Source organism: Gastrolobium bilobum, unplaced genomic scaffold (assembly GCF_033153095.1).
Source record: "Gastrolobium bilobum isolate Gb01-03AN ecotype WA unplaced genomic scaffold, APGP_CSIRO_Gbil_v1 utg31796, whole genome shotgun sequence".
Classification (NCBI taxonomy): domain Eukaryota; kingdom Viridiplantae; phylum Streptophyta; class Magnoliopsida; order Fabales; family Fabaceae; genus Gastrolobium; species Gastrolobium bilobum.
The window spans coordinates 100,513-167,293 of NW_026898399.1; the positions used below are offsets into that span (position 1 = coordinate 100,513).

Sequence of the window (66,781 nt, forward strand, 5' to 3'; positions counted from 1 at the left end):
TGAAACCCCAGTTTCAAAATTCGCTTTTTCTGTTTACTAGGAAATATAAGCCTAGTATTGTAGTGATTCTAGAACCTCGGTGTAGTGGTCAAAAAGCTTCTGACATTATCCGAAAATCTGGGTTTAAGCATGCTTTTGTTCAAGAGGCAGAAGGTTACTCAGGGGGTATTTGGATCCTCTGGAATGATGAGACTGGTCTCGTTGAAATTGTTAATCACACAAAACAGTTTGTTCATTTTAAAGTTCAGAATTTTCATGTTCCTTCCTTTTCTTGCACGGCAGTTTATGTGAGTCCTAGGGAAGAAAATAGAAAGGAGCTATGGGATGATCTGCTAAACATTAGTCTCCATTGTAATGGGCCGTGGTTGGTGGCTGGGGATTTTAATGAAATAGCAAATCGGGATGAGAAGAAAGGTGGCTGTAGAGTTAACTTAAACAGATGTTCCAATTTTGCAAATGTTCTTCATAATTGCAAGCTGCTGGATCTTGGAGGATCAGGTCCTTGGTTTACATGGAAGGGTCCGAAGTTTCTTCATCTTGATCGTGTTTTTAAGAGGCTGGACCGAGCCTGTGCTAATGCAAGTTGGAAGACTACCTTTACTGATGCTGGCGTTAAGGTACTTCCACAGATTTATTCTGATCATAGTCCCATTTTGGTCTACTTGTCTAACTTGGACACAGGTTGGAAAAATCGTCCCTTTCGCTTTGAGATTGCTTGGATGGAGCATTATAACTTTACTCAGTTTCTGGCTAGGAGCTGGAATGTTGTGAAAGACACTAGAACGAATCTGCATGATCTGACTCCAAATTTAAAAAGATGGAACAAGATAGTCTTTGGCAACATTTTCAATAGGAAGACTAACCTATTGCAAAGTATTGCAGAAATTCAGAATCATGTTGATTATCATACCAACTTATCTCTCCAATCTAGAGAAAAGGAGGTTAGGAAGGACCTTGATGCGGTTCTCATACAAGAAGAGATCTTATGGTTTCAAAAAGCCAGGGTGAAATGGATAAATGATGGGGATAGAAACACCAAATTCTATCACATTAAAACAGCTACTCAAAGAAGTTCGAATAGGATTCTTGAGTTAAAAAATTCTGATGGGATTTGGGTGAAGGAAGCTAGACAACTTCATCAATTGGTAACAGATTTCTATAGCAACTTGTTTAGTGAGGAAGTCCTTAATCGTGATTGGGTGAAATCAAAGACTACTTGGCCCCTTCTGCACGATGATCTGCTATCTAATCTGACTCGTAATCTTTCGGATGACGAAATTTCAAAAGCTGTTTTTAGTATCAATGGGTCAAAAGCTCCAGGGGAAGATGGTTTTCCAGCTGCCTTTTTTCATAAGAATTGGAGTCTTATTAAGACTAATGTTATTAAGGATGTTAACATGATGTTTCAGAATCCCAATCTGATTCACCTTGTGAACTTGACTCTTCTGGTCCTCATTCCAAAAGTAAAGAGACCTAAAAGTGCTAAGCAGCTCAGACCAATCTCTTTGTGCAATGTCATTTATAAAATCCTCAGTAAAATTCTGGTTAACAGAATGAAGCCCCTAATGGAAGAGATGGTGTCTCCCTTCCAAGCTAGTTTTGTTCCTAAACGACATATCCAGGACAACATCATCATCACCCAAGAGCTGATCCATTCAATGCGTAGAATGAGAGGAAGAAAATGTTTCATGGCAATTAAAATCGACTTGGAAAAGGCTTATGATATGTTAAATTGGGAGTTTGTTCGTAAAATTTTGGATGAAATTCAAATCCCACACTGGTTCACAAATATTATCATGAATTGTATCAACTCTGATAAGGTCTCAGTGCTTTGGAATGGAGCCATTGCAGGTGACTTCCTTCCTTCAAGAGGAGTTCGTCAGGGTGATCCTTTATCTCCCTACATTTTGTTCTAGCCATGGAAAAATTGTCTCATCTCATTCAAGATGCGGTTGACAATAAGAGATGGAAGCCAATCTCCGTGGAATCAAAAGGTCCTAAGATAGCCCATCTGATGTTTGCTGATGATTTGATGTTGTTTGCATAAGCTTCTCTAGATCAAATCAAAGTTATAGTGGATTGCTTGGAGACTTTTAGTTCAATGTCTGGCCTAAAGGTTAGTATTCCGAAATCTAGTATTTTTTTCTCGAAAAATACATATGCTCACATTGCAGATGATATCACAAATGTGTGTGGCTTCAAGCAAACTCACAATATAGGGAGATATCTTGGGTCCATGATGAAACATGGTCGAGTAACCAAAGACCATTATGTTGATGTTGTTGCAAGAATTAGGCACAAGTTATCTGGTTGGAGTAACCAGGTCTTATCTTTTGCCGGTCGAATTACACTTTCCAACTCCGTTATTTCAGCAACTCCTATATTTCAAATGCAACACAGTCTGCTTCCTGTAGCCATTTGTGATGAAATAGAGAAGTTGCAACGTGCCTTTATTTGGGGTGATAAAAATGGTCAAAGGAGATCTCATCTGGTTGCATGGGATAATATTTGCAAGCCTAAGAGCATGGGTGGCTTAGGGGTGATTAACCTTCGTGTCCAAAATATGGCTTTCTTTCACAAGCTTGCATGGACGATACTTACTTCGCCCGATTCGTTGTGGGTTCGAGTTGTAACAAGTAAATATAAGAGAGGTTTGGATCTTCGGAGGGAAGTAAATCATAAAGCATATGACTCATACTTCTGGAAAAATCTGTGTAGTGTTTGGCCATCTTTTCTTCAAGCAATGCAATGGGAGATTGGAGACGGTAATGATGCATTATTTTGGACAGACAATTGGTTGGGTTTAACTGAGTGTCTTGCCTCTCTGGCTACTCGTACTCCAACTGGTTTGGAGTTGAATCTCCCTGTTAGTGCCTTCGTGAACAGCAATACTGGTCAATGGAACTTTCCCTATATTCGTCAATATCTCAATGATCAAGCTGTTGCAAGGATCAAAACTGCTCTCATTCCTAGCGCATCGGATGGAAATGACCACATTATTTGGAGAAATCAAAAGGTTGGCTGCTCTTTAGTTAAAATCGCGTATTATAACATGCTTGGTTTCCCTCTCATGCCGTTGAAAAATTCTTGGACTACCATATGGAAATGGCATGGGCCTCAACGTGTTAAATCTTGTATGTGGATCATAATGCATGGCCGCCTTCTTACTAAAGACCGCACATCTAGATGGAGTGGGGAATCTGGTCATTGTAAAATGTGTCCTGGTGAGTTGGAAACAAATCTCCATGCTCTAAGAGATTGTAAGCATGCTAGAAGTGTTTGGAATTCTATGGTTTCAGCTAATCGGCAAAGCTTATTCTACAGCTTGGATCTTAGAGATTGGGTTGAAAATAATATCTCAAAAGCTTGGAATCAAAGTAATTCAGATGATTGGCATGATGTCTTTTTTATCTCTTGTTGGTTCATTTGGGGATGGAGGAACAAAAGTATCCATGATACTAACTTCAAGCATCCAACCCATGGAACGCACATAATTGCTATGTATATAGAGGAAGTTCGTAACTGCATGGGTAGGAAGGCTATGGCTACTACTAGCATTCATCCAACTCGTATGAGTTTATGGAAACCTCCAAGGTTAAATTGGGTGAAGATTAATATTGATGGGGAAGTTGAAAGGAATACTGAGGTGGCTGCTTGTGGTGGGATTATCAGATCTGATGATGGCTCTTGGTTGGGAGGCTTTGAGTATCATATTGGTGCTTGCACTCCTTTAATGGCGGAGCTTTGGGGAACTCTAAAAGGTCTGGAATTGGTTTGGCAACTGGGATTTAAGAAGGTGGAACTAGAAGGAGATGCTTCTGAAGTATTCTCTTTGCTTGCTGATTGCAATGCAGCTTGTCAGCCTCGTATAGTGGCTAAGATACAAGCACTCATCGGTCAGGATTGGGAGGTAACGCATTATATTCTGGATGAATCACATGTGGTGATACCAGATGATATTGAAATTCGGGAGAATTTAAAGACTCCCGTAGGTCCTATTGATGTTCTCGACCGCAGTGAAAAGAAGCTTAGAAGCAAAGTTATTCCAATGTTAAAGATTCAGTGGGAAGGACATACACCTGAGGAGGCTACTTGGGAACTGGAGGATGAGATTCTCCGGCTGTATTCTGAGTTAGCGAACATGTATGAGTTAATTTGCGGACAAAATTCTAAAAGGAGGGGTGAATATAGCACCTCTCAATTCTAAATTAAGTATTAAAATATTAAATGAGTAATTAAGTGAAGGATTAGTGAAAATCCTGAAGATTAGGCCAAAATACAAAGAAAGGGCAAAATGGTAATTAGCCAACACGCAACCCTAGAAAGATAAAAATTGAGTACGAGGTCTCAGATGGTAAAAATAATCTTGGAAATGGATTCAGAACGAAAAATTGAGTGGTTAGGCAAGTCTCAGAAAATTCAGTGAATAGTGTTTTTACCGGGTCGAAATACCACGGTACGATTGCACCGTAAAAAGTGTCGAGTGAGTTTTGAGCTCTAGGTTTGAAAATAAGTTATAAAAGATTCATAGAGCTAGGAAATATAATTTCTGATGAAATTTCATGGAAATAAGTTAGTTTGGGGAAGCGTGCCAACGGCGCGCGCAACAACTTAAAACAACATTTTTCCCGAACGACCAGAAAACTCCGGATTCATCTGATCAAGTATAATTAAAAGACAATGGTTAATGTTAAAAATTAGAGTTTCTAAATAGGTTTTGAATTTGTGGACGTTTAGTGGGATCGGTGGGAAATTCGGATTAGTTTTAAATCGCGTGAGGTGGTAGTGGGACCCACCTCACTTAAAATCACTTAAGCCACCTAAGCTCCATTATTAATCATCTCTCCATCCCCTTCCTTTTGCTGAAACCGTAACAGCCCTCCCCCTCCCCTTCCATTTTCATTTTTTTTATTTGACCATAACTTCACCAATACTTAACCAAATCAAGCGATTTTTGTGTTAATTTTGTTGGAAATCACCTTCCAAACACATTGGTGGTACCCATTAGCCTTGAAATCCTCTCAATTGTGAGACAAAGTGAGATTCCAGCCACGAATTTTGGGAGAAAGTTGGAGTTTTTGTGGTTGTTTCTCAAGCTTTCTTTAGGGATCAATTGGTGGAGCCTTGGTGACTTATTTGTGGGTAAGTTTCAAGACTTTTGATGGTTTAATTGTTGGATTGATTTCATGAACCCTAAAGGGGGATTTGGTGATTTGTGTTGTTAGAGAGCTCTAATGCAAAATGTGTATTAGATGATAATGTCTTAGAATGATGTGTTAGAGCTAGAAATGCAATGAAAATTATTGGTGAAAAATATGGTTTCATAACTTAGAAAATTTTGAGGTTGTCATGACATTGAGTTTTGAAAATGTGTAGAATTCGATTGGTGAGTTGTTGTATGATTATATGTTGATATAATGGGATTGTATGAGGTGTGGGGTGGTTAAAATTGAGTGAAAATCCTTGGGAATTGCATATGTTACAATTCGGCCATTTAGGGAATTTTAGGAATTTGATTTTGTTGTTATTGCTTGGATGAGGTATCATGTGGTAAATGGTAATTAGATGGGTTGTGTGGTGGTTTGAAGGTTGGAGAATCAATGAAAAATGATTGATGGTGTTGAAAGTCATAAAGGATCCTAGAGCGAAATATTAGACAAAACGACGTTTAAAAGACGTAAAATAAAAAACGGCACTTGGTATAGCCTTTTGGCAACCTAAGGATGTATAATAAAATGAGAAAGAAAATTTAGAAAAAAAATGTGAAATAAGGCTAAGAAGGCCGAACCTACAAGGTGTAGGGGTGATTTTTGTATTTTGATCGAACTGCCATGTACTGATGATTCGTACATGGTGTGGTAGGTTGTCGTACATCGATTTGAACACCGAACCGTGAGTCGGTGGATTGCCCTTGATCCTGGACCAAGTGGGATTGAGGTAAGTGATTGGAATCATGCTATATAATTGATAATGGCATGTATTCATATGAGTTTTAAGTAATTGGGAATGTCGTCTGTGTAGGCATTCTGTTGAGTAGCGAGCTCGGAGAGTATATTCTGTGGAGCTAAGTGAAGAGGCTCATTGAGGTAACCTCTTGGTACTGGAGCTTGTTCCCCTTGTGTGTTCCACCATACCCGTTGAGGGTGATGGTAGGAAACGTATATGAGTAGTGTAGAATAACATGATCATGCATGTAGATGTATGTTGGTACATTGGTACTGAGTCTCTGGCCAGTAGACAGTTTTTGCCTTCGGGCGTTTCAGACTTCCACTAGATAGGTCTCCGAGAGGGAGTTCCAGTTGACCCAAGGTCGTAGTGTGTGATATGGATAGGAGCACACTAGGAAGTCTCGGGTGTATGCGGATGGGAGGTGTACCTTGGTTAGTTGTTCTTGGAACACGCCTTGGATGAGACTCATAGGCTTATATGCCGAGGACGTTGCGTGGTATTAGTAGCTTCCATTCCCGCTTCGTCGTATTTTGTATTCCTATATTCCCCAGTTTCTATAAATCCCTTGCTTTATCCTGTTTTGAAAAGTGATTATTTTATATTATTTATATGCATCGAAGTGAGCCATTGGGCGGAGTTTTCTCCAGAACGTCTGAGTTACTGATATATATTCGTATATCTCACCCCGTCTTGGGGGCTTTATTTCAGGAGGTAGCAGTGGCACGGGAGCGGCCAGCAAGAAGCCCGTAGGATGAGTCATTGGAGGACTTGCACTTTTGCATTTTGATGGCCATTTGGTCTAGGCTAGACTTAGGGCATGAACATCCCATATGTATGTAGGATGAGTTTCATAGTCATATTTGTTCATGTCATTTTGCTTAAGTCTAGTTGTATATGTCTTTTAAGCTTTATGTTTCAAGTTGTAATTAAAGTTATGAAGTTATAAGTTTTAATATGTAAGTGAAATGTTGTAATTGTGCAATGGATACATGATGTAATATGATGGAAGGGCTTTAGGCCTATTTTAGGATTATAATTTTTTGTATGTTGAGAAATTGCATGTAAATGGACATTGGTGATTGAAACAAGTTAAGGATTTATAAAGTGAGCCATATGGTATAAATTGTGTAATAACTATAAACTGAGTTGGGTTGTAAGTGCCACAAGGAATTTTTGGTCCTTGTGTGTGCCACCCATTCGTTATTAGGTACATTTGAGGTATTAGAAAGCAATTACAAATTTGGGGATTTTAGGGAAAACAAAGGAAACTCTGGCGAATTTTCTGTAGAATTGGCAGAATTTAGACGAACTTCGGGAGAGCATATCTCCCTCCACAAAGGTCCGATAGGGACATGCCATACTCCATTTTAAAGCTTGAGATGTCCCCTACATTGTTTTAAAATCTGAGTAATTTCTGGGTTGCACGCATCGCTGTAAAAACCTGTGAACACAGACTGTCCAGAACGCACCTATGCAGGGGCTGTTTCTGGCAGTTTTGGGAAATTAATTCCCGCTTCATTTCTTGATCAAACTAAGTGTATGATATATCTAATTGAAGCTTGAGGTGTCTAGTTTGTTTTATAAAAATTTGAGAGCAATTGGTAGAGTGGATGTTCTGCAGTAATTCGTGGAGTGAAGGATGTTTGGAGCTATTTTGGGGTTGGTTGGCAGTTTTGCATGTCCAACTTCAAACGGCGATATCCAGAGCAAACGAGATCGAAATGACTAGTGTGATGGCTCATTGGAAAGGTATTTAAGTAAGAAAAAAAATAGCTAAAGATGAAGGGCTGGTTTTGGGCAGTGAGCCCGCAGAAAAATAATAATCGAACCATGTTCGGATGGGTGGAGAACGTAAAATCGAGAAATTAGCTAAGTGGATTTATGGGAACCCTTTAGTGTCTTGTATTGAGTAAAACAAGATATAAAAATAGTTTAAACAAGTATTCCGCAAGAGTTTACAGTTATGGTCACAGCTTTAATTATTACGCTTTTTATTATTTTAAATACTCGCGTAATAAATGAAAAAGTTTGTTCGCATTTTTATAAATGAATTGTTGTGATTGTAACTGCGCTTAATATCATAATTAATGTTAACAATACTGGTTTACAATGGGCAGTTACACCGTGGACATCTAAATTGAAATAAGCTGAAGCAAAACAGATAAAAAGAGAGAAGAAGAACAAAAGAGTGGAGAGATGTGAGGAATAAAAAACTATTCTTCTAGCACACATGTTGTCGTATGGTATTTTTTTTTCTTCACCTACTCTTTTGGTTGGTGGAGAAATGGGAGAAGATGGATTTTGGCCAGTGGAGAAATTTTAGGAACAGATATCAGTGTGATCTCTTGGCTGGAATGAGGACTCACACGTGAAGGAATAGAAGAGAGAAGATCTTGGAAGACATAGAAACAATAATATTTTGAGGAGATTTGTGAAAGAGTGATAATGCGTGAAAATAAGACTGCGAAAAAGGAGCATAAGAGAGAGTAGAGGGAAGAAACATAAATTCACTATGATACTATTGACTCAAGATCCATGAAATTTGGCTGAAGACTCGCTCTCGAAGCAAAACCCAACATCAAAAGCTTAACTGAGTAGGTTAAAATATATTGTCGTTTATGTTTGGCTTTTAATTTACTATTATAAGCAAATGCATACTGACATCCCACGCTTCATGTAATATATTATAAACAATATAGGTTACTTTTTCTGAAAAGGTAATAGCTGATCATCTGTAACGCCCCGTCTGCAGCCGGTTAATTAACATTCATATGATAGTAAGCGCAGCATGCTCAACTTAATTAATGTGGAAGCTAACTGAATAATTTTTCTCTTTTTCCTTATATATTGTAAATTTTTTCACTTCCATGGCTAAAATAAAATGGACATCATTTTCCCTATATTTTAGACCACTGGGGATAATTTCCACTATGATAATTTCAACCTGATTGACAGTTTAATATAACTCAGGCATACCATAGCATAGATAAAACATATTGCCCAGCCATCTATGGCCTAAGCTATCTAAATATCATACTATCTCAAAATAATGTCCATGATGTTACTTAAATAATTACATCAAATAAACAAAAAAGATGCAATTAAATAAGTAACATAGACCTGAGCATGCATCACTAACAGCATATACAGATTATCAACTTGGCATAGACATCTCCTATGCACTCAAAAAATACATGGCATATACAACCCAAAATAAAGTATGTCAGGTACAAATCTAAATATCTGTAAGGCCCTGACAATCATGTCAAGCAGTATCTCTCATCTGACCTATGTAGCACCGATATCGACACGAGACACGTGACACGATATGACACGACACTCTGACACGTTAATTCAAAAAAATGTTAGATTTCGACACGTTTTGATATTAAATAATATTTTTAATTTATGTAATGTGTATTATATTTAATATTCAATAATTTAACAAAAAATGAAACTAAACTTATAATATTCTTTAATTTTGCAAAGAAACATAAGATATTCCAAATATTTATATTAAACTCAATAAAATGATAATCGTAATCTAATAGTTGGAACTAAAAACTCAATGCAACGCAACCTTTGAACCTTTTTTGAATTTCTATAATGCGTATTGGAGTATCGGGGAGTGTCGGACACGACACGTCAAAGTTTTTGAAGTGTCAGTGCTGCATAGCATCTGACCTCTTGCCATGCGATGCTTCAGCACCATCAGCTCTTGTACCTGAAATGATGATCCCCATAATGCGGGGTGAGATAATATAATTACCTCAGTAAGCTAGGGACCCTTGGAGGGCTCCTCCACCCCCTAAGCTCACTTCTGGTATAAACACAGTATAAAAAAATCCATGCATGCATCAGAATATGTCTGACAATGCAGTGTACAATAATATAATTCTACTGGCCAGAGAATATAACAAGTATGCATTACATAAGGAAACACCGTCTTGCAACATACTGTATGAGGAAACATTATCTCATACTACGCATAAGGAAACACCGTCTTATGCCTCACACAAGGAAACACCGTCTTGTGTGGCACACAAACATACATATATATACATGCAACATATACCAATTTATATTCACATACCATATCAAACTATCACCCACCACGGAGATTGGTGGAACAAACGGGGGGATTAACCCCAAGGACCGAAAGCTTACCTGGCAAGCAGTGTCCTCCACTAATTCTCGTGTCCACAGCGTCAAGATCTCTCACAAAGTCACAACCTAATTCCAAGACGTGAAGATAATCAGTATTCTTATATACCAGTCTACCACATTTAATTTTCAAGACTACACATACAAGCACTTGATTTTTAGTCCAATTTATCAAAGTGTCCTAAATGGCGATTTCATAATTTTTCCTTTTACGTGAACCAATCCTAGCTCAAGTTATCAAAGATTGAAGAAAAAAAAGAAAAAAAGAAAGTCGTCCTGTCGTCTGGCTCGTCGCGTGAAGGAAGAAGAAGAATACGAAGGTTTTTATATATTTCACGGTTAAGGAAATTCAACTGGGTAAGGGCTTATCCATCCTGCTCACTAAAGTCTCATTCAAACGTTGCACACTAGTCCAGAATATTTTTATGGTAATATTTATAATTTTACTTTTCACTTTAGGGTAACTTTATTTACCCGCATTTTTACCTCTTAACTGTCATTTTAACTCTCTTTTTTACCAAAGGTGACTTTATTTTTTTTCTTCTACTTTCCTTATAATTATTCCTCAATAACATGATTAAAATTATTAAATCTATACTACATGTGAGGGTTATTATATCATCTGTCTTCATGTATATATTTTGTATAACTAAAGTCTTTGTAAATTAATAATATAATATAAGTTACGTATTATATTTCATGTTACAGTTTGTTTTGTTTATTATATATGTTATTGTTTGTTTTATTTATATATATACGTTACTATTTGTAGGTTTGTATATATATATATATATATATATATATATATATATATATATGTGTTATTTACGTTATATGTATGTATATATATTGAAACAGTAAATGATTTTTTTTATAATCTAGAGTATAATTATTTTATTTTCATAAAATATATACATACAAAATACAAAAGATTTCTTTGAATTATTTTATTATTTTAAAATTTAGATTCATTGTTAAAAAATACTTATGTTGTGTATATTTTGCCTTTGGGTCATTATCATGATAAAATAAAATATAAAATAAAGCAATCTTCTTCCAAGAAAGGGTAAAATAAATTTTCACAACCAATCTAAGGTAATCATTTTTTTAAAATAGACAGCGTGGGATGCTAACACCTTCCCTACATGTAACCGATTCTCGAACCTTGCTCAATTTTAAAGACCAATTCACAAAGATAAAAGGTTTTTCCAGTTTTCCTAATAAAAAATTTGGTGGTGGCTCTATTTTCAAAGTCGGTCCTTACAAACATGACAATTATATTCAATCTTGATGATCCACCAATCAACCATAACCAAATTCATACTTAATCAGTTAGCAAAAGCTTCTATATTTTTATTTGTATATAACCAAAAAAGAAAGATAGATAACAATCTTTAGATACTTGGGCACCAGATATCATCCATACAATTCAATTTCCAAAAGATAGTCATATGGCTTGAACAACGAATAAATCAAACAAGATACTTACACAAATAGCTCTAGCTTCTTCATTTATGTAAGTTCCATCACTCTTTTTATGAGCATTGGTATATAAACTACCCCTACTCACTCATTGTCCAGTTTTATTCATCTATTGCATTGAAAATGTTTTCAAATGTCAACAACACAAAATAGTATAAAACAAGTGGAACGACAATTGTTATAACATGATTTTAAATACTCACTATCCCCACACTCCTTTCTCGAGGCTATTTGTATAATAACCCTAATTACATAACTTTTAAATTAGAGTGTTATGATGAGGACCTTATGGTCATAAATGGAATGACGATGAAATTCTAAGAATTTTGATATCCATATTAAGGGTATTTTACACAGGTGAATTTTCATCAGTTAATTTTGGCTGTTGACGCAGTAACAGTCAATAGAATAGTTCCAAGTTAGCAAATTATGGTTAGAGAGCTATTTCAATTATATGATTATCATAGATGAGGTTAGCATATGATTTGATGAAGTTTGATACCCATATTATGGTATTTTGGAAAAGTCACTTCTGCCGGATATTTTGTACTGCTGTAGAAGCAGCCGGTAGAATCTTGGAATGGGAAAAAGATGAGAAAATGGAAAGAAAGACCAATATATGCCTAACAAGTCATAATTAGACCAATAATGTTAAAGTTAAGAAGATTATGAAATCCGGGTACAGTTAAGAACACTGATAAAGACTACAGTGCAATTAAATAGCTGTTAGTGGATCTGTGATCGACTAATCAAATTTTTAAGTTATGAACATGATAATTAGACAAAATTAATATTAATTACTTAAAGTTAGAGTCTTGGGTGTTTCCAGGTAAAAATTTGATAACGATTAAGATAAAAATTACACCGGGTTTCACTAGAGGATAAAGTGCCACTAAAGTGACATGGCGACCCTAATTTGGGCACCTCCCCCCCCCCCCTTGGGCTTCAGATTTCAGCCGCCCCATCCCCCTCTCTCTAAAATTCAAAGTTCCAACTTTGCTCTCACTTCTCTCTAGAATCTCTCCTCCTAAACCTCACTAAATCACCAAACTTCTTTCACAAAACTTGTTCCCCTCACTCTCCTCTTCACAACCATACAATTTTTATGGTCTGAAGCAAATTTTCGTGTTCTTCCTCCCCAAGTCCAGCCACGGTTTTGAAGCTTCATGAAGCCATGATGTTGTGTTCTTGAGTCCTCTTGAAGAACACCACTTGTGTGCTTGGTTCTCTTGAGTTTTGGTGTAAGTTTCCTAAATTTTTATTGAAAAATCTCATCTTTCTTTCTTGTGTTCTTGAGCTCTAACTCTTGAGCATATTTTTGAAGGTGTATTCTTGTTTAAAGGAGCATTCTTGTTGGAGAAAGTGAAGCTTGGATGTAAAAGTGTGAGCTTGGAGAAGTAAGCATCATTTTGGGAAAAGATGACCCAAAAATCCTTCCTCTCCTCACTTTCATTCTCGGTTTTGCTTTATGGGTGGGGAAAATATTGTTGAAAATTTTAAAGAAAGGGTTCTTGATGGTTGTTCTTGAGGATTTTTGAGTTATGAACCAAGAAAATGTTGGTTTGATGTGTAAATGTGCAACCTTGGGATCCTTGTGAGAATTTCATGTAAAAAGATGAACTTGAAACCTAAAAGGACACATGAAGATTAGGCCTTTCCTTGGAAGACTAGGGTTTGATGACTGAAAAATGTTAAGAAGTTGTTAAGTGTGGAGAAATCCCAAGAGGAGCTAAGAAAGACTAACTAAGTGGGTTATCTCTAAGTGAAACCTACTAATCTTGATTAAGGATGACTAAAAATCCTAATAATCCTAACTAATCAAATCTGCCCTCTTGAGTATAGGATGGATTAGTTGTGTTAAAAATAAGAAAATCATGGATTAATGGATTAATTAAGTGTAGGGACTAATTAACTAAAAAAATTATAAAGAAACAAGCTTAAAAACTCCAAACTACACCCGTAAACATTTCGGCCATGTGTAATTAAATTAGGGTCACTATGTTAAAATTAACACTAAGACCTAATTACGACACTAATCTAGTGGTTAAGTGAGGTGGACTATGCATAATACACTTATTAAATATTAAACCCTAAAATTTGACCTAATTAGGGTTTAGGAGCACTAATCATGCAATTAGTGAACTTGAGGTACCAAGACATAGTATGACTAAGTGGGACTTCGTAATGAACCTAATTAAGGACAAACCCTAAAATTAAAGTAACCTAGGGTTTCTAACAAAACATAATTAAGGTTTGTTAATTAAACCTAATTAAGGAACTAAATGGTAACTTAAGCTTAGGATGGACTTATGGACACATGACCATGTGAATTAATGAAAGCAAATCCTAGGATATATATATATATATATATATATATATATATATATATATATATATATATATATATATATATATATATATATATATATATATATATATATATATATATATATATATATATATATATATATATATATATATATATATATATATATATATATATATATATATATATATATATATATATATATATATATATATATATATATATATATATATATATATATATATATATATATATATATATATATATATATATATATATATATATATATATATATATATATATATATATATATATATATATATATATATATATATATATATATATATATATATATATATATATATATATATATATATATATATATATATATATATATATATATATATATATATATATATATATATATATATATATATATATATATATATATATATATATATATATATATATATATATATATATATATATATATATATATATATATATATATATATATATATATATATATATATATATATATATATATATATATATATATATATATATATATATATATATATATATATATATATATATATATATATATATATATATATATATATATATATATATATATATATATATATATATATATATATATATATATATATATATATATATATATATATATATATATATATATATATATATATATATATATATATATATATATATATATATATATATATATATATATATATATATATATATATATATATATATATATATATATATATATATATATATATATATATATATATATATATATATATATATATATATATATATATATATATATATATATATATATATATATATATATATATATATATATATATATATATATATATATATATATATATATATATATATATATATATATATATATATATATATATATATATATATATATATATATATATATATATATATATATATATATATATATATATATATATATATATATATATATATATATATATATATATATATATATATATATATATATATATATATATATATATATATATATATATATATATATATATATATATATATATATATATATATATATATATATATATATATATATATATATATATATATATATATATATATATATATATATATATATATATATATATATATATATATATATATATATATATATATATATATATATATATATATATATATATATATATATATATATATATATATATATATATATATATATATATATATATATATATATATATATATATATATATATATATATATATATATATATATATATATATATATATATATATATATATATATATATATATATATATATATATATATATATATTATATATATATATATATATATATATATATATATATATATATATATATATATATATATGGTTCGGCCATATAGGGTATAATTAGGGTTTAGGGTTGAAAAATTTAAAGAATAATGGATTAAGGTTTGATTATGTGTCTAAGGCTTTAACCAACTTGTAACTTGGAGTAACAAGAAATAATTCTTAGGATTTAGATTAAGGGACCCCACGATTTTGGGACTTGAACTAAGGGATTTAAATGTTGAAGTTTGTATTAATTGCTTGTAATGCAAGTTAACTCTTCATAATGCACTAAAATACGTAATTATGTAATAATTGGTCTAGACTTATAATGGACATATTATTGGCATGTAAGAATGAAATGTGGAATCATCAAGTGATTGAGTATTAATGATATAAATGATTCCTGCTCTAGGTTTGCCTAGAGGACTTGGCACTTGAGGATTTATTGGAGCATACGTGTTTTACTGTTGGAGTTAGGCTTGTAATAAGCTCAATGAGGTAAGCTCCTGGTTGTAGTGGCTCCTCTCTCTTGTGGCCTCACCATGATGGTGGGCATTATGGTTGTATTGTATGAAAGTATGTGGTATAATGTGTATGTGCATTCATTCACATTCATATAGATGTTATATGATTCTTGATGTTATGATGATGCACTGATGATATATGTTATGAGAATCCTGGCCAATGATCATGGTATGTATGCTACCTATGACTTGACTTTGGGAGCTATTTCATACTGAGGTTGGGTTGACTGTCTATGGCTTGACCCTGGAGTCACACATGTGTAATCGTCTATGGCTTTGACCCTGGAGTTACACAAGGATGATATGATGATACTATGTTTATGTTGTATGCCTGTATTATATGCTTTAATATCTGACTTGTCATGCAGGAAGTGGGCTCAGGGTATGAACCTTGAGCTTACTAAGATGTGTTATCCCATCCCATTTGGGGACATCATTTCAATTACCCAGAGTAGTGGAGATGCTTCTAGGGGAAATGCCCTCGCCTTGGAGTAGTAGATGGCGATGCTGATTAATTATATTCTAATTAGATTTTGTGATGGCATGTATAATTATTAACATGCCTAATTATCTTATGTTGAGATTATATTATGTATTTATTTAGGCTCATTATTGTAGTATTGGAGCCCTGGATTATTTACTGATGCTTATACGTTTTAAAATTAATATAGATTTGATGTATGTATTCAGTTATTTGAGCATAGAGCCTTATTGTTTGAATTGACCCAGAGAAGGGATCTTAGTCCGTGTGGAACTTGCGAGCTGTCTGTTTAATTATTGTATCTATCAGGTTATTGTATGTGTGGGACCCATGTTCCCAATTATCCAAAATACAGCCGTTATGATGTCCACGAGACTCCGTCAGGAATGACACTTGAGGTCATATCCGGATGGTCAACGACCTATAGTGATGGCCAATGGCTTTAATTAGTAGACCTAGATGTTAATGTTACGCAAACGTAATATATCAGATGAACGCTTTAGAAATATTTTAGAAAATATCTTGGAAAAAGTTTACTCATATTTTTATAAGACGCTTTCTTATTTTTTTAAATAAAGTCTTCCGTTGTGTATGCTAAATATCATGTATGTTAACAACCGGAGTACTACGGGGTGTTGCATTTTGAATCGCTAGGGTGGTGTATTGTAAGCTTGGTTCTATTTTGAGTGTCCTTTTATATATCTCTTGCAAAATAAAACATGAAAACTTATTTAAGATTTAAAAAGTATCTAAATATAAAATGTTATTATACCTGAGTCCTGTTGTCTAATCTATAAGCAATATATCAAGCCAATTCAGTTTCCTTGATTGCCAATAGAGGATTCTTGATACTTTCTTCACGACTTTTGCTGTAACGCCCGGCCGCTTCAAGAATCAACGACTATCCCCACATACTAACACGAAACTTTTCAGTATACTTTTTCCTCATTCGCACACTTCCCGGAAAAACTTCCCAGGAGGTCACCCATCCCAGAATTGCTCCAAGTCAAGCACGCTTAACTATTGGAGTTCTTCTGTTTCGGGCTACCGAAAAACAGATGCATCTTGCTAGTATAGGTAGTACCAATTAATTCTTATAAGCTATTCCCAACTGTATCGTCCCATACCAGCACAGTCTCTGGAATCCCTCTCTTTCGGGTGTTGATTCGATTCATTCATGTACCCCCGTCCCTAGAAGCCTGCCAGGAGCCGCTCCTTGTTTGTGCCCTTTCGCACCGGCGATCACTCCCCGCCCTTATCAGCGCCCGGGATGTTACATGCCCACCAGCTTCCGCCTGGTTCGTCCTCGAACCACACCGTACTGGAAGAGAGGCCCTGGTCTGATACCACTTGTAACGCCCGGCCGCTTCAAGAATCAACGACTATCCCCACATACTAGCACGATATTTTTCAGTGTACTTTTTCATCACTCGCACACTTCCCGGAAAAACTTCCTAGGAGGTTACCCATCGCAGAATTGCTCCAAGTCAAGCACGCTTAACTATGGAGTTCTTCTGTTCCGGGCTACCGAAAACCAGATGCATCTTGTTAGTATAGGTAGTACCAATTAATTCTTATAAGCTATTCCCAACTGTACCGTCCCATACCAGCACAGTCTCTGGAATCCCTCTCTTTCGGGTGTTGATTTGATTAATTCATGTACCCCCGTCCCTACAAGCCTGTCAGGAGCCGCTCCTTGTTTGTGCCCTTTCGCACCATGCCCTTTCGCACCGCCATCACTCCACGCCCTTATCAGTGCCCGGGGTGTTACATGATCTAAAAAGGTATTTTGGAATACCTCATTACTCCTTCTGATTCTTCTCCACACATTTTGTGCTGGGTTCGAACCGAGTTCTTGGATGTTACATTTAGCAGATGCATCTTGTTAGTATAGGTAATACCAATTAATTCTTATAAGCTATTCCCAAACTGTGCAGTCTCATACCTGCACAGTCTTTGGAATCTCTCTCTTTCGGGTGTCGATTCGATTCATTCATGCATGTAACCCCCCGCTGGAAGCCTATCAGGAGCCGCTCCTTGTCCATGCCTCTTTGCACCAGCGATCACTCCTCGCCCTCGTCAGCGCTCGGGATGTTACATGCCCACCAGCTTCTGCCTGGTTCGTCCTCGAACCACAACATACTGGAAGAGAGGCATGCTCTGATACCACTTGTAACGCCCGACCGCTTCAAGAATCAATGACTATCCCCACATACTAACACCAGACTTTTCAGTGTGCTTTTTCCTCACTCGCACACTTCCCGAGAAAACTTCCCATGAGGTCACTCATCCCAGAATTGCTCCAAGTCAAGCACGCCTAACTGTGGAGTTCTTTCGATCCGGGCTACCGAAAAGCAGATGCATCTTGTTAGCATAGGTAGTACCAATTAATTGTTATAAGCTATTCCCAAACTGTGCAGTCTCATACCTGCACAGTCTTTGGAATCCCTCTCTTTCGGGTGTCGATTCGATTCATTCATGCATGTAACCCCTCACTGGAAGCCTGTCAGGAGCCGCTCCTTGTCCATGCCTTTTTGCACCGGCGATCACTCCTCGCCCTCATCAGCGCTCGGGATGTTGCATTTGCTCCAATTATGGTTTTGTCTAAATAATCTTAGTCTACTTTTTTTTTCACTTCTTCCCGATGACCTTCATTATGTATGAATGTTCAGCATCTTCATGAATCGAGCCCCACCATAATTTTTTCTTTACATACAATGGTGCATTAGCGAAAACATTACGTCATGTTAAAAATTATGTAAGATATATACTTAAAAATGAAATTGTCATTTTATACCTTTATTCAGTTACCGCTACAATAAACGCATCAGAAACTACATCTATGATTCGTGATAATGAAGGCAGGTTCAAATTTGTCATCACAAAAGCTAATGTGCCTAGGTAAAGCCTTTTTTTCTGAATGTATTATTGAAAAGAACATTCCTGTAATATGTAAGCTTTAGTTCAGATCTTTTAATGAACTTATAATTTTATCCAAGATTTTTAGTCATATTTAATATATTTTATATATATATATATATATATATATATATATATATATATATATACTTGTTTCTATTATGTGCAATCATCCACTCCAGAAGATTTAATCATGGTAATCAGAGAGTTTTAGCAGCAGGATCACTTTATTTCCTTGAGGAACCAATTTGTTCTGACGGTCTCAAATATTTAAGGCAAGTGTATCCCTCAACAGACAAAGAAACTCCAAATGCAAAGGTGTGCGGTACAAAGAGATCAAGGCATAGCAAGAACAAACAGGTGTATCTAAGACTTATCTATTCATAAAACTCTAAATAAATCACAAGGCCTGTGCTGCATTCTAAACATGATGACGATGGATCTTAAAATAGATAAAAATGAAAATAAGCCTGAGGGATTTTCATAGTAGTACTTGCATTTAAGTGTTTAACAATTATTAATTAACCACACAATGTTAGGTTCTTGAAGCAAAAAAAATAAATAAAAGACAAAATAAAAGTTAAAGACCACAAAATGCTACGCTCATCGATGAGAACACAAAAGGTTAAAAGAAAAGAGAAGAAAACAATTACAAATTGAGGTTCATATAGCTCAGCCCATATGAACCTTCACAACAATAATAGCTACAGTTAGATTGCTGTTGAAAGACCTTTCAATATTTGGACTACCGAGCTTTTGAAGTTTACAAAAGCCTTAAGTGTGTTAGGAGAGAATAGTACTGTTACTTTTTTCTCTCTTCCCTTTTCTTTTCTTTTGTTGAACACTATATCAGTTATATATGGGATTAAGCTTTGGTTTTCATAAGGTAGTTACTAATTCAATATCAGTGTACTTTGGTTTCTATTTTTGCATTCATATGCTTGTCCAAAAGCTATATTAAGGTGGATGAATAAACCTCTCTTAACACCTCACCAGGTGCTAATGCTCTCTTATTTCCATGATTAAGTCCTCCAAAGTGGATGACTGCACATTATAGAAACAAGTGTGTGTGTGTGTGTTCCATGATTAAGTTGTGTATGTGTGTGTTCCATGATTAAGTCCTCCAAAGTGGATGACTGCACATTATAGAAACAAGTGTGTGTGTGTGTGTGTGTGTGTATATGTGAGACTAAAAATCTTGGAGAAAATTATAACTTCACTGAACTAAAGCTTACAGATTATAGTGGACACCTAGGGATTTAATTAGAGGTATTATAAGATTAATTTGAGTAAGTAATGTGAGAGATATGAGTTTTAGAAGTTGGACCTTTGGAATTGTGCCCGCACGACGCGAGTTTGGGCAGTCTGGACTCAAATTCACTTTCTGGACAAACCACAACACATAATCCTCTCAAATTTTATGATAATATATATGACATCTTCAGATTTAAAATGAGGTATCATGAGCCTCATTTGACCAAGGGATGAGGGAGATATCACCCTCCAAAGTTAGGGTGTAAATTAAAGTTTTTAAGCTTGTTTCTTTGTCCTTTCTTTAGTTAATTAGTCCCAACACTTAATTAATTCACTAATCCATGATTACCTTATTTTTAACAAACTAATCCACCTTATACTCAAGAGGTCAGAATCATCATGTGTCTCTTTTAGGGTCCAAGTTCATCCTTTTCCATGAAATCCATACAAGGATCAAAAGGTTGTACTTTTACACATCAAATCAACCATTTCTTGGTTCAAAACTCACTCACTCTCAAGAACAATTATCAAAAATCTTTCTTTAAAAATTTTAAACAACATTTTCCCCAAACACAAGATAAATTCGAGGATTAAAAAGGAGGAGGAAAGGATTTTTTGGGTCATCTTTTCCCAAAGGAAAGCTTACATCTTCAAGCTCATACCTTTAGCTCCAAGCTCCACTTTTTACCAACAAGGATGCTCGTTTAAACAAGAATACACCTTCAAAAATATGCTCAAGAGTTAGAGCTCATGAACACAAGAGAGAAAGATGAGACTTTTCAAGAAAAGTTTGGAAAACTTACACAAAAATTCAAGAGAATCAAACACACAAGTGATGTTCTTCAAGAGAACTCAAAAACACAACTCCATAGCTCTTTGAACCTTGAAAACCGTGGCTGTTAATGAGGATATTGACCCCAAAATTTTTCTTCACACTATGAAAATGGCATGGTTGTGAAGAGGAGAGTGAGAGGAACAAGTTTGGTGAAGAAGATTTGGTGATTTGGAAAGGTTTTGGAGGTGAAATCTTAGAGAGAAGTGAGAGCAAAGTTTGAAGTTTGAATTTCAGAGAGAGAAGTGATAAGGGGGCTGCTGATTCAGAATGAGGGGGAAGGGGAAGGGTGCCCTAATTAGTGGTGCTATGTCACTTTAGTGGCACTTTGTCCTTTAGTGAGACCCGGTGTAATTTTTATCTGAACCATCGTCAAATTTTTACCCAGAAACCCCCAAGACTCTAAATTTAAGTACTTAACATTAATTTTGTCTAATTATCATGTTCATAACTTAAAAATTTGATTAGTAGATCACAGATCCACTAACAGTTATTTAATTGCACTATAATCTTTACCGGTGTTCTTAACTGTACCCGGATTTCGTAATCTTTTTAACTTTAATATTTTTGGTCTAATTATGACTTGTTAGACATATATTGGTCTTTATTTCCATTTTCTCATTTTTTTTTGTTCCGGGATTATATCGGCTGCTGGTACAGCAGTACAAAATACCCGGCAGAAATGACTTTTCAAAAATACCCCAATATGGGTATCAATCTTCATCAAATCATATCTCAATCTCATTCATGATGTTTATATCATTAGATTAGCTCTCTAACTATAATTTTCTCACTTGAAGCTATTCTACTGACTGTTACTGCGTCAGCAGTCAAAATTAACAGATGAAAATCATCTGTGTAAAATACCCTCAATATAGGTATCAAAATTCTTAGAATTTCAATCTCATTTCATTTATTACCATATGGTCCTCATCATAACCATCTAATTTACAAGACATATAATTAGAGTTATTATATTCCCCACACCTTTTAAAAAGATTTTGTCCTCAAAATTGGATCATACCTGATATCAAAATGGGGATAACGCCGGAGAATATCACCCTCCCGCTCCCATGTGGCATCCTCAGGTGTCAATCCTTCCCATTGAATCTTGATCATGGGAATGACTCTATTTCAAATTCGTTTCTCATCTCGAGCAAGAACCTTAGAAGGTCCAACAACGAACTTCAAATCCTTCTTAACCTCTATGTCATCGCGCTGAACAATATGTGAATCCTCAGATATATATTTGCGTAGCTGACTCACATGGAAGACGTCATGTAAATTCGCCAAGTTGGGAGGTAGAGCAAGTTGATACGCCACCGGTCCGACCCTCTTTATTATCTGGTAGGGCCCAATGAACCGTGGACTCAACTTCCTAACTCCCAAGGCACGACCAACACATGTAGTAGGTGATAGTCTGATGAATACATGATCTCCTTCAGAGAACTCAAGGGATCTGTGTTTGGCATCATAATAACTCTTCTGACGGCTTTGGGCTTTCTTCAGCCTATCTCTGATCATCTTAATCTGCTCGGTAGTCTCTTGGACCAAATCTGGCCTCATTAACTATCTTTCTCCAATCTCCGACCAACAAGTAGGTGCTCTGCACCTACGGCTATACAAGGCCACATAAGGAGCCATGCCCAAACTGACATGATAACTGCTGTTGTATGAGAACTCAACCACTGGCAGGTACTTGTCCCAAGCATTACCTTGCTCAAGCACATATGCTCTCAGCATGTCCTCCAGTTTTGAATGGTCCTCTCTGTCTGACCATCTGTCTGCGGGTGATATGCAGTACTCAATCTCAATTGAGTACCAAAGGCCTCATGTAACGCTTCCCAGAAGCGTGAAGTAAACTCAGGATCCCGATCACTGACTATGTTTTCGAGAATGCCATGAAGCTTCACATTCTCTCTGACATATAGTCTGGCTAGCTGCTATGTGAAGAAATTCGTCTTGACTGGAATGAAATGGGCGGATTTAGTCAACCTATCAACCACCACCCATGTGGAATAAAATCCAGCCTGGCTTCTCGGTAATCCAACAACAAAGTCCATGGATATACTCGTCCACTTCCACTCCGGAATATCTAATGGCTGTAACAAACCAGAAGGCTTCTGATGCTCAATTTTCACCTTCTGACAAATAAGGCGCTTATTCAAAAACTGGGCTATGTCGTTCTTCATCCCAGACCACCAAAAATTCCATTTCAAATCTTGGTACATCTTAGTTGCACCTGGGTGGATGGTGTACTTACCGATATGGCCCTCTGTTAACACTTCTTCCACCATTGGTCCCTTCGGAACAATTAACCGATCTTTGTAGTATTTCACATTAGAAGCATCGGTAAACACAAAATCTTGCCCTTTCATCATTTGAATCCCTTCATCAAGCACTTGGGCCGCTTTAACTCTCTCTATTAACGAATTTCAGACTTCGACCGTAGTCATGAAATATGAAGTCTCTAGTGGTGTCACAGAAATTCTCAAATCTCTGAACTCCTCAATCAAATCATACTCTGCAATCATCATGCTAGCTACACCCGTGGTCTTTCTGCTCAAGGCATCAGCCACTACATTCACCTTTCCAGGGCGATACTGAAGGTCAAACTCCTAATCCTTCAGAAATTCCATCCATCTTTTTTGCCTCATATTAAGCTCTTTTTGATCGAACAGGTACTTCAAGCTTTTATGGTCACTATAAACTGTCAAAGCAGCACCATACAAGAAGTGCCTCCATATTTTCAATGCGAAAACCACAGCCGCTGACTCAAGATCATGAGTAGGGTAATTCTCTTCATGTGGTCTCAACTGTCTAGAAGCATAGGCCACTACTTTTCGCTACTGCATCAACACGCACCCTAATCCATACTTGGATGCATCACAATAGATCTCAAATCTCTTTTTCGAATCAGGAAGAATCAAAACTGGTGTGGTAATCAATTTATCTTTCAATTCTTGAAAACTCACATCACACCCAAGGGTCCATGCAAACGGCACACCCTTTCGGGTCAACCTAGTCAATGGCAAGGCGATTCTGGAGAATCCCTTCATAAACCGCCTGTAGTATCCAGCTAAACCCAGAAATCTCCAGATTTCAGTCATACTCTTGGGTCTCTCCCAATTCAACACAACTTCGATTTTACTCGGATCCTCAACCACTACAGCAGATGAAATGACGTGACCAAGAAACTGGATCTCATATAACCAAAACTCACACTTGAATGGCTTGGCATATAATTGATGCTCCCTCATAATCTATAAGATTATCTTCAAATGCTCTGCGTGCTCTTCTTTGCTCTTGGAGTAGATCAAAATATCATCAATAAATACCTCAACAAACTGATCTAAATGTGGTTTGAAGATACGATTCATATAACTCATGAACATTGTCGGGGTATTAGTAAGCCCAAATGGGATCACTAGATACTCATAGTGCCCATATCTGGATCGAAAAGTCGTCTTTGGAATATCCTTTGCCTTTACTCGGATCTGGTGATATCCGGAACAAAGATCAATCTTCGAGAACACAGAAGCACCTCTGAGCTGATCCAATAAATCGTCAATGCGTGGTAGAGGATACTTGTTCTTTACTGTCACCTTGTTTAACTGTCGATAATCAGTGCACAATCGCATAGTTCCATCCTTCTTCTTCACAAAGATAACAGGTGCACCCTAAGGAGATACACTCGGTCTGATAAAGTTCTTGCTGGACAATTCTTCTAACTACTTCTTCAGCTCTGCTAGCTCCACTAGTGACATCCAGTATGGAGCCAATAAGATAGGTCTCACATATAATAACCCTAATTATATGAATTTTAAATTAGAGGGTTATGATGAGGGTTCTAAGAATTTTGATACCTATATTGATGGTATTTTACACAGGTGAATTTTCATCTGTTAATTTTGACTGCTGACGTTGTAATAGTCACTAGAATAGCTTCAAGTGAGCAAATTAAAGTTAAAGAGCTAATCTAACGATATAAACATCATGAATGAGGTTAGGATATGATTTGATGAAGATTCATACCCATATTGGGGTATTTTTGAAAAGTCACTTCTGTCGGGTATTTTGTACTGCTGTAGCAGCAGCTGGTAGAATCCTGAAACGGGAAAAATATGAGAAAATGGAAATAAAGACCAATATATTCCTAACAAGTCATAATTAGACCAAAAATGTTAAAGTTAAGAAGATTATGAAATCCGGGTAAAGTTAAGAACACCGGTAAAGACTATAGTGCAATTAAACAACTGTTAGTGGATCTGTGATCGACTAATCAAATTTTTAAGTTATGAACATGGTAATTAGACAAAATTAATGTTAGGTACTTAAAGTTAGAGTCTTGGGGGTTTCCGGGTAAAAATTTGATGACGGTTTAGATAAAAATTACACCGGATCTCACTAGAGGACAAAGTGTCACTAAAGTGACATGGCACCATTAATTAGGGCACCCTATCCCTTCCCCCTCATTCTGAATCAGCATCCCCCTTCTCACTTCTCTCTCTAAACTTCAAACTTCAAACTTTGCTCTCATTTCTCTCTAAGATTCCACCTCCAAAACCTTTTCAAATCACCAAATCACCTACACCAAACTTGTTCCCTTCACTCTCCTCTTCACAACCATACCATTTTCATGGTGTGAAGCAAAAATTTTGTGGTCAATATCCTCATGAACAGCCACGGTTTTGAAGGTTCAAGGAGCTATGAAATTGTGTTCTTGAGTTCTTTTGAAGAACATCACTTGTGTGTTTGATTCTCTTGAGTTTTTGTGTAAGTTTCCTAAACTTTTCTTGAAAAATATCATCTTTCTCTCTTGTGTTCATGAGCTCTAACTCTTGAGCATATTTTGAAGGTGTGTTCTTGTTTAAAGGAGCATCCTTGTTGGTAAAAAGTGGAGCTTGGAGCTAAAGGTGCGAGCTTGAAGATGTAAGCTTTTCTTTGGGAAAAGATGACCCAAAAATCATTTTCTCCTCCCTTTTAATCCTCGGTCTTGTCTTGTGTTTAGGGAAAATATTGTTTAAAATTTTTTAAGAAAGAGTTTTGATGATTGTTCTTGAGGGTGTGTGAGTTTTGAACCAAGAAATGGTTGATTTGATGTGTAAAGGTACAACCTTTGGATCCTTGTATGGATTTCATGGAAAAGGATGAACTTGGACCCTAAAAGAGACACATGATGATTCTGACCTCTTGAGTATAAGGTGGATTAGTTTGTTATAAATAAGGTAATCATGGATTAGTGAATTAATTAAGTGTTGGGACTAATTAACTAAAGAAAGGACAAAGAAACAAGCTTAAAAACCTTAATTTACACCCTAACTTTGGAGGGTGATATCTCCCTCATCCCTTGGTCAAATGAGGCTCATGATACCTCACTTTAAATCTGAAGATGTCATCTATATTATCATAAAATTTGAGAGGATTATGTGTTGTGGTTTGTCTAGAAAGGTAATTTGAGTCCAGACTGCCCAAACTCGCGTCGTGCAAGGACAATTCCAAAGGTCCAACTTCTAAAATTCATATCTCTCACATTACTTACTCAAATTAATATTATAATACCTCTAATTAAATACCTCGGTGTCCACTACAACATATTAAAATTTGAAAGAAATCAGACATCTGGAACTCTCACAGGGACAAAATTCGTGAGGGATGTTGGAATTCCCTACACTGCCTAAAAACAGATTATTGAGTTGAAATTCCACGAATTTTCTCTCCCTCAATGATTACTCAAATTAGGTTCATAATATATAGAATTAAAGATAAAGGTGTCTAGTTGTCAGCATAAAAATTTGAGAGCAATTGGTTTAGTAGATTTTCCAAAATCGCAGAAATGGTAAAGGATGTCTAGGGCTCTGTTCGGAGTTAGCAAACAGCTTTGCTCTTCCAACTTCAAATTGTTATAACCGGAGCTAGAAAACTCCAGATGAGGCATGTGATACCTTGTTGAAAATATAATTGAGTCTAGATTAACATACTAAAAGATGATAATTTTATAACAAGTGAGTTGCGCTCAGTGACTAGAAAATAGAAGCGTGTACAGTTGTGGGAAAACCGTAAAAGTGATATTTAAGCTAAGTGGGCTTATGGGAACCATTAGTAACTTATAATAAATCATATATATGGATTGGATGAGTGAAAAATAATCTAAGTTACCTAAGTAAGCCTTGCATGTGATTTTAAGCTATGTAAGTAATTGAAGATTCAGGTGGCTTGTAATAATGCACTAAAATACGTAATTATGTAATAATTGGTCTAAACTTGTAATGGGCATATTATTGGCATATGAGTATGAAAAGTGAAATCATTAAATGATTAAGTTGTGGATATGACTTGATTAATTAATATGTAATTAATTATGTGAATAGTTCCTACTCTAGGTGTGCTTAGAGAACCGTGCACTTGAAGATTTTGTTGGAGCATACGTATTATATTAGAGTGTGGACTTGTGCTAAGCTCTCTAAGGTAAGCTCCTAGTTCTGGTTGCTCCTCTCTCTTGTGGCCTCACCAAGATGGTGGGCATTATGGTTGTATTGTATGAAAGTATATGGTATGAAGTATATGTGCATTCATTCATATTCATATAGATGTTATATGATCTTGATGTTATGATGATGCACTGATGATATATATTATAAGGATCCTGGACACTGATCATGGTATGTAGGCTGCCTATAACTTGACTATGGGAGCTATTTCATACTGAGGTTGTGTTGTCTGTCTATGGCTTGACCCTGGAGGTCAAACATGTGTAACCCTTTATGGCTTTGACCCTGGGGTTACACAAGGATGATATGATGATGCTTTGTTTATGTTGTATGCTTGTATTATATGCTTTATATCTGACTTGTCATGCAGGACATCATTTCAGGTACCCAGAGCAGTGGTGATGCTTCAAGGGGCAGGCCCCCGCATTGGACACCTAGGGCTTTAATTCTAGGTATCATAAGCTTAAGTTGAGTAAGTAATGAGAGAGATATGAATTTTAGAAGTTGGACCTTTGGAATTGTCCTTGCACGCCACGAGTTTGGGCAGTCTGGCCTCAAATTCACTTTCTGGACAAAACACAACACATAATCCTCTCAAATTTAATGACAATATAGATGACATCTCCATCTTTAAAATGAGGTATCATGAGCCTCATTTGACTAAGGGATGAGAGAGATATCACCCTCCAAAGTTAGGGTGTAAATTAAGGTTTTTAAGCTTGTTTCTTTGTCCTTTCTTTAGTTAATTAGTCCCAACACTTAATTAATCCACTAATCCATGATTACCTTAATTTTAACACAACTAATCCACCTTATAGTCAAGAGGTCAGAATCATCATGTGTCTCTTTTAGGGTCCAAGTTCATCTTTTTCCATGAAATCCATACAAGGATCCAAAGGTTGTACCTTTACACATCAAATCAACCATTTCTTAGTTCAAAACTCACACACCCTAAAAAACAATCATCAAAACTCTTTCTTTAAAAATTTTAAACATCATTTTCCCCAAATACAAGACAAAACCGAGGATTAAAAAGGAGGAGGAAAGGATTTTTTTGGTCATCTTTTCCCAAAGTAAAGCTCACATCTTCAAGCTCACACCTTTAGCTCCAAGCTCCACTTTTTACCAACAAGGATGCTCCTTTAAACAAGAACACACCTTCAAAAATATGCTCAAGAGTTAGAGCTCATGAACATAAGAGAGAAAGATGAGATTCTGCAAGAAAAGTTTAGAAAACTTACACAAAAACTCAAGAGAATCAAACACACAAGTGATGTTCTTCAAGAGAACTTAAGAACACAACTCCATAGCTCCTTGAACCTTCAAAACCGTGGCTATTCATGAGGATATAGACCACGAAATTTTGCTTAACACCATGAAAATGGTATGGTTGTGAAGAAGAGAGTGAGGGGAACAAGTTTGGTGAAGGAGATTTGAAAAGGTTTTGGAGGTGGAATCTTAGAGAGAAGTGAGAGCGAAGTTTGAAGTTTGAATTTTAGAGAGAGAAGTGAGAAGGGGGCTGCTGATTCAGCATGAGGGGGAAGGGGAAGGGTGCCCTAATTAGTGGTGTCATGTCACTTTAGTGGCACTTTGTCCTTTAGTGAGACCCGGTGTAATTTTTATCTAAACTGTCGTCAAATTTTTACCCGAAAACCCCCAAGACTCTAACTTTAAGTACTTAACATTAATTTTGTCTAATTATCATGTTCATAACTTAAAATTTTAATTAGTAGATCACAGATCCACTAACAGTTGTTTAATTGCACTATAGTCTTTATCAGTGTTCTTAACTGTACCCGAATTTCATAATCTTCCTAACTTTAATATTTTTGGTCTAATTATGACTTGTTAGGCATATATTGGTATTTATTTCCATTTTTTCATCTTTTTCCCGTTCTGGAATTCTACCGGCTGCTGCTACAACAGTACAAAATACTTGGCAGAAGTGACTTTTCAAAAATACTCCAATATGGGTATCAATCTTCATCAAATCATATCCTAACCTCATTCATGATGTTTATATCGTTAGATTAGCTCTCTAACTATAATTTTCTCACTTGAAGCTATTCTACTGACTGTTACTGCGTCAGCAGTCAAAATTAACAGATGAAAATTCACATGTGTAAAATACCCTCAATATATGTATCAAAATTCTTAGAATTTCAATCTCATTTCATTTATGACCATAAGGTCCTCATCATAACCCTCTAATTTAAAAGTCATATAATTAGGGTTATTATAAATCATGTATTCACCAAGTGGAAACCAAAACAGAAACAAATGAAATAATAAAAAACTACAACAAAAATAACTGATAAAAAATCAAAAACACGAACGAGTTTTTTAGAGGGAAAATGAATACCACGAATGAGTTCAAGGAGAATCGTCTTCAACGCAAATGACCCAAGTACTGGTGGTTGGGGGAGGACTGGAGTCTGGAGGTGCCGGTGGACCAGTGGCTGAATCAGTGAATCTCGTGGATGAATCGCGTGACGGTGGTAGAGGATGGAGACTGCTCTGCCGTTTAGAATTAGGGCAAATGATTTTTGCATTTAAATTTTCACAATTTTACTTTTTTACTTTTACATTCATTTGTTAAAAAAATTAAAATTTCAAAATTAGAAATAGCAACCCGCCGGGCCAACTAGGCCCGACCTGTTATCAACCCGTTTTAACCCATTTGTAAACGGGGCGGGTTATATTGGGTTAGTGGGTTAAGACTCATAACCCAACCCGCCAACTTGAGCTGGTTAAATGGGCTGAACTGACAAGCTAGGCCCATATTGCCAGCCTCAGAAGCACGGACACGCTTCTTAAAATAAAAATTGGGTGTCGGACACGCGTTCGATACGTGGTCAACTTTTTCGGACACGTGGTCAACGCTCAGACACGTTTTTTTTTTAGTCTTAATTTTATTTTATTAACTAAAAATAAAAAAATTATTTATAAATCAATTTTTTTCTGTTATGAAATTTGACATGAAAAATTAACAAAGTACGAAATATTATTTTTGTTTATATTTATGTTATGAAATTTGAATATTTGATTGGTTATATGACTTGTTATGGACTGTTATATCTATTAAATATAAATTATATTATATATATTAAAAATATTATTTAATATCAAAACGTGTCCCAACGTGTCGAAATATGCCATTTTTTAGAATTAACGTGTCGGCGTGTCGTGTCGTGTCCCGTGTCAGTGTCCGTGCATCATAGTTGCCAGCCCTACCTGGCGGGGTCGACCCCAAGGTGGAGCGAGGTTTTAAAACACTGGTTCATTAATTTTAATTGTAAAAACTAGAATCACGAATGTATCTAATACTTGTTAATTAATTAATTATTAGTATAAACTAAAATGGGATCATAAAACATACACAGCAGTACAATTATTTCATCATCTACTCTATTATTTGCAACATTTAACATAAGCAATAGATCAACAATACAACAATTTTATGTGTAATTTAAAGTTTAAAGCAGCATATGACAAGAATCTAGGAAAATAACCAACTTAACAAAAAAATGTTTGTATTTTCGAACAATATGTTGGAGTCTTATAATTTCTATTCATCTTGTTTTCCTTTCTAAATTCAATTTGGTTGAAGTACACTATATTTGACCTTAATGACATATAATCCCTCTTTTAAGAAATTTATATTGCAAGTTCCTAAACAAAAACATAGGTTTAACAACAATTTCATGTGTAATTTAAAGATTAAAGCAACATATGACAAGAATCAAGGAAAATTAACCAACTTAACAAAAAAATGTTTCTATTTCCGAACAATATGTGGGAATCTCATAATTTCTATTCATCTTGTTTTCCTTTCTACATTCAATTTTGTTGAAGTACACTATATTTGACCTTAATGGTATAGAATCCCTCTTTTAAGAAATTTATATCGCAAGTTCCTAAACTAAAACATAGGTTTAACATGATAGTTATATTCAATCTTGATAATTGTAAGAACCCGCACCGTTAATTAAGGAATTTAATTAATAAATTACGAGAAAATAGGAAATGATTCCATAATTGACCCTTAAAATTATTATGAAGCTTTAATAATCATAGTAAGTGAGTAATAATGCTGAAAGTCGTTTTTCGGAAGAAAAGTGCAGATACCGGTTCTGCTAGTCGGTATAAATGCGTACCGAAAAAGTATCCCGAAAAATTATAATAAGTGTATGAAAATTACTAGAATGATATGTAGGACTTGTAAAACGAGTTTCAAGTCCAGATAATGAGAACTGGTGCTAGAAACCGGTACTGGCTTGGAAAAGCGCGTACCGGAAAGGTACTCAGAAAATTACAAAAAAAATATGATAATTCTTAGAAAAATGTCTAGTTTCAGAATCCAAAGTTTGGGATTAAAATGCTAAGCGTAGCAATTAAAGTTAATACTGTGTGTTTAAGTGTGTTTGGGCTATAAATACCCTTTTAAGGGCACATAACCCTAGAAAACTGTCTCTATGCGTGAGTGTCTTGTGGTGGCTGATCAGTTTTACTCTGTGTTGGTGCTCTCTTCCCTTGTGTGAGCCTTGTGACCTTCTACCTCCATGTTACCTCTTCCTAAACACTTGGGCTTGAGGGTGTGAGTCTTGTGAGCAGAAAAGAGTCATCTTTCTGAGTTTATGAGTTGTTGTTTGTGAGGTTCTTGCTCTGAGTTGGAGAGTTTGGAGGGGAGTCATCTTGTTCTTGGTGGTTTAGAGCTCCAAGTAGCTTCCTTGGTGAGGAAAAGACTCATCTTGTTGGTCCATTTCGTGCACCTTGTTGAGTCAGTCTTGAGGGCCTGATTGTGAGCTCCAAAGAGCAACCTCTTCTTCTGTTTTGAGCTGGGGTATGTGTACCAACCTTTGATCATGAGTTTAATGCTTAAAAATGAAAGCTTGATGCATGTTAAGGCTTAAAGTTGATAACTTCTTGTTGGGTAATGTTGAACACACCTAGAAATGCATGTTTAGGTGCTTAAAATCGTTAAAAACCCAACCTTGGAAGGATATCTTCACGAAATGCATTTTCTGCATTCTGTCGTGAAATATCCGAATATGTGCCCGATGAATATCCGGATATGTGATATCCGGATATGGGTTTTGAGTATCCGGATAATAGATATCCGGATATGGGATTCTGGATATCCGGATATTGCATATCCGGATATGTCCAGTGAGATATTCGGATATTGCATATCCGGATATGGTCCCGAGGAATATCCGGATATTCTGGGATTTCGCAGAACAGTAGCTGTGCTGTGTGTACAGTAGGCTATTGGGGGTTTGTGGACCCTAGATTGATGAAGCTGAACTTCTGTAATTAATGATTTAAGTCAGAATCGTTGTGATTAAGGACTTATGGCTTGGTATGGAGCCTTAAGACGTAAAACGTAAGGAAAGGCGTTGTCGTTAAGTTATATGCATGTGGTACATGTTTATTAATATAATGTTGGTCCATAACAGATTGTGAATCTGCTGTGTTTGGACGTTGAGCTGTGGACTCTTGGTTATTGGATAGCTAGCTTGCGAGGTAAGCTTTCGTGTCCTCGGTTTAGCCATGTTGTGGTTTCACCATATCCCATGGGGGTATGGTTTATGCATGCTATGTACATGCTTTTGGATATTTGATATGTTGATTGAACTTTACATGTAATGGCTTTTAATATGCATGTGTTGTTTCATCTTGACGGGAAGCCTGAGTATGTAGCGCCATACAAGACGGTGTACCGGGGTGAATGCAAGTGGTACTTGCACGGTGTGTAGGTGATAGACGTATACCTACACTGTCTCTGGCCAGTAGATTAGTATTGACACACATGGCATGATTATCTGCTGCATTGCATTGTTTTAAAAATGATAAATGATAAACTGCTTTTGAACTTATATTGCACATGTAAGTGAGCTTGAGGTGGAAGATCCTTGAGGACTCACTGACTTACTGAGATTTCTAGATTAGAGATCTTACCCCACGTTTGGGGAATGCTTATTTCAGGATCAGGTAGTATAGGTACTGATGCCTCAGGCGGCAGGAGGCCGGAGCTTAGCTGATTATGTTGTTTCTGCTTATTTGTTAGCATGACTGGATATTGATGCTGATTATGTCTTATGCCTTTTATAATTATGTTGTTGTTGTTGATACTGATGTTGGGCATGTTGCCTTATTTGAGTAAGCATGGGGATTGTCCATAACACTCTCTGTTAGTACTTTTTAGATTGGAGTTGTATAAACTGTTAGATGGTCCGATCTACATTGTTGTAGTTCCGTGACTAGAGCCACACTTATATTATCTATGTTATGAGGTATTTCAGTTAGCTGTTTTATTACAATTACATACAGGCGATGTTTTATTAATTGATTATTAAGCAAGTTGGTAATGTTAATGGCATCATAATTGAAAAGAAAAAGTAATTCTGCATTTTATTAAGCGCAGCTTAATACGATATTATGATTACATTACCGGATACATACGGGATGTTACAATAATCCACCAATCAACCATAACCAAATTCATATTTAATTAGCTAGCAAAGGCTTCTACATTTTTAAATAAAATCTTTATATATAACCAAAACAGAAATATAGATAACAATCTTTAGATACTTGGGCACCAGATATCATCCATACAATTCAATTTCCAAAAGAGAGTTATGTGGCTTGAACAAAGAACAAATCAAATAAGATACTTACACAAATAGCTCTAGCTTCATCATTTATGTAAGTTCCATCACTCTTCTTATAAGTATGGATGTATAAACTACCCCTACTCACTCGTTGTCCAGTTTTATTCATCTATTGCGTTGAAAATGTTTTGAAATGTCAACAACACAAAATAGTGTAAAACAAGTGGAATGACAATTGTTATAACATGATTTTAAATACTTACTATCCATACACTCCTTTCTCGAGGCTTTTTGAATTGCCAGGGTGGTGTATTGTAAGGTTGGTTCTATTTTGAGCATCTTTTTTATATATCTCCTACAAAATAAAACATGAAAACTTATTTAACATTAGTATTAAGATTTAAAAAGTATCTAAATATGAAATGTTATTATACCTGAGTCATGTTGTCTAATCTGTAATCAATATATCAAGCCCATTCAGTTTCCTTGATTGCCAATAGAGGATTCTTGATACTTTCTTCAGGACTTTTGCTCCAATCATTGTTTTGTCCAAATAATCTTAGTCTACTTTTTTTTTTACTTCTTCCCGATGACCTTCATTATGTATGAATGTGCAGTATCTTCATGAATAGAGCCCCACCATAATTTTTTCTTTATATACAGTGGTGCATTACTGAAAACATTACATCATGTTAAAAATTATGTAAGATATATACTTAAAAATGAAAAGTTCATTTTACACCTTTATTCAATTACTGCTACAAGTAAAGCATCAGAAGCTACATCTATGATTCTTGATAATGAAGGCAGGTTCAAACTCATCATGACAAAAGCTAATGTGCCTAGATAAAGCCTTTTTTTTTTTAATGTATTCTTGAAAAGAACATTCCTGCAATATGTAAGCTTTAGTTCAGATCTTTTAATGAACTTATAATTTCATAGAAGATTTTTAGTCTTATTTTATATATATATATATATATATATACTTGTTTCTATCATGTGTAATCATCCATTCTGGAAGATTTAATCATGGTAATCAAAGAGCTTTAGTAGCAGGATCACTTTATTTCCTTGAGGAACCAACTTGTTCTAACAATCTCAAATATTTAAGGCAAGAAGTGTATCCCTCAACAGACAAAGAAACTCCAAATGCAAAGGTGCGCGGTACAAAGAGATCAAGGCATAGCAAGAACAAACAGGTGTATCTAAGACTTATCTATTCATAAAACTCTAAATAAATTACAAGGCCTATGCATTCTAAACATGACGATGGATCTTAAAATAGATAAATATGAAAATAAGCCCGAGGGATTTTCACAGTAGTTCTTGTGTTTAAGTGTTTAACAATTATTAACTAACCACACAATGTTAGGTTCTTGCAGCAAAAAAAATAAAAATAAAAGAGAAAATAAAAGTTAATGACCACAAAATGCTAAGCTCATCGATGAGCACACAAAAGGTTAAAAGAAAAGAGAACACAATAATTACAAATTGAGGTTCGTGTAGCTTAGCCCATTCACAACAATAACTGCTACAGTTAGATTGCTGAGGAAAGACCTTTCAGTATTTGGACTACTAAGCTTTTGAAGTTTACAAAAGCCTTAATTGTGTTAGGGGAGAATAGTACTGTTACTTTTTTTCTCTCTTCCCTTTTCTTTTCTTTCGTTGAACACTATATCAATTATATACGGGATTAACCTTTGGTTTTAATAAGGTAGTTACTAATTCAATGTCAGTGTATTTTAGTTTCTTTTTTTGCATTCATATGCTTGTCCAAAAGTTATATTAAGGTGGATGAATGAACCTCTCCTAACACCTCATTAGGTGCTAATGCTCTTTGATTTCCATGATTAAGTCCTCCAAAGTGGATGACTGGACATCATAGAAACAAGTGTGGGTGTGTGTATGTGTATTAAGTGAGACTACAATTTTTGGAGAAAATTATAACTTCATTGAAAGCTCTGAACTAAAGCTTACAGATTACATGAATGTTCTTTTCAAAATTACATTTAGAAAATAAAGGGCATCATCTCCATGCATATTAGCTTTTGTCATAACAAGTTTGAACATGCCTTCATGATCGCGAATCATGGATGTAGCTTTTGATGCGTTAATTGTAGCAGTAACTGAAAAAATGTATAAAATGACAGTTTAATTTTTAAGTATATATCTTAGATAAATTTTAACATAATGTAATGATTTAACTAATGCATCACTATAATGTAATGTTCTAACTAAATGACAGACAAAAAGAAGTAGAGTCAAAGTTGCAAGATGGACAAGCTAGCCTGGTATAAGTGTTCCATCCAGATAGCATTGCAAGACAGGAAAGTCTCTAATAGGTTATTCTGCAAAATCAACAAAAGATTGCAAATATCAATAATATATCAATTTTAGTGTGAATAAAATCCATTTTGTAAATGCTTACATGTAGGAAATCACAAATTCGATTGTCAACACAATCCATATAAGAGAATCGAACAACAAAGGTATATTCAATCAAATCTTAAAAGAACAAGAGATTAGAAAATGTTAAAATCTAATAACATAAAAACCCTAAAATATGGGGGGGGGGGGGAATAAGATGACATAGAAGGTGAGAAAATCTAGAGAAAGAACCCTAAAATGGAATCTAACAACCACATACCTAAAATTTGATAAGTGATGAGATTATAGTTTTCTTTAGAAAAAGAATAAAGAAATATATGAGAAATTAGACAGAGAAAGAGACAAAGAGAAAAATTAGGCATACCTAAGTTCCATCGATAGTTCAAAGGCAACGGTGGCAGAGGAAAGATGGAAAAGTGAACGGATGGTGAAGGGAAATAGAGAACTGTTTTCGTTTAAAAGAGAATAAAATGGTGCGGTCGAAGAGGTAAAGTGGTATGAGAGAAATGAGAATGAAGTGAGGTATATAAGCGTTACGGAAGAAAGAAAACATGAGAGAAAGAAAGAGAAAATAATGACATGAGCACTTTTTTGACCATTAAAAAAGGGATAGGTTATTATTTTTTTATTTTTTAAGATATTTTGGATAAGTTATTTTATCTGTTATTTTTTATATATTTTTTACTATCATTTTTCAATATTATTATATTAAAATCTCAATAAAAGAGAAAAATAATGGAAGCAATTGACATTCTAATTTAATGATATTAAAGAATAATAAATAAAGATAGGCAAATAAAAAAATTAGAACAAACTATTCCATTAAAAAATGTGCACATGGTTAGTTTAACTAAACCAAAGGTTGGTTTCACTCAACCTATACTAGTAAACTGATGTGAAAAATTGATTTTCTTGTCGTGATTTGACTTTTGAGTTTACAAGCCTAACAAGTTCGACTTGAATACTTAATAAACAAATATTTTAAGAAAATATACAGTGAATATTGCAAAGTAAAAAAATTAAGTGTTATTTGAAAATTATTATTATATTTCTACTAAAAATGATAAATATAAAAGTGATAATACGATGCTAACTTAAATATGTAATAAAAAGTATTTTAGGAAACTGTCAAAAAGAATAAATTAGAAAGGATTGACAAATGACTAAAGAAATCAACTATCGTCGCTTTTAAAAATATTAAAGTATTGCTTTAAATTTTATTTTCAAAATATTTATTTTTAATAAAATAGAAAGTTCTGAATATTAGAGGCCGAACCTTAAAATAAGGTTGCTTGCAAAAATGCAAAAGTAATACAGGTATATGTAACCCAACCATTACTCTCACTCAATGTTATAAAAACTTGCATAGATCCGACCGGGTCGACCCAGACTTAGATGGATAGTTCATGTACTCGGTTTGATTTTTATATTGGATTGGCTATGTTACAAAATCAGTGTGATCCGGTGCGACCTGGACGGTTTTTGTAAAACCGATGACCCGGTCAGTTCAATCAGAGACCCGGCCCGGTCTATAAAAAAAAACTAATTTATTTTCATAAATTAATGTCTTCTTTTTTTTTACTCTCAAACACAAATGATTTGTTTTCTTTTGAAATATTTGAGTGATTTGTAACTTATTAACTTACATAGATTATGTACCTACAACACTAATATTATCTTGATTATGCAATGTACAGAGAATTTTTATTTGATTTATAGTTGGAGATGTCGTTACTGAACCTGAAACACTAGTATCACAAATATTATATGTTTGATTGATCTTTTGTTGACAATGATGTGTAATTTATTATTTTCGTATTAAAATATTTGAAATTGGTATATTTTTTCAAGTATTTAAGTATATTTATAGTTTTTTAAATATAAATTGTATATTTACATATACTTACCGGGTCATGCGGTTGAACCAGTGACCTACTAGTTGAACCAGTGACCCAGTGATCCAGTACCTCGATCAGGTCAATAACCGGACCGGGTTTAATAACATTGTTCTCACTAGTCAGAAGTTGTATATACTAAATCATGATTTTTGGTCTAGTGACGAAGGGTTTGAGTAGATTGTATTAAATTATGTGTTAATCTTTACTTGTATATATAAAAAAAGTTGTATATAACTATATACTTAAAAAAATTTGTTAAAAGTTTTAACATTTATTCTATGGGTTTATCATCTATCCTTTAACATGACCACAAAAATTTTCCTACACACACACAACATTTTGTGGGGCCCGCAGCAAAAAAAAAAAAAAAAAACTTCGGCACGCAAAACGAATCTCTATAACATAACACAATCATTTTTCCTACAACATAACTCTTATAAAACCCTTATTCTATATAATAAGCATATATCTTTATATATTAAATTAAAATGGCTATTGAAAGTAATTTAATTTCTCACTTTTTATCAAATAAAAATATATATTATTGTTGGTTTTTAAATTTTAAAAAATTAATAAATTTAAATTAATTATACATATTTATTCATAATTTTTTTTTTTGTGTTTTCTCAAAGTATCCTCGAGCCGAGATCATCAAAGTGAATTTTGGCTCTGCCAATAAAGTCTTTTCTATACACAAGATAATTATATAAATTAATTATATAGATTAATTATATCCTTATGATATACAAAATAATTATTAATAAAGACCGACGAATTACTAATAATAATAAATGAGCCGTGAATGGCGCAGATTACTACCCAAGAGTGAGCGTTAAAGATTCAAGATTTAAATCAAATATAAACAACTTTCTATTTTGAAGAAGGATTTGAATCTAATTAATAAATAATAACCCGATATCATTGAGATATGTACAAAATATATAACTAAGAACTATAAAACTAATGAAACGGTGTTTTCTTTTATTTTATTTTTTATGAGTAGAAAAGACACAAACACAAACATAGTTATAAATTTACGTATAGCTTAGACTTATCAGTCTTTCGCGCCACACAGGTTTCTCTTCCTTCCCTTTCTTCTTCTCTCTGTTTCTTTCCCTTTTTTCTCTCTTTCTATCTGTTTCGTTAACTTCAATTTCCGCACTCTTTCAGTTCTGGTAAATTTGAACCCTTTCTTCACCTTTTCAATTGCCATTTGCTTCAAAAAAAAAAAAAATTCGTTTTACCGTATTATTATTATCATTATAAATTTTTTTTATCCTTCAGCAATTCAATCATTTATATTGGTCTTATCTACCCATCTTCTGTATATTTGTGCTTTTTTTTTTGGAGAATTTCTGACAATGTAATACTCATTCTGTGTACCTTTTTCTTTTTCTTTTATTATTTTGAAAAAAAAAAAAATTCAATTGGGGTAGGCTTATAATTTACATGAAATTTATTTATTTATTTTGATGGGGGATTCAGTATAACTGAAAAGAACTTTATGTCTATCAAGACTAAATTGAAAGGGGAAAAAAAATTGGAGGCAAGGAAGAGATGAAGATTTGTAATTTTGTATTAATTAAAAAAAAAAACTACTTCCAGTTAAACCCCGACTAGCGAGGGTGGAGTGAGTGTAATCCTTATACGTAGTCTTACCTTTGTATAATTGCAAAAAAATTATTTCTCGAATTCGAACCAGTGACATTTCAATTACAAAGGAACAGCTTTACCACGGTTTTGGTTTTGTAATTTTGTATTAATTGAATGTAAATAATTCACTTTAATTTGTTTGGCTATATCTATTTAATCTCATTGTTTCTTCAAAGTTTGAATTTATCGAACTTGATCAACCATTATCTAGTAATGCTAATGTGGGTGAGTTTGGTGAAGTAATTGATGAACTTTTAATGTAACTTTCGTGTTAGTCTATACTTTGACAATTATCCTTCTGTTAGAAATCGCAGGGAAAAGTAAAGGACTAAGTCACATGTTTAAATGAAGCTGTCCTCGTTCTTTACTGCATGCTCATTCTCTTGTTATTTGATTTTGAAGCAGTTATTCATTTAGGAAGCTGCTGAACTCACAAGTTTCTTGAGCTTGATGGGGACAGAAGAATCCAATACGTTTAAAAGAGTGTACAAATTTATGGTGCCTCAAGATGTTAGTCACTATTTTATGGCGATCTTAACTTATTTTCTCTGACTGCAATCTGCTTATAGCTGATATTCTCTAGTTTATTTCAATTTTGTCTTTTTCTTTTCTAACAGGAAACTATAAACAAACCTTTGGCACCACATTGGACTACTTCTATGCAGGTATAAAAGGTTTTTGGTTAGAACCAGTTTGTGTTGGTACCTTGGTCATGTATACTTGTGTTTCTCATAAATACAGAAAAAAACTAACTCTGTATTTCTTTTTTAAATAGGGATACTACAATCCCGGGTCTACTTCAACCCCCTTTTTAAATCCACATGCAGCTGGTTCTTACTTGTGTCACTACATGTGGCCAAATCAGGTAGTGATATACATATCATTGTATCTTATAGCAGGTTGCTTTTTTTGACTATGATATAGGGACAAATCACGTGCTTCATTTCACATTTCTTTGTTGTTTGGTCTAGGCAAACGGCACACTACTTCAATGTGATGATGCTCTGCATGACCCCAGGGGGCTATCCAATAAACCTACCATAGCTGGGGTAATCCTAAATCTTTCCATAAATTTAATCATAGTTCTTTCTTTAACCATAATTTCTATGCAATGCAAGTTTCCAGTTGGTTTAGATTTAATAGAATGTTAATATTCTTTTTGGGATGAGGTTAGTAATTACTAATGGATTCAATCTACGTTTCTTCCTCATAGTGCAACTTCCATGATGAATAAGTATATGAGTTTGTATATTCATTAATACATATGATACAAGTGTTTTTTGCATTTTGTTCAGGATGCTGCATTGGCTTTTTCAGAAATAGTACATAGAACTTTTGGTGAGAAAAACCAGGTATCGATAGAAAGACGTGCTAGAAACTTGCAACCTAAAAGTTTAATAACTAAGGAATCAAAAGAAAATGGAAACAGATTTTCAATACCAGAAAATGACGAGGATGAAGTTTCATGGAGGTACATTTTGTTCTTCTGGTGAACATCTTGATCACATTTTTCTAAACCTAATAAAAGATTATTTGTGCACAGTGCTGCAAGTGGAAGTAAGGGATCACCAGATGATGGCCATGGGTATAACAATGTAAGTTGGTCTAGTAAATTTTTATTTTAAGGCATTAAGATATACTAGTTATTCTTCTCTATAGTTCAGGATGTTAGAAATTATGCTTAGAATCTTAGTCTAGAAAGTCTAATGATATCCTTTCTGTTGCAGGATTTTCCTTCAAATAAGCAGCAGCGTAATATGATGCTTGGAAATGGTATATTTTAAAGTCATTGATTTATCTTTTGATTATCTGAATGATGAAAATTCATCTTTTATGATCTGAGATCTGAGAAAGGTGCACAGCTGGGAGACTAGTAACACAGTTCATGTAACTAACAATCTTCCATCTGATCACTTTGCAGCAAATTCAACTGAACCAAATGAGAATGTGGGGGCAGGCCTCAACATATTTGGCACAAATGCTAAACTTGCAGAGCTGGTACTATAAACTTTATGGGTTTTCCTACCATGTTTGATTAGTTTTTATTGGTAGATTCGTTGAAATGCACGAACAATCAATTTACTAATACAACATGTAAAACTAAATCCCTTTTGATTTAGTATGCTGAACATATATATGTATATATAAAAGGTTTAATGATGTAGTTGTGCTTTTGGACTTTTGTATTTTAAATCTAAAGCATTTAATGCTAGTAATCAACTGCACATTCAATGTTGAAATATATTAAGAAATTAACCAAATGGAAGACAAGATCATATTGACTAGCTCCTCCTTTTTATATTATAGACATATCATATAAATTCCTTAAGGTAAAATCTCTTCTACATGGGAATGCAATGTTGATTGTCAATCAACACACGAACGATTGTATATCTCTGCACAAGAGTATGGTTCATTTTGAAGCGTGAAGAATGCATATGCTCAGTTTATCTTGTGCTGAAACTCAACTTTATTTAGAGGAATGGGGTGGCAAGGATCAAAATCCTGACCAGTTGGTCACATATCATGTCGAGGACCAATCCTCCTGAAAACATTAGTTGTTAGGTGAAGTGAATGATTCTACATCTCTAACATTGATATTCGACACTGGTTTGGAATTGCACTCATGAGGTGCTCCTTAGACTCATTATATGGGTTGAGATTTAACTGATTGATTTTCCATCTTTAATTTTGTTAAATATACTTAATTCAATCGACAACTATAATTGCGCCATCTATATAGTCCTATCATTAAATCTACGTGATTCATTTCATGCCAACACTCTTATATTTTCTTCTTGCATTGTAATTGATCTTGGAAGAAGTTACATCTTCAACTTATCTAAAATTTCTCTGATGTTTTGTTTTGCATCTGCTTTTTTCCTTTCCACAATTCTTGCCAATTATGAGCCTTTCATATGAAAGGCTACCACCATTTTATAATTAGCGTTCTAGCTAGAGTTGTATACTGCATTGAAAATGAGGTTATCTGTTTGAATACTTTTCAGAAAGTAAATCCCTTGTGAAGGTTGCTCAGTTTTTATGTTACCCATGTGGCCGTGTCTACTAGTATTTCCTACTGAGCTGCATTTCTTTTGACAGGAAGAGGAAGAAATACGGAGAGAAAGAAAAAGACAGTCGAATAGGGAATCGGCTAAGAGATCAAGGATGCGGAAACAGGTATATCAATAGTATACATACTAGTAAAATGTCTGTGCAATGAAGCAGGTTTTTGTGGATCTGTCATAAGTTATAACTACATATCTTCAGAATAACAGTTAAATATGAAAATGTTCTGTGAATTTGACTATGATTGAATATAATTAAAAAGGTTGAACGAAGTTGCTGATTCATTTCCTATATTACTAACTAAAAGAATTGTTGGAATGTTTTTCATCTTATCTTTTAGGCCCAAAAAGCTTTTTTTTTCCCTTTTAAAGTCCTTATTTTAGTTTTATATTTACTTAATAAATTAGTAAATTTTATAATGATTTAATTATAATTAAATAATTGAAATAACATAAAATATTTGTTTTGATTAATTTTGTCCTATTCTTTTTCCTACTTCACATTTTACCACTGTCTAGTTTCCTTTTTTCTTCAATTTTCATTTTTTTTTGGAGATATTCCAATCGTTTCATCGCTTCACGATTAGTCCGATTCGGGGCGGTTCCCGGAATTAAGACTTTAAACCCCTCCCAAAGACGGTACTGGGGAGATTCTTTTCTTCCATTTTCTTGGGACCTTATAGGAAAGGAATCATAAACATGCATTCAAACGGCAGTTACAAAATTAGAAAAAGAACCACATGCATAGACTTTTTTTGTAATTTTACAACCACCCATTTATAAAAGCACAGGACGGAACTGTTCCAACCTTGGCAGCACTTTAGATAGTAAAGATAGATAGATTAAAAACTATCGAGAACTAAATTCCAAAATATCAAAGAAACCATGGTTTTTCTCTTGCTTGAGTATGCTACGTGGCTCTACAAATGGCCAGCACTATTTCTAAGCTGGTACTATTTTATCATGTAGTGTAGATATGTGACACATTGCTTGAAGTGCATATAGTTTTTTTTTTTTTTTTTTTTAAATTATAGAAGTTAATCCTATCCTGATTGTTCAGCTTGTCGTCTATACTTCTACTATTTTTTCGTGTTCTAGAGCTTAGAGTTGATTGAAAGAACACATTAAATCTTAGTTGCCTTCTTTGATGAATGATGATCAGTTTCATAGAATATGCTTATACATCTAACCGTAGCAATCAAAATTTCTTAATATACAAGAATGGATGTGGGGTCTAATTTTTCAGGGAAAGAAAGCAAATAAATTCATCATGAAATACTTGTAGTACATTCTCAAAACCACGTTTAGTTCTTTCTTTCTTTTTTTTGTTTTTTGAACATGATCATTGGAACTTCGCTTGCCAAACGGCCAAATCATATCTTTTATGACCACTATGGGAGTAGCAAATTTTACTAGTGCTTCTCTTTGACATTTGTTACATCTCTTGTGAATTTGTGATAGTTTCTTTCTGGAAACTGATAATATATGGTGAAAAGCCTCTATCATTTTCTTAATTTTGGTCTTTCATACGATGTTTTCATTATTTGTATCTTACGTTGGCAGCAAGAATGTGAAGAGCTACATAACAACATGGACATGCTTAAGGATGAAAACTCTGTGCTCACTGAAAGGCTCAAAAGGCTTTCTGACGAATGTCTGGAGCTCAGAGATGAAAACGATTCCATACAGGTAGGTCCATCGTTTAAACCCCTTTTTGTCCAATTATTTACAATTCATTCGACTGGAGTAGTTAGATCTATAAAAGAGAGTGGTTTCTGCATTGTTGGTAGATCAGGGGAGCCCAAAAGCCAAGGAATTATCTATCAATGGACTAAGAAAGAAATCACAATAGCATGTCTAGCACCACATTTTAAACTCAACTTTAAGGCAATAAGTTTATAATTTTTCTCAATCTTCACTTATAAAGGGCAAGCCTGGAACAGTAGTAAAACTACTTCTATGTGACTGAAATGTTACGGGTCTGAATCCACAAAACAGTCTCTTTACAATATATAAGGGTAAGTTTGCGTACATTTGCTCCTCGTGACCAGAAGGTAATGGGTTCGAGTTTGGGAAATAATCTCTTTGCAAAAATGCAGGGTAAAGTTGCGTACAATCAACCCTTAGCCCTACCCTCACAAGTCGGGAAGCTTTGTGCACCGAGATTTGTCCTTTTATTTGGTCTTCACTTAACTCATTCATTCTGAACGTGGGAAATCATTTCTCAAAATTGATTTCCAACATTCTTTCCATCAAGTGTGAGTCTTAAAATTAGTTAACTTTGGTATGCACCCCTCCACATTCATTCATTTTGAATGTGGGACATCATCTCTCATAATTGATTTCCAACATTCTTTCCATCAAGTGTGAGTCTTAAAATTAGGTTAACATTAGTACGCACCCCCCCCCCCCCCCACACACACACACACATTAAACGGAAGCTTTTTTGAGCATTCACTATATGGGTTTTGCACAAAAACTGAGCACTAAACAGTGTCCTGATAGGGATTTATCTCTTCCTATCAGCTAAAGAGAAAGACAATTTGTATATTAATGAAAATAGAACGATTACAGAAATTGTTTCAGTAAAGATAAGACAGAGCACAAGCTCCCTGCTATGGAGAAATCCCCAATAGCCCTTTCTACTCACGTAGAGACTAAAAACAGAGATAATGCGTACCCTCCTCACACGCCTTCGCTTCCCTATATGCGTCTAAAAAGAAATAACAAACTACACTTCACACTCTCTCACCATAACTGTCATTACAATGCAAATAAAATCAAGACCATTACACATCACCTACTCCCTTCCCCTTATTCTTATTCTTCCTTTGATAGACCAGCAATTGGTTAGTCCTTCCTCCTTGCATGGGCTGTTCTCCACCTCTCATTTCTGGGGCTGCTGCTGATGGGCTGATAGTTGCTGCATTCGTAGGTGGGCTGAATGATGACACTTCATTCCTAACAATACCATCCTCTAAAGAAGCTGCCTTGTCCTCAAGGCAAAAGTTGGGGAACTGACCTGCGACAATGCTAGCTTTCATCCAAGTGGCCTCTACCGGTTTGTTCTTCCAAAGGATCAACCATTCTTCAAAAGAACTGCTGCCCTCCTTGACACTTCGTGTGGCCAATCTGGATTCCGGTTCAGGAATATTAGCCTCCTCAACAGCTAACTCAGCAGGGAGTACACCTTCTGCTGAAACAGAACCAATAGCTTTCCTCAATTGGGATATATGGAAGGTGGGATGAATACGCGAACTTTCAGGTAATAAAAGCTTATAAGCTACTGCTCCAATTCTTTTTATTACTTGGAAAGGTCCATAAAAACGTGCAGCCAGCTTGGGATTAATGCGCCTGGAGATGGACATTTGCCTATGTGGCCTTAACTTCACATAAACCCAATCTCCAACATTAAAAATGAGATCTCGACGGTGAACATCAGCCTATGTCTTCATTGACGACTGAGCACGAATCAGGTGATATTTTAGTTGGCGCAAGGCCTCATCCCTGTCCTACAAGACCCTAGATACCGCGTCGACTTGAGTCTCGCCTACCAAATAATGTGTAATATTTGGAGGAGGGCGGCCATAGACAGCAGCAAAAGAAGTGGTGTTGATGGAGCTATGGTAAGAAGAATTATACCAGTACTCAGCCCAAGAGATCCATAATGACCAAAGTTTGGGCTGCTCTGATGCAAAACAACGCAAATAGGTCTCAAGGCAACGATTAACCACCTTTGTTTGTCCACTTGTTTGAGGATGATAAGAGGTACTCATCTTCAACACAGGACCCTGTAAGCGGAATAATTCCTTCCAAAAGTTGCTAAGGAAAAGGGGGGTCATGGTCACTTATGATTGATCTAGGGAGACCGTGTAGGCGAATCACTTCTTTTACAAATAATTCAGCAATGTGCTTAACAGTGAAAGGATGCTTAACAAGAATAAAATGAGCATATTTTGACAAACGATCAACTACCACAAAAATCACCTCATAGCCGTAGGACTTGGGCAGACCGGAAATGAAATCCATGGAAACGTCTTCCCAAATTAAGTGAGGCACCGGCAGTGGCTGGAGAAGTCCAGCAGGTGACAGAGTTTGGTGCTTATGTCGTTGACAAACATCACAAGATTTCACAAAAGTCATGACTTGCTTGTGCATGCCCTTCCAGTAAACACCACTAGCAATTCTTTTAAATGTTCTAGTGAAACCTGAATGCCCTCCGGAAGGAGATGAGTGGAATTCCTTTAGCAATACAGGAATGAGGGAAGAAGTAGAGGATAAAACCATGCGCCTTTTGTAAAATAGCAACTCACCCTGCAATAAGTAACCCACAGGAGCACTCTGTCCCGAATGGATGCCAGGGATCAGTATTGTACTCAGCCTTAACAATGCTGAGGTCCAACCAGTAGGGGCTGGATATTAAACTGGATAGCTCAAGATCAAGTGTTTCCATCATCCTAGAGAGGGCGTCAGCTGCCTTATTTTCAGGTCCAGGTTTGTATACAACCTCAAACTGGTATCCCATTAGTTTAGATAGCCAGCAATGTTGATCGAAGGTAGTAATACGCTGAGACAACAAGTGCTTCAAACTCTTATGATCCGTATACACAGTGAAGGATCTGCCCAATAGGTATGGACGCCAATGTTGGATGGCAAGGGCTAGGGCCATGATTTCCTTTTCGTACACTGACTTGGCTAGATTCCTTGGGGCGAGAGCTTTGCTAAAGTAAGCAATGGGTTGCCTATCCTGCATCAGCACAGCTCCTAAACCAGTCCCAGAAGCATCACACTCAATAATGAATTCCTTAGAGAAGTCAGGAAGAGTTAAGACTGGAGCAGATGTAAGGTGCTGCTTCAATCGAGCGAAGGCTGCACTAGCAGAGTCGTTCCAATGAAAACCATCCTTCTTGGTGAGTTCTGTCAATGGATGTGCAATCTTGCCGTAATCTTTGATGAAACGCCGGTAATAGCCCATCAATCCTAAGAAACCGCGGACTCCCTTGACATTTCGTGGTTGTGGCCAATTAATCACAGCTTTCATTCTTTGAAGGATCCATGGCTACACCTTGGAAGGAAATAACGTGACCCAAGTACTCCACCGATTCAGTACCAAAGCTGCATTTCTTCTTGTGAGCAACGAGGAAATGTTCCTGCAACAAAGATAATACCTCTGCCAAATGCCATAAGTGAGCTTCCCAGGTGTGACTATATACAAGGATATCGTCAAAAAATACCAAAACATGTTGACGAAGTTTGTCCCGAAAAGCTGAGTTCATGGTAGATTGAAAAGTGGATGGTGCATTAGTTAAGCCAAAAGGCATAACAAGGTACTCGTAATGCCCATCATGGGTACGAAATGCGGTTTTGTGGGTATCCTCCGTTCGTACCCGTATTTGATGAAAACCAGACTTCAAATCAATTTTCGAAAAATATCTTGCACCATAGAGTTCATCCAATAACTTATTAATGGTTGGAATGGGGTACTTATCTGGAGCGGTGACCTTGTTCAAGGCCCTATAGTCCACACACATCCACCAGGAACCATTTTTTTCTTAACCAATATGACGGGACTGGAAAAAGGGCTAACGCTGTGTTTGATCTCCCCTGCGTGTAATAACTCCCTCACTTGTCGTTCAATCTCATCCTTGTGGTGATGGGCATAATGGTAAGGTCGAACACTCACTGGTCCAGTGCCTGGAATCAAGTTGATGGCATGGTCGTGTCCTCGAAAAGGGGGTAGCCCATGCTCCTTATCGAACACTGTTGGAAACTGAGTAAGCACCTGTGTAAGGGCTGCCTGCTGCGCCGTGGTTAGATGTGCATGTAATGGGTTGGCAGCCGCAAGCTCCTTGCCCCTGGAATCGGACTCAGCATCATGCAACAACCCTTGAAGAGACACGGGGTGATCTCTAGCACTCATCTGATAGCTGCGAAACAAGATGGTCCTTCCATGATGAGAAAATTGCATCGTCTTCTTTTTCCAATCTTGACAGACTTCCCCTAATGTTTCCAACCACTCCATGCCCAAAATTAGGTTAACACCGCCCAAATCCAACAGGTAGGCCCCTATAGTCAAACGGTGCCTTCCTAATTGAAGATGGAGCTCAAGGCAATGTCCCTTGGAAGATCTCCGTCTACCATCTCCGAGAGAGACACATAACTCCTTGGTATCCGTGACGGTCAGATTAAGTGAGTCAACCAACTCCGGAGTGATGAAGTTGTGACTCGCTCCGCTATCGACCAGAACCAAGACCGAAAAACCCTCCAAATCCCCTTCGATCTTTATCGTCTTTGCTTGGAGCACCGTGTCGGAACAGGAATCGCGACTGAGACCTCCATCGCAGCTGACATGGTTACAAACCATTTCCCATTCGGCAGTACCATCCCCCTCGTCAGTAATATTAGGGTCACTAGAGTCCTCCACGACGTCGTCTTCTGCTAAAAGTAGGACACGTAGATTTTTTTCTGGGCAAACGTGGGTTGGGCTGAAACTTTGGCCACATTTGAAACAAAGGCCTTTGGCCCGTCGGTCCATCATCTCGGGGTAAGGTAAATGCCTAACCCCTTTGTAATTGGGCCCAGGCTTCCTATCAACAAACTTGGTGGACCTTTCATCAGGTTTAAATGGCTGAGCCTGAAGCCCTACCGATGGCTTAGTTCCTGCCACAGACACCACACCGCGACGGAAATGGTGCTGGTCACGCATGGGCGACTTTCACTTCCCACCCAACAACTTTCTCTCCACCGTTCGAGCCACGAAGATCATCTTATAACGGTTTAAAGGTTCCAGGGAAAGGACCTCCAATTTAATGTCGTCTTGGAGACCACCGACAAAGAGACCCATGTATAGGTCGTCGGGCATGGGGGAAATCTGAGCGGATAACATCTCGAAGGCTTCGACATACTCGTCCACCGTTCCGCGTTGCATCAGCTCCTTTAACTGAGCGAACGGATTGCCGAAATGGCCCTCTCCATAACGATCAAACAGGGCATGTTTAAACCGTTCCCAGTCCAGCTGCGCGTCAGATTCTTTAAGGACCTTAAACCAGTGCCACGTAGGGCCTTCCATGCAAATTTGGGCATACGGAATACGCATGGTAGGGGGTGTCCCCTGAACGGCAAAATAAGCCTCGGCCCTGGCAACCCAACCAACCAAATCGGTGCCGGAGAAAACTGGGAGCTCGATGCGCTTCGCCTTAATGCGATAGTCATCCCCCTGGTTGTCAGGAAGAGTAACTTTGGTGAGGACGACATTATCGCCGCTGGTCGCATCTACTTTGTGCTTCGAAGTTTCACTGCACTCGGCCACGGTGATAACAGGAGTTGCAGTAGATGATTGACGGTGGTGAAACCCGTCTTTCACCTCCGCATGTAGCGCGTGTAGTCTCTTGGCGATATCGCCAACGCTATTAACCAAGGCACCCAGCTTAACGGAATGATCCGAAAGCTTATTGGAATGGCCCTTAGACGTTACATCTTGCGAACGGAGAATTGCCTTCTGGGAACGGAGCGAATTTTCCAATGCTGTCATGCGTGTTTCCAGTGTATCCACACGTTGAGAAGTCATTCTGGTGAGCATAAACAATGAAAGCACAAATTTGATAGGGATTTATCTCTTCCTATCAGCTAAAGAGAAAGACAATTTGTATATTAATGAAAATAGAACGATTACAGAAATTGTTTCAGTAAAGATAAGACAGAGCACAAGCTCCCTGCTATGGAGAAATCCCCAATAGCCCTTTCTACTCACGTAGAGACTAAAAACAGAGATAATGCGTACCCTCCTCACACGCCTTCACTTCCCTATATGCGTCTAAAAAGAAATAACAAACTACACTTCACACTCTCTCACCATAACTGTCATTACAATGCAAATAAAATCAAGACCATTACACGTCACCTACTCCCTTCCCCTTATTCTTATTCTTCCTTTGATAGACCAGCAATTGGTTAGTCCTTCCTCCTTGCATGGGCTGTTCTCCACCTCTCATTTCTGGGGCTGCTGCTGATGGGCTGATAGTTGCTGCATTCGTTGGTGGGCTAAATGATGACACTTCATTCCTAACAGTCTCCCAAAGCTCGCCCTAGCCAAAATCAACTCTAATATCACTTATGAGCCCAAAAGCTAGGAGATGTCCATCAACGGCTTAAGAGAGTAACCATTATAGCGTGCTTGACATCATATATTTATCCAAAATGTAAAAGGCAATGAGTTTGTGAGTCTTTTCACTCACATGGTCCTCATTTAACACATTCCTTACCGATGTAGAATTTTATCACTCACATTTAAATTTTCAACTTCTATTACATTCTTTATTCAAAGTTTACAAAATGGGTGAGGCTATTTAATACATTCAAATGTAATTTTCAAAATTACCCTTTATTTATTTATTTTTTTATTCCAACTTTAACGATTTATATTCTATTTTGCCTATTTGTTTAATTGAGGATAGTTTAAACAATTTCAATTACAGTAATTTATTGAGAGTATGATTAGACAATTGATAGCTGCAATAGCACCATCCTCAAAAAAATTGCTACTTAAAAACCAAAATGCGCTTGTATTACGAGTCATGCTCTTTCACATGCCGTGCAACATCATTTGCAATTATGAGTTTGTGACACTCTTGATGATAACTTACATTTAGTTTCTTAGATAACAATTGTTTACTCACCAGCTTTTGGTGAGAGGTACTTATGAGTGATGATGAAGTGTATTGTGTAATGTTTTTTTTGTGCTTTTGTTTCCAACATTACTACTAATTTGAGTTTGTGATTTGGTGGGGGAACAGGAAGAGCTGGTTAAGATGTATGGACCAGCATCAATAGCAGATCTATTGCCCATGAAGCCTGCCTGACCCTGTTGCTGGTGGACTCCAAAGAACACATAAGAAGCATCTTACAACTAATTAGAATCAATCATTTTTTTTATTCCCTTTTTTCTCATGTTGCATGAATTTCTACAATCGTTTTTTTAACTATGTACTAAGGGTAGTATATAGTTAAAATATTAAAATTGATTTTTTCTCTCTCAAATTTTAATATTATAATTATGTATTACCCTTAGTACATAGTTAAAAAACGATTGCAAGAATTCTTGCGACATGAGAAACCTTTTTGCCATTTTTTTTTTATATTAGGCCCAATTTTGAGTTTTTACCATGCTTTAAGTCAGTTTTGTGCCACCTTAGTATTCTACCTTTCTTATTTGTTACTTTTTTTTTTTTTACTTGATTCACTAATGTAAAACATTTATGAGATTGTAATTTTTTTTTTTTAAATACTCGTATAGAATAATATCATTGTCCTATAAGGTCAATATATCAGATTTATAATTAAGGAGCTATTGGTCACATGCCATGAGATTTATTTTATTTACAAAATTAATCTTTTTTCTAGTAATCTGTAGTTGTACTCATTAATTAAGTCTTTATAGAATTTGAAAATTTTACAAAAATAATAAGAGGCATATTACTCTTCTAGTTTACTACTAATAATATAATTTTCATAGTAACAGTTGTTTTTGGACAAATTTGAAACAATTAACTAAGGAATGAACTGGGTATAAATACCCAATAGGAAATATAGCCATTAAAACTTACGAAAATATTAACCTCATATAATAGGAGACAACAAATCTCTCCTATACACTCAAAAAAGTGTGGGTCATACTTTAATTTTTTTTTCTCTTTTTCTGTATAATGGGATCCGCATAAAATTGTGAGTGCAACATAAGATATCATATCTCATATTGCATAAGAAAATATAATCCCTAATACTTAATTTATTATTCGATCCATGTTCATCGTGAAAAATACCATGGCTCAATGATGAATAAAGTTTTCATCCGATACATTTAAATTTCCATGTGTACACGTATAAATAGATTACATAAAACAAATTGAGTTCAATTAAAAATTTTAATCAAACATGTTCACGAGAACCAAAATAATAACAATAATAAAAAATATATTTAAAAATCTACCAAAATATATATATATATATATATATATATATATATATATATATATATATATTTAAAAAGATCAAAAAGCCTTAACTCCATAACTAACAATTCACAATTAAAAGGAAAACTACAAAAAATGAAACAAAATCAGTATCTTGATAGTTACTAAAGAGTGTATAGCTAGCCTTGACATGTAAAAACTGGAACCATATTTTTTTTTTTTCTAAAAAAAAGTGAAACTCAAATAAATTTTATAGTGCCGATAAGTGGATTGAAAACTGATATTTTTATGATGCCACTGAATAAAAGCTCTGATTTTAGAGTATAGAATTTTTATTAAATAACATAATTTAACATGGCAGGATCATTTTCGTGGACTAAACCATTTTTTAAGACAAGAATAAATATAAAAAAATGCAGAACATTGAAAAACAAATAGATGATGGTACTAAGCAATACAAAACACTTATTCACTCATCGTTCATATATATCATCAAATAAGACATGTGCATAATTTGTTTATTATTAAATCACAAAATCAGATACAAAACAGGAGATTTTTTCAGTCAAAAAGGAATAAAATGTAAAGCAATATTGACTCAAAAATTCATAAGAAAGCAAGCTTAAAAGTTATAGATGAATATATATATATATATATATATATATATATATATATATATATATATGAGGAAAGTTATACTTACAACCTATTTTCTTTTACAACCTTTTTATAATCATATTTTAATCCTTAATTTTCGTCAGTCAACGGTTATTATTTTTGCAAATCAAACTCATTAATTAATTATTAATTCACAATAAATGATAACCTTTGATTGGCGGAAATCAACGGTTACGATATAATTATAAGAGATTGTAAATGAAACCAGGTTGTAAGTATAACCTTTCCCTATATATATATATATATATATATATATATATATATATATATATATATATATATATATATATATATCCGAGTAGGGATGAAAGTAGGTCGGGCCGGCCTACAGGGGCCTACGGTCTAGCCTATATTAGGCTGAGCTTGACCTATCACATATAGTCAAATAGAGCAGGCCCGAGTTTTTAAAGAAGCCTATTTGGAAAGTAGATGATAGGCTTTTCTTTTACATGCCAGGCCTATAAGCCTACAGCCCGGCCTATATCATATTATTTATTTTAAATAAAATAAAATAAAATTATTCAGAGTAGTACCAAATTGTGATAGTTCAGTTGGTGGATATGAGCTAAGCAGGTGGTGGAATGACCTAGGTTCGTCCCCTTACCAGTACTATCTTTAAGAGTGGCATAAAATCTGTACCAATTTCTACAGTACCATCAGAATCAACATTTAGTGCTGGAGGAAGAGTTATCGATGCCTATCGTTTTAGCTTGGCTGAAGATACCATCCAAGCTTTAATATACGGCGGAGATTGGCTACGTAATAGGTATGACTTGAAGAAAAAACAAAAAGTATAAATTTAATCAATTGGCATTATTTTATAATTTAATTATATTCGATTAAATTTTAATAGAAATTTGACTTTATTTTTTATGTAGGAGGAACCAACATCTCAGCATATGAGATTGCCTATATGGATTTATTAAAAGATTTTTTGTTTCTATTCTTTATTCTTGTTTTTTGTTTTCTACATTTACAAATTGTTTGCCAACTTATGTAATCTTGGAATTGTATTTGTAGGGGCGAGAAGATGAAGAGAAGTTTTGGGCTATTACAAGCATCATGATATGTTTGTTGGATTTATGTAGTTATTTTAATTTACATAATATAGATTTGTTTACTGGATATTTGGATCTGATGAAATATATGTTATTTAGTTTGAGCATTTTGTTTTTGAAAGTAACTTAAATGCATATTGTGATGAATTTTATTGTTACCCATGGTTTTGTTTGAACGTTGAAATTGTGATTTGTGTTTTACCAACAGAATTTGAGTATTTTGTGAAGTTGATTCATGTTTCTGCTTATAAGTTAAAAATTAACAAGCTACAGGCCAAGCCAGACCATTTGTTTTTGGCTAAATTACATATTACCACCCTGAACTTATATCTTTTTTTAAAAGACCACCCTCTACTTTCAATTGAAGCATTTTACCTACCGACACTTTTACCATTGTAACAATTAAGCACTTCTGTTAAATCCATATCCATCTCCGTTAAATGATCACGTGACATAACAAATTCTAAAACTACAATTAGACTCTTACTAGGTTCGGATCAGGCCAAATTAAATTTTTTTGGCATAGGCTTAGGCTTTTCACCCCTATATCCGAGAACAACTATTCCCTTAAATAATTAAGCATGAAGAGAGACAAAGTGAAGAAGCATAACTTCTCTCTCTCTCTCTATATATATATATATATATATATATATATATATATATATATAGGGCTTATCATTTCTCAAGCTGTCGGAGATAAAGTTATCTCCAGCTATTAAATCAAAACCATACAAAGATGGATCAATGGTGATAAAGGAAGAGAAAGAAAAATGGAATCATAATCATTCAAAGGTGAATCAATACATATAAGGAAATAAATAATCAAAACGACGTAGTTTTGGGGTGGCCAGAGATAAATTTATCTCAAACAGCTTGAGAAATATTTTTCTCACATATATATATGGGGGCAGGTTATATTTACAAACTTTTTTATTTACAAACTCTTATAAACTACACTAAGTACGACCGGTCATACTTTAATCATGAAGTGTACGACCGGTCGTACTTAGTGTAATTTGCAAAAAAAAGTTTGTAAACGGATCCTATCCCTATATATATATATATATATATATATATATATATATATATATATATATATATATATATATATATATATAGGGATAGAATATTGTGACAACCAAATAATATTACTACCAATGTTACTACCACATCTTAACCGTTGATTTTTGCTAATCAACGATTATCATTTATTGCGAATTAATAATTAATTAATGAGTTTGATTTGAAAAATGATAACCGTTGATTGGCGGAAATCAACGGTTAATATGTGGTAGTAACATTGATAGTAACAGTATTTGGTTGTCACAATATCCTATCTCATATATATATATATATATATATATATATATATATATATATATATATATATATATTACGGGTTATGTTTATCTCAGTTTACATGAGATAAATAACTTTCCTACACACGCAAAAAGAGATTGGGTCCCACTATTTTTTTTTTCTCTCTCCTCTTACCTGTGGGTCCCACTTATACTTTTTATTTCTATGACATGAGGTAATTTTTTTCTACAACATAAGAAAAATATATCTCATATATTATATATATATCGCGGTCTCTATCAATTTATTTCTCACCCACTATAATTCATTTCTTTTTAGTTTATAAGATAATTCCTTTGAGATAAAATTATTAGTTTATATTTGTATGACAGTAATTGAGTTTCATATCTTGTAAATCAGTAATCCTTTCTTGTTCTTCTCTTAAAATTGAGTTTCATATCTTGTAAATCAGTAATCCTATCTTGTTCTTCTCTTAATTAATATTTTTTTAATTTGTTTTCTTATAAATTTGACTTTTTAAATATATATATATATATATATATATATATATATATATGTATATATTAAAAATTTATGTGATAATTTTTATCTTTTAGCTAATGTTATATCTCTTAAGAACTAATTTAATTATTTACTCCCAAAACAAATCATAAGGGATCACTATTATAAGCTCGTGGGCATGAGCATTTTACCTTTGGATTGAACAAAACCTAAAGGGGATGTTTGCTTGTAATTGGATTTAAAAAAAAATGTCACTGTTAAATTTGTCTTTGCGTTTGAAAGAGTTGCTCAAGGCTTTTGCAATGGAGTCTGTTTTTTATTTTGCAGTTCTCACAAATGGGTAAATGCCAAACGCCTTAATGCACTAGTTGCCTCTTTCATACCTTTCTATGTCTCACTCTGTTTGTCTCATGTTTTATATGTAAGAGACAAAAACTCACCCTCTTTGATTACACACCTTTTTTATCCACATATTTATATTTAGATTTCTTCAGTATAATTCTCTATTTTACAAATACTAGGTGCACAACTTAAGTTTCATTTTGTTTTCTATATTTAAGTAAAAGAATATTTATTACAAGAGTACTGGTTGATTGTGCAAACCTATGTAGGGATTATTTCCTCAATATCTCTTCAGTATCATCTTTGGAAAGAATTTAAAGTCTTAATTTGTTTTTATTTTTTTTTAGTATTTCTACTAACCGGTTCATCCTTTAGGACTAATCCGGCCGGGGGCGGAGAGCAACAAGGGTACTCCCCCTCCCAACAGATGCGCTTCTTGGGTGTAGAACTTGAGTCCTCCACCTTATGGGGACCAAGCATGCTTCCACTTGGCCAACACTTTGTTGGTAAGTCTTAATTTTAGACTCACATCGAACAGAATTGCCTCCCGTGAAGAATATTTGTGGTTTATCCCAAAAATAAAAATAAAAAATTCTATCAATATCATTTTCTTGTAAATTTAAAATATCACTTGAATTAATAATTATTGGTGCAACTGCAACGCATTGATTCAGTGCTGTCTATTTTGTTATATAGTATAACATTTAATATATACTTTTTTTATTTAAGAAAAGAATTAGAATTATATTAACTTATAAGCTACAATAACTGATGACTTGACCATAAATACCAATAATACGATGAAGATTGTGTGAACACTTGACCGAGTGAGATATGTCAAAGGATGTGAGGAGCAAGGAAATTGGTGCAATTTTTTATCCTATGAATTTCTGGTACCCCTTAAAGTGGAAGTTCAGTATACCCCAAAAAAAAGTTGGAAGCTCAACCTACAATGGTTATAATTTGTTTTTGGAGCACAGATGAGGTCCAAACAAGGCCTTAGGACCTACCTAGTTTGTGCATTTGTGAAAAATATTTTTCGGTAGACACTCATATATCTTTTATCAAATATGAAAAAAAAAAAATAACAAATTTACACGATTCCTACCTTTACATTATCTTCTTTCATAATTTTTTTATTTTTTTCATTTTGGAAAAGGAAGTGTTATTAATGTTGATATTGTTTGAGAAACCAAGGTGCTCGCCTTTGTGGCCTAAGTAGACCCGAGAGGTATGAGAAATGAACTAATAGTGTCCAAGGCTGGGAGCACATTGAGGAATTTGGGAAATTTTTAATATGTTCCAGGATTACTATGGTTTTTCCACTAAAAAATTGACACTTGGATAAATTTTTTTTTCTCCCTTCTCTCTCCTCAACTTTTTCTCTCTTTCTCTCGTCTCTGCCCCACCAATTTTTTTTGCACCCGGACCATAAAAATATCGCTCTCAATACTGTCAGTGTTGGATATATGCTCTTTTGGTCACTAAAGTCCTATTGGGCTTCAGTGAAACTTGAGCCCATGAGGCTTAGGGTTGAGTTATGTCTAAGACCTAAGCGTATATATTCATAGTTTTCTCCTCTTGTGCCTCCAAGGTGAATAGATCATCAGAAATAAACCCCAAGAGGCAGACGTTCATCATCTGAACGGTTGCCCACACAACCATCTCATCCTCCTCGAGAGATAGTCTGGAAGATCTGCCACAGTCCAGCTTCAAGGAGGTTGTTCGTGCTGCGGCGCTGAGGTGAGCTGTTCGTGAAGAGGAATCCTACAAGGGAAGATTCTACACGACACCTGCGCACCGAGAGGTAATTGTGAAACAAGGATGATTCGGTAAGCATACCAATGTACTAGGTCCTAAACCGCTTCCGCATAAATCTAAGATTTCCTACAATTGGTATCAGAGCCTTGGCTGTACATTGGTATGTGAATCTAGTTTCACTATTCATGTAATTAGTTTTGCTTCTTGAAATGTGGCACCTAGGGTTCTAGGATTATGGTATGAATCTAGCATGTGTATTTTATAATTCATTTTAATAAAAGTTTAAATTTTAATCGGTAAAAATGCTTTAATCCATGGTTAGGGTCTCTCGTGTATTTCTCGATTTGTAACAAGGAGACTAATCCCATATGATTAGGTTTCCTCCTTGCTGTTTTTGTTTATTTTTGGAATTTCTGTGTATTTTTTCAATATTTTGTAAAAGTTCAAGATCGAGAAATCGCGAGGAAGATGCGCAGTCAGCACTGTCGGAGACTTTTCGAGGACTTCCCGATCTCAGAACGGGGCGATCTATATATGGTTGGAAAGAGGACGGAAAGACGAACGCAACGGTGGGTGGATCTCCGGTATCGGAGACTTCACGCTCCTGCACACACCTCCGCAAGCGTATGAGAGTGGCTGCCACTCTCCGGCAAAGAATGGGAGAGTGAGGGAGCGTCCGGCCACCTTTTTGGGTGGTTCCTGCGGCGGTGCATTCGTCTCTATGTGGCAGTCCTTCCCCTGGAGTTTCAGCCTGATTTGACCTCGGGTGACGGCGCGGCAGACCTGACGGCTAGGGTTCCTCTTTCGCGTCCTAGGGTTTCTCGCCAAAGGATTGGGTCTTTGGGCTTTGGGCCCATGGAAACCCTAAAGGGGCTTGAGACAGATACTATGGGCTAGGCGAAAGTTGAATTCCAAAGTTGTAACATTTTTTTTTATTTTCTTTAAAATAGGAATGTCATGGATTAAAGTAATTAGATTTTATTATTTAATGCTTTTATTGATTGGTATAAATTATATGATTGATAACATGCTTTATTGCGATAACATGCCATATAGAATATGTGGTGCCATATTGTTGCATAACTTGTATGAGCATAATAGCTATTATGTCTTCAGCGACTAGTATGATAGTTATTATGGGATTATTTTGATTTTAAATCATCCTAAGAAATTAATTAATAATTATTATGATTTTTATTAAAAATCTAGATTAATAATTCAATTAATTAATTTTGGATAATTAACATCAAGACAAATAATCGTTATGGAAATTATTTTGATTTCAAATTATCCTCATAAATGATAATTATTATGATTGTTGCAATCTAAATTAATAATTAAGTCAGCTATTTGGATGATTTAAATCTAGAAAAATAATTAGAGAAAATTCCCTAAGAGAATTCTTTTATTTTGCGAGTAATTTGTGGGTTTTCTGAAATGGTCATGGAATAACACACGCTGCATACAACATTCATGTATCATGATTGTTTGGAGCACACGCTGACGTAAAGTGACCGGATTTCAGGATCTTAATGCTTTCAAAATTATGTTAAGCTTAGTGCACGTTTATCGGCGCTCTTACTTATATAGTTTTTGAAATCAAACAAAGGATACTCTCAATTAAATAATTCTTGGAAATTAGAAAATGTTGCTTATGTTGAATGGAAGAAGATTTAAATTAAGAGATTAATTTAACCTTCAAGCGCATTATAGGACCATTAATAAAATAATCATGTGAAGTCCCATCGAATAAGCATGATTGGATTTTATTAGATTGGACTTAAATATCTATGGGAGGAGATTTAAATTAAGAAATTAATTTAACCTCCAGGCGCATTGTGGGCCTATCAATAAAATAATCATGTGAGGCCCCAACGGATAAGCATGATTGGATTTTATTGGGCCTTAATAATTTCAAAATTTTAATAAAGTATTGTACTGCCCATCGTCGATAATATTAAGTTATTAAAGATAATTTTGAAATTAAACAATGAATTCGACTGGGCTTATGAAAATTCTCAAACAAAAATGTTGAATGGGTGAAGGTTTTAAAAATTAATTAATTTTAAAACCTGCGGGCTCCATTTGTGGGTTTATTAGTGAAATGGTTATCGCTGAAGCCCCATCGGATAAGGATAATCAGATTTCACTAGATTAAATCTTAATAATTTCAAAATTTTAGTAAAGTATTGTACGGCCCATCGTCGGCAATGCTTAGACACTAAGGATAATTTTGAAATTAAACAATGGTTAATTACATTCAACTTTGGTAAAATTGTTAACCCTCCCATCGAGGCTCTGGCAATGGCACTGAAGGCCCAAATAACAATTTTGGTTTTTACAAGTGACTTGCCCATCGTAAGCCTTGTAAAGATAAACTGAAGGATTGTTAACAATAAACAAGAGTATTCATGAGAATCTACTCGCACTTCGTTTGTTTATTGCATTATTTGTTTGTAATTGTGTGCTTTATATGTTTTTTAGAAAATATCTTAGAAATGATTTTGAGTCGAAAATCTCTAAATGGTGCCAACTATGAATAAGTGAAAAGCAAATTTTTTGATATTGTTCTAAAACATGAAAGCTAAAATTTGTTCTGACAATGCGAGGGCCATAGCAACCTGCAGAGGATGCGTCTTAGGAAACTAAGATGCATTTCTCAGATTAGGAAATGGCAGATATGGTAGTTCGCTGCTATATTATTGTCAGTCTTTCCAAATACTTGCAGAAGCAAGTGTACATGATTAAGAGTAGAGTAGAAATGCTTCAGACTCTTAATGACATGTTTGCTGCGTCTAGCAGCTCTGCTAGACAGAATGCAGTCGGTGCAGGTTTTGCTAAGAGTCTTGTTAAATCCAAAGGGAAACCCAAGGGTGGTAACAAGAACAAAATGACTTGGTTATCAATTGTCAAACCAGTTGCTATGAAGAAGCCGCAAGGCAAGTTCTTCAAGTGCAGACTGAAGGGATACTGAAAGAAAAATTGTCCAGAGGTGATGAAAAGAACCAGACATGGGCATATCAAGGCCTGATCAGTGAATGAATTATTGATTCAGGAATCACTGATTATGTTTGTTACTCTTTGTAGTAGTTCAAGCATGGCATACCTGTCAGTAATGGACATAGATATTTTAAGCTTGAAAATGGGAAATTGTGTCTGCATTTGCAGTAGGACAAGTTATTTATAAGACTATGATTTTGGGTGACTGTTTATTTGTACAAGATTTCAAGAGGAATTCAATTTTTGTTAGTTGTTTTGGTTAAAACATGGTTTGACAATGCAATTGATTCCTCAATTACATTTCGAAGTTCATCTTCGTCTTATTTGTTCTGGTACATTGTTTAAATAGTCTTTATTACCTATGTCCTATACCTTTTTAAATTTGTTATGTTGAATGGAAAGGATGATGAACAAGAACTTTCACCAAAGAAATAAAAGTTTCAAATGAAACATCACTTTGGCCTTTGTGATTGAGTCATATTATCTCAAGTAGGAAACATATTTTAGTTAAAAGAGGGACTGAAAGTTCAATAATCTTTTAACTAACAGCTACATGTTAGTCCTATTTGGAAGGTAAAGTGGCCAAGCAATCCTACAAGGGCCAAAAAGGTTTGCGCAACTATTCAACTGGAACTGGTACATACTAATGTATGTGGACCAATTAGTGTTCAGACCAGAAGAGGTGATGAGTACTTCATTATATGAATGTTTACTCTGGATTTGGACAGATGAACCAAGTGCGCCATAAGTCTAAAGCTTTTGGAAATTCCAAGAGGTTTAGTCTGAGGCAGAAAAGCATGTAGGTGTTCAAATCAAAAACACTTTGGTCTGACTAAAGTGTTGGCTACCTGTCTGGTAAGTTCAGGTCTTACCTGATTTAAGAGGGGATAGTTTTTGTAACTGTCAACTCTAAGAACGCATTAGTTGAATGAAGTTGCAGTATGCAAAAATCAAACATTTCTAGACTTGGTGAAGATCATGTTCAATTATTCATCTTTGTCAATGTTGTTCAAGGGAGATGCCTAAGAGAAGGAAATGTACCTTCTTAACTTGATTCCGTCAAAAGTTTGTTGTAAAGACACCTAAAGAATTATGGAAAGGGTGCAAGCCCAGATCAAACCATATCCGGATTTAGGGTGCTACGACACACGTCCTACAACAACAGTCAAATGAGATGGAATCTTGTATGGAAGAGTGCATATCTTTTGGCTACCCTAAGAGAACTAGGGATGATTTCTTATTTAGTCTTAAGGACAAGATAATCTAAGTGAGCACTTACATGATTTTCTTAAAGGAGGACTAGATAAGAAATTATAAGCTCTTAAGTTAGGTTATTCTTGATGAGATTTATCTCAGATCAAGAATTTCCAGAATCTCTAGAAGCTTCATCCACTGTTCCCTTGATTGTTCAAGAGGGGATATATATATCTCTAAGTGAACAAACAAGAGAACCATGATTGGAAATTCAACATGATAATATATAAGTGAAACTAGCAGAAATATTAGTATCACATGTAAAGGAACAATATCAAGGATAATCGGATCCTCAAGAAATTGAAGATCCATCATTTGACCCACTATTTATTTTACCTATAAATACACAAGGTCTAGTGCAGTACATTCGTAGTAGGAGAGAACCTTGTTAACTCTCAAGTTGTCTCTTGTTGAGTGATATTGATCCTACTAGTTACGATAATACACTAGAAGATGTTGTTGATCAAGTGTTGCTCACGCTATGAACAATGAGATGAAATACTTGTATTTCAACTCCGTTCGCTCCTAGTAAATACACCAAGAGGGGTAAAACCCACAAGGTGCATGTGGACATAAAAGGCAAAGAGAGGATGGACAGAAAGGTGAAAACCTTCAAAGCTAGCTTGGAGGCATTTTTTGCCAGACGCCATGCTTGAGTCTATCCAGATTCTCTTAGTTGTTATAAGTCTCAATTATGAGATTTCATTTTGGGAGTTGGATGTCAGGATATCTACATACAACAACCAAAAGGGTTTATAGCAAATGAGTAGGAACACACGGTATGCAAGTTGTGAAAGTCTATTTCATAGTCTTAAGCAAGCATCTAGGTCTTGAAACATCAGTTTTGATCAGGTTATCAAAATTTTGATTTTGAGAGAACCTTGATGAATGATGTGTATTTGTATGTAAAGGATACAACGGAAGACAGTAGCTTTTCTGGTACTTTATGTAGATGATATGCTCCTTATTAGAAACAATGTGGAGGTAATATCAAGCATAAAGAGTTGGCTAAGTTAGTGTTTTGGTATGGAAGTACTGGGGAAGCCAATTATATTCTTGGTATAAAACTCTTATGAGACCGGAAGAATAAGTTGTTGGCATCACCTCAGGCTACTTACATTGACAAAACCCAAAATTCAACATGAGAATTCTAAGAGAAGAATTATAATTCTCAGATGTGAAATTCTTCTTCCTAAGGAGTGACCAAAGACTTCTAAGAAAGAAGAATGCATGAGCAAGATATCTTATGCTTTGGCAAAGGTAGACTCACGCATATCATGTTGGGCGTTAAACCAGACATCTGTCACGCAGTGGGAGTAGTGAGATAGTACCATTTTGAACCTAGAGGAATACTAGATTATTGTTAAGCATGTACTCAAGTATCTTTGGAGAACGAGAGATTATATGCTGGTTGGGAGTCTTGAAAAGCTGAGTTTTCAAAAATTCAGTTATTTCAAGTGGATATTGACTCAAGAAAATCAACCTCGAGCTATGAGTTTTTCACTAAACTCAGATAGCATTAGAGGTGGATCTTGCAGACCCAGTTACTAAGAGTTTGCCTGAACTTGTGTTCGAGAGGCATGTTACTTCTTTGGGTCTTAGGAGGATCCCAGACTTGCATTAAGCAAGTGGGAGTTATTGGTTTCATTGTGCTCTTGGAGTAAGACGATGAAACAATAAAATAATTTTCTGAATTTCATAAATAAGGTTTTATTTATTTATTTTGCGCACTATTTACAAACATAAAGGTCCGGATCAAATTGTGGAGTATATGATCATATGGATACGTTCATGGAGGACATGATCATAGGATCTCACAATTGATGAATGGAGTCACAGCCATTAAATAAAGTTGGGCACTTCATTCAGGCTGCAATATTTTATGAAGTGATTTTGTCCGAATCATTGTAAAATATTGGTGTGAATTAACATTCACATTGAAAGGATCAAGGAGAGATTTGATTAAGGTTGTTTTTCTGTCATAAGGTATCAAATCTCCAGTTAACTATAGTTATGTGATTGCTCTTAATCCTGAGTTTATTATAAATAGGTAATCAAATAGTTTTCATTCTTTGATTTACCAACGGGTGAGGTCCGATCTTTTGACGGCCAATAACTCGGTGTTTTGGGAGTGAGATTATTTGATTATCAGTATTTATGAGATAAACAACAAGGAATTTATAGGAAATGTCCCCTTGATATATTTCGGTACTTGGATATTAAAGACACTGGCCAGTGCATGTAATCCATTAGAGAAATTATCAAAGTCGAGGGAATAAATAATTGATTGGGTTACAGAAAACTAATCAATGAATTATAGACATTCTATAAAGGGGCAATGCATATTAATGTTATAAAGGTCATTAATCTTGGAGTTCACGTTCGGGCTTTTAGTGGAGTAGCACCGAATTAGATAATCTTGTAAAGATTATCAGGAGCCTTGATCAATGACAAATGGTAGGTCCCCAGGCTAGCTCGAGACAAGGGATGAGGTATATTATCAGATGATGATAGCTTATGGGCTACATGGTCTTGGGTTTACGAACTCAAGTTTGTATCTTAAAGAGCAAGTGGGAGATTGTTGGATATATGCTCTTTTGGTCACTAAAGTCCTATTGGGCTTCAGTGAAACTTGAGCCCATGAGGCTTAGGGTTGAGTTATGTCTAAGACCTAAGCGTATATATTCATAGTTTTCTCCTCTTGTGCCTCCAAGGTGAATAGATCATCAGAAATAAACCCCAAGAGGCAGACGTTCATCATCTGAACGGTTGCCCACACAACCATCTCATCCTCCTCGAGAGATAGTCTGGAAGATCTGCCACAGTCCAGCTTCAAGGAGGTTGTTCGTGCTGCGGCGCTGAGGTGAGCTGTTCGTGAAGAGGAATCCTACAAGGGAAGATTCTACACGACACCTGCGCACCGAGAGGTAATTGTGAAACAAGGATGATTCGGTAAGCATACCAATGTACTAGGTCCTAAACCGCTTCCGCATAAATCTAAGATTTCCTTCAGTCAGACCATAAAAATATTGCTCTCAGTACTGTCCAACTATCTTTTAAAAAAAAATAAAATATTTCAATCTATTTATCGTTTCGCAAATAATTTGATTCGATGTGGGTAGCTACTGCCAAACTATCTATGACCCTTTATTTTAGATCATTTTCAAAAAGGAATGCTAACAGTAACATGAGTTTTTTGTTTCATCATTTAATCCGTTTGCCTTTCAATTTGTGGATGTTAAGATATTAAAACAAAAAAAAAGGGAGTTTTACAATATAGGTATTTCCTAGAATTATTATAAAGAAAAAAACACACACCCGTAAATGCATTATAGATAGCATTCAGCTGAAACGGAAAGGACAAAAATCATCCAATGGAGCATGTAAGGTTGGTATTGGCGGGAACTGAAGTGTTCATACCAATTACTAGAGTTGCAGT

The 66,781-nt window shown here is 35.0% G+C and overlaps 1 protein-coding gene and 1 long non-coding RNA gene across 3 annotated transcripts in view; one reads left to right on the forward strand and one right to left on the reverse strand.

Annotated features, from left to right (window-relative positions):
• Nucleotides 1-1,916, forward strand: part of LOC133315723 (uncharacterized) — a 3,803-nt gene extending 1,887 nt beyond the window's left edge. The window contains exons 3-5 of the mRNA XM_061517387.1: nt 1-287; nt 477-1,004; nt 1,821-1,916. The exon at nt 1-287 is cut by the window's left edge and continues 8 nt beyond it. Of these exons, the coding sequence (XP_061373371.1) occupies nt 1-287; nt 477-1,004; nt 1,821-1,916 (911 nt within the window). The remainder of the gene's footprint in view (nt 288-476; nt 1,005-1,820) is intronic.
• A 7,589-nt stretch (nt 1,917-9,505) lies between these two features.
• LOC133315739 (uncharacterized) lies at nt 9,506-37,367 on the reverse strand. Of its 2 annotated transcripts, XR_009752127.1 has the most exons (5): nt 37,206-37,367; nt 34,888-36,801; nt 34,717-34,808; nt 10,117-10,182; nt 9,506-9,673 (listed from the first exon to the last, which is right to left on the reverse strand). It is a non-coding gene; the product is annotated as an uncharacterized LOC133315739 (long non-coding RNA). The 2 variants fall into 2 exon arrangements; XR_009752126.1 differs by lacking the exons at nt 9,506-9,673; nt 10,117-10,182 and having other exon boundaries at nt 34,488-34,808.
• Nucleotides 37,368-66,781: the final 29,414 nt, after the last annotated feature.